The sequence below is a fragment of the Buteo buteo genome, unplaced genomic scaffold, assembly GCF_964188355.1.
Source record: "Buteo buteo unplaced genomic scaffold, bButBut1.hap1.1 HAP1_SCAFFOLD_321, whole genome shotgun sequence".
In the NCBI taxonomy this organism is placed as follows: Eukaryota; Metazoa; Chordata; class Aves; order Accipitriformes; family Accipitridae; genus Buteo; species Buteo buteo.
This window is the reverse complement of record NW_027439485.1, coordinates 1-61,000: the sequence shown is the minus strand read 5'-3', so window position 1 is coordinate 61,000 and position 61,000 is coordinate 1. Positions and strand designations below refer to the sequence as shown.

At 48.8% G+C, this 61,000-nt stretch overlaps 2 protein-coding genes across 2 annotated transcripts; both read left to right on the top strand.

Annotated features, from left to right (window-relative positions):
* Positions 1-28,231: 28,231 nt before the first annotated feature.
* Positions 28,232-39,697, top strand: LOC142028387 (electroneutral sodium bicarbonate exchanger 1-like). The gene is made up of 20 exons (XM_075022270.1): positions 28,232-28,723; positions 29,180-29,315; positions 29,531-29,691; positions 30,626-30,811; positions 30,920-31,008; positions 31,141-31,298; positions 31,677-31,764; positions 32,270-32,416; positions 32,574-32,665; positions 32,999-33,173; positions 33,310-33,443; positions 33,986-34,231; positions 34,336-34,441; positions 35,376-35,537; positions 36,257-36,370; positions 36,709-36,870; positions 37,489-37,740; positions 38,547-38,615; positions 39,158-39,331; positions 39,431-39,697. Exons 1-20 carry the CDS (start codon positions 28,606-28,608, stop codon positions 39,614-39,616), a joined length of 2,955 nt encoding a protein of 984 aa, XP_074878371.1. The 5' UTR covers positions 28,232-28,605; the 3' UTR covers positions 39,617-39,697.
* A 7,493-nt stretch (positions 39,698-47,190) lies between these two features.
* LOC142028386 (electroneutral sodium bicarbonate exchanger 1-like) lies at positions 47,191-58,637 on the top strand. Its single transcript, XM_075022269.1, has 20 exons — positions 47,191-47,656; positions 48,112-48,247; positions 48,463-48,623; positions 49,558-49,743; positions 49,852-49,940; positions 50,073-50,230; positions 50,609-50,696; positions 51,202-51,348; positions 51,506-51,597; positions 51,931-52,105; positions 52,242-52,375; positions 52,918-53,163; positions 53,268-53,373; positions 54,308-54,469; positions 55,197-55,310; positions 55,649-55,810; positions 56,429-56,680; positions 57,487-57,555; positions 58,098-58,271; positions 58,371-58,637. Exons 1-20 carry the CDS (start codon positions 47,539-47,541, stop codon positions 58,554-58,556), a joined length of 2,955 nt encoding a protein of 984 aa, XP_074878370.1. The 5' UTR covers positions 47,191-47,538; the 3' UTR covers positions 58,557-58,637.
* Positions 58,638-61,000: the final 2,363 nt, after the last annotated feature.

Below are 61,000 nucleotides of genomic sequence, written 5' to 3'. Positions count from 1 at the left end.
GCATTTTGTGTGTGAGAGCTGGGCAGCAGCTAATAAAATTGGGAAGAGGCTATATATTTACCAGGACTACCCAGATAATTCATATAGGATAATTTTTGATTAATTTATTTCTTTGTGTTGACCAATTTCCTGGTAGCGGCCAACGAGTTGTTTGGGGTTTTTTTGGTTTTTTTTAAACTTATTTGCTAGCTCATAATGAATTGCTCAATAATTACTACAAATAATTCAAGTCCTTTGTTATTAGGGATTTGTAAGTGTGTTGAGGAAACTTGCTTATACCACTATACAATTAACAATCGGATCTCAGTCTTATTTCTGAGCGGAGATCTGCTTATTTCTCACAAAGATCAGGACTGGGGACTCCTTATACTGTATTTTGTATCAGTGCATCTGGAGACCCTGCTGTGTAATGGTGCTGCCCCAAACCACACATCCGATTGCCCCGTGCGAGGAATTGGTTTTGCAAAACCTTGTACCGGTGCTTAGCTTTACAATGAGTCCCCCTGCAAACTGTGTGTGGAATACTGGCCCAAAAGAGGGCTCTGGTGCCACAGTATCATCTTTTGAAAACAGTAGCATTAGTTTGGGGGAAGAAATTAGATACATCTGCAAGTCTTTGTAGAACAGGTTGCCTGAAAATAACTGGTAACAAGGTTTTAAAATTCAGGTTGTGTTGGTTGCTGCTGATAGGTGTCTGCTCTTTTCAGTTCCTGATGGGGAATAATATTATGTTCTTGAATCACGTTCTGGTTGCAATGTAAGTTTTATTTCCCTAAGTAGTATATGTGGCTTACTTTCGAATTAGCTGCTTCTAAGACGGTTCTAGCCAATAGATTACTCTGGGAGGTGCTCACAGAAACATGTGAGTATGGGTGAGAGCCATCCACATAGAACAGGTGGGAATTCTGACCCGTTTTGATTAATGTTTGGGGTGGGGTTTTTTTTGGTGTTATTGTTTTCTAAATATTGTGATACTTGCATCTGTAACAAAGTGGAGTCTGTGACTATCACTGAAGAGATTGGTGGAGGAATATTATGCCTAATGCGCCAATACAAATACAAATTTGACTCCCATGCAGATTGGAAACCTGGAAAGCAGCAATATTGCAGCCAATTAAGAGTCACAGTTAGCAGCGTGCTAGTCAGAACTGAAGTGCTGCACCAATACAGTTCTGGCTGATACTGATGTAAGAACACAGAGATAATGGAAGCTTTTGCTACGTGCCTGTGTTATATAAAGGGATTAATTGTGATTGGATCTAGGGTGTTATTTAGATGAATTATTCCCAGTAAGATATTCACAGAACAAGAGGGACTTCAAGGTTGGTGAAGCACACCAATCCTATTAGCTGTTTTGAGAAGATCTGATTTAACTTTGTCTTCTAAATTCAGTCCTTGGAGTCTAGGAGGGGGGAAATGGCTGCTCAGGCCGTGGCCCAGACGACAAGGTAGCAAGCAGTCCTGTTAGGAAGAGGGTAGGCTGCGCAGAGGACTGCTCCCATACAGTCCTCTGGTGTCTCATTAAACTAAGTTCTTGCACATTGGCAACCAGGTGCAAATGTCTCAATATGTGTGTGGGAAACTAGTAAGTACAAGCAAGGGAGCAGATTTTAACTACTTTTTGGATTCCAAATATGTGGTCTTGCAGAAAACTCTTCTTAAATGCATTTTGAATGTTGCCTGAATAAGGGCAGCCAGAAAGAATCTCTCGAAGTCTTTGGGGGTTTTTTTTCAGCACACTGGGGCTGGAAAAGATTCAGGGAAAACCTGGCATCACTAGCAATAGTAAGCTTCCAGCACCTGTGGCAGACCAGGGTCCCTCACTTGCATTTTGAAGTTGCACTGAAATGACAGCAGTTAAAAACTCTTGCATAGTGTCCCTGTCTGTGACAGAAGCCAGAGCTTTTAGATAGAAAACGAAGAGAAATTAGAAATATGTCATCTTTTAACTCCTGGAAGACACATCAGTTCTTTTGTGGAGCTGGTAGAGATTTGTTAGTTGAGTTTGAATAGGGAAAGCAATGCAGTGTAGTTACTGGCAACTTCCACACTAACATTTTAATGAGCTGATTTTTCTGATGTGGACAAGCAGAAGCAGCAGCAGCATTTTATTTGTTTCCATAGGGTGCATCAGAAGCACAAAGCTGTGCTTTTGAGTTATGAGGAAAGATGAACATTAATAAACAGGCAGGTCAAGAAACCCCACAATACAAAGGATTTTGTTCTTCCTTCAACATTTGTCACCAGATGCTAGCCGTCCAATAAATCTTGCTTTGAGCAATAGTTTTTAAGTCTTGCTTAGATCTGACAGCAGTAAAAGTCCCTTGTGAACTTTGAAAAGGCAATCTCAATCCAGCTGCTGGTGTTTAGGGCTACACAAGATGAAAAGTGCTGTAAATGACAGAATCTATCTTCTAATAGGTTTGACAAATGTGGGGGCTGAACCTGTGCACGATGGGAGCTTTTTTATTGACTTGCCAAAAGCAACAGCTCTTGTAACTTGCACGACTGAAATAAACAGTAAAAACATGCAGTGATGCAAGTTGCTGAGTAATCATGTATCCTTCCAGTGAGCAGTAAATACCTTTTTGCTAACTAAATGCTATGTTCAAGAAGAACAAAATATAAAGAAGATGCAATAAACTTCAGAGTAAATCTGCCTCTTGGGTATCCAGTACCAGGCTGCAGTTACTGTGTGACTTTGGGTAGACTGCCTAGCTCAGGCTCCTCAGTTTCTTCATCTGAACCAGGTGGTTTGTAAGATCCTTCAGATCAATGGATGAGGGATTATTACTCATGTTGGGGTATTTTTAGGGACTTGCTAATTATTGCAGTCTTGGTAGGTTGATCTCTCCACTTGCTCACTAAAAAAGTTTGTTGCTTTTTCCACAAAGCCTAAGTAGAAGACAGGTGCTCTTCATCCGGCACTAGTAGTTTTGCTCTAGTGTGTGTGTATTTTTTTACTTTCCCAGAAAGTTAAAACAGTCCTCTTAAATAGTGTTTTAAGAACAGTGCTATCCAGGTAATATAATGTACGCTATAGTCACCAGCAGGTCAGCTTCTTGGAGAAACAGTCCTCACTGGGTTTATCAGCGTGACATCTGTTGAAAACAGGGAAATTCTACCACCAGCTGAATTTTCATCAGGGACACTTGATACCAGAGAGGAATATTGCAGGGCTGTAGCACACACTCTGGCTCCCAGACAGGTTGCATTGCTCCGCAGTGGCTGGGTGAGCATGACCTCAATGGAGACTGGGATCCTGTGCAACTGCTGGGAGTGTGGGGGCACCGGCTGTACTACATGCCACGTACCGCAAGCCCTCAAGCTGACCGTGGGGAGTGAACTTCGGAAGCAGTGGTGTGACAGCAAAGCCTCCAGCTGAGGAACGTAGAAATTCCTCAGGCAAACATTAATCTTTCAAGGGCACATGCTCTACTGGTAGCCAAGCAGAGAACTCCCCCTTTCTCTAGCAAAAGAAATCCACTTCGAATAACTAAAATCTGCGCTTAAACCTTAATAACACAATCCATGATATTTTTTGAAAAAGCCAGTTGTTCCCACGCATGCCTTTCTAGCTAGGATTGGGGCACTGAAAAGATTAAATCTCATCATTCTGCAAATCTCGGTATTAACTGACTGCAAAGGCAACAAACACAAACTGCAAAAGTGTCTCTTTTCAGCAGATACCCATGGCTGCTTCTTGGACAAAATTATCTGAATCACTGATGGGCACGTTTAACTCCAGTCGAAGCCCAAGCTGCCTATCGCATTCGTCCCCAGCGAAGGTCCCAGCAATATACAATCTTAGTAATTAGTCTTTGCCCTTGTCTCAGTGCAATTTTTTTCCCCCCCCTGCTAAAAGCTTGGGTGTAAAATGCTAGCTATACAAGTTTAACTGATGTTCATTTCCCCCACACTTTTTCCTCTTAATTCTCCCTGTCTTTTTAAGAATTCCCCTTTATTCTTTCTCCCTGCTGGTTTAGGATTTTGCAGCAGCAGAGAAAATATTTTGTTGTAGTGATCGTGAAGAGTATTTTCCATACAGGTATCACTGAACTTTAATGGCACTATACAAGTGGCACTTAATTTTTTATATGACCTAGATGTTTTCTGGTCTTTCCACTCAATATTTGATTTGGGAATCTGCAGCAGTGAGCTGGAGGAAATGAACGGTATGGTAAATTCAGCAGAGGAGGAAACTTTGGAGTAAAATACTGTAGCTTGCTCTGCTCTGGGGAGATAAGTCATTGCTCAGTTGCAGTAGGGCACATAGGGATGGTGTAACGATCCCTCAGGCAGAAGCAGGAACCCTTCAGTACACAGACATCCCCACATGTTCAGCTGTGGCAGTGAATTTTGGTCCCAGGACCACTTCTGTTTGACTGGCAGGGCTGTCCCAGCTGGTTGTGAGTTCCTGGTGCCACGCTGAGCCTTGGAACTGGGGCTGAAAGTGGTACGCAAACAGCACACACTGGCTTGGGCTGCAGTCTGTCATGTATGTCTTGTATGTCATGTCTCCTACTCCCAAGAGAGAAGGAAAGAATTGCTGCTGCTGAGCATGGCAAGAGGAGTGTGGGGAGCATGTGCAGATAAGCGTCTGGATTTTGGTCCCACCCGCAGAGGCCACGCCACTCTGTAGCAGTCTTTCGCTGTCTTCTCTTTCTCTGGTTGCAACTCACGTAGCCTGGGGTGTACACATGCAAAGACAATGGTGAGAGAGAGACGGCACGGGATATGTGGTGTTCTTCCCATTGTTCTTATAAGGCACTAAGTAAAAAAGTGAAAAGCATGATTATTTATTAATTCTGCTGTGTAACAGGCATATGTGACCACAGACTTGCAAAAGACATTAAATTTGCAAAGTCAAGCCCTCAGAATACTTGTGCAACCTTGATGCAGCCCTCTGTGTGCGTACAGTTAGGAAATGGCCTTTAACTACAGAACTGCAAACTGGAGGGAAGCATCAGAGTGGGAAGGATGAATAATGGACGTGAGTTGCAAGCTGTTTCTTGGGGCAGATAATAAAAAAAAATTGAGGAATGAGGGTGCAGTCAAAAGAATGAAGCAAGGGCATGTGGAGTGGACAAGTGGTCTGGGTTGTCTATATCTGGAGACTGCAGGGCACAAGAGTTCCACATATGAATGAAATGCTCTCTGGAACTTTGGAAGAGAGTTTTCCTTCAGGAGACCCTCAGTGGGATCCAAATGACCCTGTAGACAGGAGAAGGTTAACTCGGTACCAGAGGTGGGTATTGTATGGAGTGAAACATGCAATGCCAAAAGCTCTGAATTGGTCTAAATTATATGAGATAAAACAAGATAAAAATGAATCTCCTTCTGTGTTTTTGGAAAACTTGAAGGAAACTGCTCGAAAATATACTGATTTAAAATTGGAAACAGAGGCAGAACAGCAACAGCTGGCCTCGATTTTTATGGGACAATCGGCACCTGATATAAGGCGAAAGCTCCAAAAATTGGAGGGGGAGGACTCAAGAAATCTGAATAAAATGTTAGGAACAGCATGGAAAGTTTACAATAATCGGGAAAAGGAGGAGGAACAAAGAAAAGAAAAGAAAGAGAAGATTAGAGAATGTAGGTTAATAGCTGTTTTAACAGGGGGTGCAGTAAGAGGAAGAGGACAAACCCGAGGAAGAGGAGGTTTTAAAAACTTTGGTGACCAGGACCCTAATGCACCTTTAGGAATAAATCAGTGTGCTTATTGCAGAGAGAATGGACATTGGAAAAAGGATTGTCCTCAGCTGCAAACAAATCAGCAAGAGGCTGTGAAAATGATGACTTTGAATGAATGAAGGGGACCGGAGGGGAGCCCAGCTGAACCTCTGGTTACAATTAAGCTGGGAAATGATAAAGTTGAATTTTTAGTAGATACAGGAGCAGTATATTCTGTTTTGAATACTCATAAAGGGAAATTAGGAGACAAAACAGCAACCATAATTGGAGCGACTGGGAAACAGGAAAATAGACCATTCTTTCAACCCCTTGATTTAAAATTTGGAAATAAGGCAATTACACATGAATTTTTGTATGTGCCAGAATGTCCGCTACCCTTGTTGGGTCGAGATCTGTTATCCAAATTAAATGCACAGATAGTTTTTGAGGGAGGAGAAATTCTTTTAAAGATACCGGAGTCAAAGACAGGAGAAATATTGATGATACAGGAGAAGGTTAAGACTCAAGAGATGCCACAAGAAGTTGATGATGCTGTGATCCCTACAGTTTGGAACACAGACATACCTGGAAAATCTAAAATGGCACAACCTGTAAAGGTGGAACTGAAGGAGAATGTGAGGCCAGTGAGATTAAAGCAATATCCAATTAAACCTGAGGCTAGATTGGGAATCAAGAAATTAATTGATAAATTTTTGAAATATGGAATTTTAGAGGAATGTGAATCTGAATATAACACTCCAATTTTACCGGTGAAAAAGCCATCAGGAGAATACAGATTAGTACAGGATCTGAGAACAATAAATCAGATAGTGAAAGATATACACCCTGTAGTGGCCAATCCATATACACTGTTAACAGCTCTAGGGGAGAATCATCAGTGGTTTACAGTGCTTGATTTGAAGGATGCTTTCTTTTGTATACCCCTGGAAGAAGGAAGTCGGAAATTATTTGCTTTCAAGTGGGAAAATCCAAACACAGGACGAAAAACGCAATTGACATGGACAAGACTGCTGCAAGGGTTCAAGAACAGCCCAACAATTTTTGGGAGCCAATTAGCAAAAGAACTTGAGATGTGGAAACAAGATGGTCCCAAACCTGGACATTTGCTCCTTCAGTACATAGACGACATACTGATAGCTACGGAAGAGAGACCAGCGTGTATAAAGGTAACAATTGATCTTTTGAACTTTTTGGGGCTAAGTGGATACAAAGTCTCTAGAACTAAGGCCCAAATAGCAAAGCAGACTGTAATATATCTGGGTTTTGAAATCTCCCAAGGACAAAGACAGCTGGGAACAGAGCGGAAAGAAGCAATTTGCAGTATCCCGGAGCCGAGAAATACCCATGAATTGAGAACCTTTTTGGGAATGGCTGGGTGGTGTCGGCTGTGGATAATGAACTATGGTCTGTTGGCTAAGCCATTGTATGAAGCTCTTAAAGGTCCACCATTTGAATGGGGTCCAGATCAGCAAAGGGCTTTCAAGAGTTTAAAACAGGCCCTGATGACAGCACCAGCCTTGGGACTTCCGGATTTGACTAAAGACTTCCAGTTATTTGTACATGAAAAACAACACATTGCACTGGGAGTGCTGACTCAGAAGATGGGAAGTTGGAAGCGACCGGTTGGATATTTTTCCAAACAATTGGACTTTGTAAGCAAAGGCTGGCCTGCTTGTTTGAGAGTGGTAGCAGCCACTGTGATGATAATACAGGAGGCTCGAAAAATGACTTTGGGAAGAATGATGGTGGTATATGTGCCACACATGGTGATATCAGTGTTGGAGCAAAAGGGGGGCCATTGGCTGTCCCTGAGCAGAATGATGAAATATCACAAGATGATGTGATTTTAAAAACTACTAATTTGACTAATCCTGCAGTCTTTCTGAGTTCTGTACAGGAAAAAGGACAACTGGAACATGATTGCTTGACTACCATTGAATATGTATATTCCAGTCAAGAGGATCTGAAGGATGTACCTATGGACAACCCAGACTGGGAATTGTACACAGATGGTAGCAGTTTCGTTGAAAGTGGAATTCGCTATGCAAGATATGTGGTAACAGCTGAAAAATCAGTTATAGAAGCCAATACCTTGCCGAGCACAACTTCAGCTCAGAAGGCGGAATTAGTGGCTTTGACAAGGGCTCTAGAATTGAGTAAAGAAAAGAAAGTAAACATCTGGACTGATTCGAAATACGCATTTGGTGTGGTCCATGTCCACGGGATCTTATGGAAAGGGAGAGGATTATTATCCTCTCAGGGGTCCAACATTAAATATAAGGAGGAGATTTTGCATTTATTACAAGCAGTACAGAAACCTACTGCAGTAGCAATCATGCACTGTAAAGCACATCAATCAGGGAACACAAAAGAGATTGTAGGGAACAGATTAGCAGATAAAACAGCTAGGGAAGCAGCCAAAAGGAATACTTTACAATTGGCATTGATTCCCACAAGAACTATTGCATTACCAAAGGAAAAACCTAAATATTCAGAAGAGGATGAGAAATTGGGGAAATTATTAAATGCAGGGAAAAATCTGGAAGGATGGTGGGTGACATCAAAATGACAAGTAGTGGTCCCACCATTTGTAATGAGGGAAATAGTGCAGACAAAACATAAAGAATGTCATTGGGGAGCAGAAGCATTAGTAACCTTTTTGAGAAGGCAAGTAGTATCAGTGAAAATGCTAGAAATAGCTAAAATGACAACTACTACATGTGAAATATGTTTGAAAAACAACCCAGTAGTAAAGAAAAAGGTCCAAATGGGGATATTGAAATCAGGAATGGAACCAGGGGACTATTGGCAAATAGATTTTTCAGAGTTACCTCGACAAAATGGGTATCGATACATTCTGGTGGGGGTTGATACTTTTACAGGATGGCCAGAAGCCTTTCCCTGTCAGACCAACCAAGCCAAGGAGGTCATTAAATGGTTATTACAAGAAATCATCCCGAGATTTGGAGTACCTATTGGAATCTCTTCTGATCGAGGTTCCCATTTTGTTGCAGAAGTGGTCCAGGGTGTTAGTAGAATTTTGGGAATTACATGGGATCTACATACACCTTGGAGACCACAATCTAGTGGAAAGGTGGAAAGAATGAATCAAACATTGAAAAGACAAATTAGTAAAATATGTCAAGAAACCAATTTGAAATGGCCTCAGGCACTCCCATTAGCCCTTTTACGAGTTGGGGTCCAACCAAAGAGTGGGACACTGATTAGTCCTTATGAGTTATTGTATGGAAAACCTTATGAATCTCCTGAACCAAATTTGAGCATACATTTAAAAGGAAAACAAGATGTGTGTGACTATTTACTTTCTTTAGGAAAAACTTTTAACTGCGCTGCGGAGTGCGGTTGTTTAGAGCAGACCTCTGTCTTTGGAAAATCCGGTACATGACTTCCAAGCAGGTGATTATGTCTATGTGAAGACATGAGCTTCTGAACCTCTACAAGAACGCTGGAAAGGACCCTTTCAAATATTGTTGACTACTTTCACTGCTGTCAAGATTGCTGAATCAGATGCATGGATTCATTATTCAAGAATAAAGAAAGCACCAACAGGGAATTGGAGGTCTAAGGAAGTTGGTCCTTTAAAACTGAAACTTTATAGATAAGTTGCTATGTACTTGGGAAAATAATTGTGTAAAGCTTATAATATTAGGGTTACTATTAGGGATACTGTCAGGGGCATTGATCCTCTTGTGTGGTATAGGCTGTGAATATTTCCTCATAAGTTGCTGTAGGCGTAAGATACAAAGCAGATGTAAGATTATAAAAGTAGAATCATGAATTGACATGGTAAAGGAATAAGTAGTGTGAGGTAAACAAAATGAGGCGATTATTGCTTAAATTATTAATCTTGATATCAGTCGCTCCTGGGATGTTGATTCAGGATAATCTAGTTTTACAATTGATTCAGGGTTTTGAAGAAGAAAATCAATCATAAAGCTATGATTATCCAAGTTATTGACATCAAAATGGACAAACAATCCCAGAGCTTCTTTTAGCTTATAGTGAATAATTGATAAATTACAGTGAAAGTACTGAAGTGATTTTCAAAACTTTCAAAGGGGGGAAATGTTACCAATACTTGATAAAAGTTGAAATTTTTCTTAAGTCAGGTTTGGTTAAAAGGGTAAAAATTGTAGAAAATAGGGGTTTGAAGCTCACAATAGCTATAGAAACTAAGGAACATACAAAATGTGCAGTATGCAATCATAAAAGAATAAGTCTTGTCTAAGATCGGTTAACCATAGAAATTTTGACAGATTTGTTAGGTTGTAGTGTTTTGTTTTAAGAAACTAAGAGAGATTGTTATGGACCTTAGTTCCGTTGCTTAGAAACCCCACTTTGATCAAGATTCCAGTTAGTGGAATTAAGTAAGATTAACCAATGAATGTTTTAGTATAAGAATATTGATAAGGTGGTGTGACTGAGGGCCAATCACTAGAAACGTTAAATTCAAGAATTAACATTGAATGTACTTTCATGTAAATCTAATACATGATGGCAAAATCGTACTGCGCAGAATCCCATAAGAGAGGTCAACTATCGGACAAGGTGAGGAAGACTATGGAAGACCACCAGAGGGCTTCTGAAGACCACCAGAGACTTCACCACGCCTGCATAAAAGGACATTTACATATGCTAATGATTTATCGGACAGTTGATGATTATGTATGACATTTCCCAGGCATCTAGTGAATATCTATAACAGGTGTGTATTTAACCTGCATGATCAAACCAGACAGGTGCACACACGAGGTGGAAGGATCCCCTGTGTGCCCAGCGCTGCAATAAAGGAGTGCCTGCTTCTTAACTTCTCATTGCCGTTAAGGAGTTTTATTCCGGTTTTCGGCGACGTTACCACCCGGGACGCCCCCCAGCTGTTTCCAGTGTTTTAAAACACACCGCAGAGGTGATTTTTTATGGAGTTCACTTGACTGTCCTGTTCCCATTATCAATACCTTCAGTATACAAAAATCAGAAAGTCAAATATCAGAGCCTAAGTCAAAATACCAAACAGAATCAATCAGAGATCGAATGTCATATCCAGAATCAATAGTCAAATACCAAAGCCTTAATCAAATTACCGAGACCAAACCAAATGAGTATCTTTGCCTTCAACCAGCAAGACGAATACCCTTTACCAGAGGAGTACTTCTACCAGAATACCAGATTTTTAAGGATCCTTTTATATTTCTTCCTTGCTGACTTCTCTTAGTTGGGCTTACAGGTAAGAGTACCAGACCAGAATACCAGAACCAAGTTAATCAAAAGAATGCCTTTAAATAAAATCTTACCAGTGGCCTTGGCTTGTGAGCCCAGGGAACGGGGATCAAGGGTCTCCCCAAGAAATCTCAGTGCCAGCTGGAGGTCCTGCGATCCCAAGTCCATCGAGTCTCAGAAGCCTCGTCCCATCTGGGTCACCAAAATGACACCGAAAAGCTGGTCGAAGAAACTCTCTAAGACTCGTTTTGGCGTTTTAGAAAGCAGGCATTCTTTATTGCAGTGCTGGATGCACGGGGGATAGTTCCACGTAGCGTCCACACCACAGCTTTAGCACAAACAGGTTATACAGAATAAGTAATTGCATATTAATCGAATTAGTGTACATATACATAGAAACGATCGCAACTGATTATCTTAGTACTGCCTACATCCGATCATGCGCAATGAAGGATCCCTTTGAGTCGAAGGGCTGCTTTTGCGACCACCGACCCATTGAAGTTCTTGCTGGCTGTCCTTGAAGTCTTTATTCTTGTCCTTGGTCTTTGATCTTGAAGCTTAACGCAGCTTCAATCACATGTGGTCAGTTTCAGCATTGTTCTCATCTAGTGTACAGGAACATCTCGTCATAAGAGCAAAGGACTGCAAAACTTATGAAGATTTACTAGTTAGTCCCTTGACTACACTCTTGTAATTATCTCCCCAGTTACCCTTTGTCTCTTGTTTCAGCCATAATTTTAATGCATGATCATTTATCAAATCTCACTTAGTCATCTAGCAGCAAACCAGTTTTCATAGAAGGTACAAAATATTAAAAACATAAAAGTTTGAACGAACCACATGAAATGTATGGACATATGCTATCAAGTTCAGTTATACACATTTGATTTCCAAAGTTCTTCCCCAAAACTATTACCGGGAGTCGCTTATCTTGCACAGTTTCTATCGGGTTGAAGTTCCCCCACTTCGAATTAAAGGTCCAGTGTTCTTTTCTTCTACAGCACATGCCCAAGGGGGGTGTGTGTGTGTAAGTGTTTTGGTCGTGAATTGAGTCGGTGGTCTGATCTGCCCCTGCTGCCTTTACCTTTCCTCCGGTTATCCAAGATTTTTGCTGACTTCGTGCCTATTAGCAGCTTTTCAGCTTCTCGGCGCCTCCTGGGGTAGGATGGTCCCTTCTTCTCAGCCTTTTCGTTCTCCTTCAGGGGCCCAGTCGTTAGCAAGGCATGCCTTGTACAGACAAAGGATCTCTTATTTCACAAGACCTCTTCTTAAGTAAATGCCTCCTTCAGTCCATGGCTTCTCTCTCCAGTCCATCCTCTTTTGTTACTGTGAAATATGTTCATCTGATTCGTGTCACTATAAACAATGCTAGGGCCGCATAATAAAATGTGACCCTCACTGTCTATGTAACCTTTAACCATTTTGTGGATCCTTGTCTAACCGCAGGCCGGGAGGAGACAGATGATACGTGCATAGTTCGTTCTCTTTTTGCCAGCCCAGAGCCGGTTTTGTTGTTAACTATCCTGGAGGAGAACTGAGGCATTTGGATGTGTGTTTGGCCTCAGGGATTGCAGTGCTTGGGATCTCGATGGGCCATTTGTGGTGTGCATTTGTTGAGGGGGAGGTGTCTGTTGTGAACTTGTTTGGGTCCTGGTGACGGCAGCCGGTGCTGTGCAAGGTGAGACCAGTTTCTGGGAGAACTACTACACCCCCACAACCAGGAGGTGGAGAAGAACACTCCTAGTATGAATATGTAACGAGCGTTGGACTATAAAAGAAGCTGTCTTGTTTTTCGCGGCACGCGTTGTGGTAGAGCAGAAGCTCCCGGCGCGCCCAGCGCTGTTTGCTTGCCTTTATTCATTGAATAAATTGTTAACTTTGATTGGAATCCTGTTTGGGACTAAATTCATTTATAACAGTTACTCCTTTGGAATCCAGTAAGATGGAGGCCTGCTGCCCCTCTGCTGAGAGAAGCCTCTTGACTGAGGTAAGCACCGCTGCAGCCCTTGGCTGCTCTTCTCGGGATCTGCTCCCTCCCTGTTTCGGGGTTGTTTGTGTGTGTGCCGGGTTTTTTTTTTTTTTTTTTCCTTTGTGTGGCGGGGGAGGGTCCGCAGGGCCGTCTCCTGGGAGAAGCTGCTCGAAGCTCCCCCGGCTCGGAGCCGGACCCGCCTCTGGCCCAGGCCGAGCCCCTCAGCGACGGCGGTAGCGCCTCGGGGAGAAGAGATTTCAGAAGGGGAAGGCCCCGTGAGGGAGTCGGGGGAGTGGGACGTGAGAGGAACCCCTCTGCGGATGCCGAGGTCAGGGAAGGAGGAGGGGATGCCCCCGCAGCCCGCGGGGAGGCGGCAGGCTGTCCCCCCCAGCCCGTGGAGGGGAGCGGGGGAGCGGATGTCCCCCAAAATGGCCGCGACTCCCGCGCTGGAGCAGTCTGTGACGGAAGGACTGCACCCTGCCTGTGGAAGGGACCCGCGCTGGAGGAGTCTGTGAGGAACTGCAGCCCGCGGGAAGGACCCACGCTGGAGAAGTTGGTGAAGGGCTGTCTCCCGCGGGAGGGACGGACCCCCCGGCGGAGCAGGGGCCGAGCGCGGAGTCCTCCTCCCCCTGAGGAGGAAGGAGCGGCAGAGACAAGGGGTGAGGAACCGACCCCAGCCCCCGTCCCCGTCCCCTGTTCCCCTGCGCCGCCGGGGGGAGGAGGTGGAGAGAGCGGGGAGTGAGTGGAGTTGAGGCGGGAAGGCGGGAGGGCTCCCCGGGGGGAAGCTGTTCTCAGGCTGGGTTTTGCTTCCTCGTAGCCTTGTTGTGATTTGATGGGTAGCAGGTTACGTTGATTTGGTTTCTTCCTCAGGTTGAGCCTGTCTTGTGACCGTGACCGCAAGCGGGGAGTGATCCCTCCCTGTCCTTGAATTTGAGGAGCTGTAAGTCAGGTCTTCTGTTCTTCAGGGGTGGGGAGGAGATCTGACTGAAGGGTGCTAATTGTACTTTGTCAGTGGAGCTAGGCTTACAGATGAGGATGGGTTCTCTGAATGACATGCAAGAGGCGCCTGGTGACTCTTGGAAGTAAGTGTAAAAAGGCCATCCATAGAAATATTTTGGCATTTGAATGTCTGCTGGGAAAAGTTGCAATTTCAGCAGAAAAGAAGTATGTTTTTTTGATAGGCGCCCTTCAGTGATATCTCAAATCTGTAATTTAAGCACTAAGAAACGCAACGATTACTATTGTATTGATTTGGTACTTTGTGTTCTGGTTAGTTGTTTGGCTTCAAATACAGGTACGCCAACACATGCTAAGCTCTAAGTTGATGTGGAGAGGATGGTTTTTACTGAGATGTGAAAACTCCCTGTTCTGTAACCAAATCTTTTTATGGGAAGCATTGTGGTCTTGGACTTGGAATGAGCTGAAAGTTAGTGCTTATTTCCACTTGGAGCTTTATTTTGGGTTTTCAGGCTTAATCCCAAACTGGTGGTGATGCAAAGGTAAAAAGATGAGAGAGCATCTTTGTTTTGCAGACTGCTGAGAGGCTGGGCAGTAGGCCTATGAATGTATTTTGCTGACTGTCTGGTTTTGCAGGGTTTAAATGACAGAACTGCTTGTGGAACCCCATTATCGGTGGGCTGACCGGCAAGCTCAAGGCAAGGCCAAAGCCGACCATCATCAGTGACCCGAGACCTCCTGAAGAAAGCTTAGCAGATGAACTAGCAGCAGTGGACAGTCCTGAGGCATTGGTGAAAACATCTTTCAGGTCTGGCGGATATGGGCTTACTTTTGTTTATCCTTGAGAGGATATGTTTTTAAGATTAAGTCTGCAGTGTGGGTTTGGTGGGAGAAATCGGTCCCGAAGGATTCCGCAATGCTGCGTATCTGTACTGAACAACAGTGAAAAAAGAGGTCCATAAGTAATACTGGCTGGACTTGTCCTTTACTTCTCTGACCTCGTTAGCCTTCCTAAAAGATGAAGAACTAGACAGATATAAAGTCTGTAACTAGTCAAAATGGTCAGGAGAGACAGCTCACTCTAGGAAGATGTCTTTGAAGGTTGGCACTGTTTCTTCTGAAAGTGGTTTAGTGGTGAAGACTTGCGCTTTAGGTCAGATGATGTGCTTTATTGATGCGAGGGAGAGCTAACCCTTTTCCTGTTGATGTGATGTCTTGAGAACTGTCTAGCATTAATTTATTTTGCCAAGGAGAAGGATTCTGGCCAGGGGCTTGCAAGCAAGCGATCGCTGCTGTTGTAAAGTGTGTGATAGATCTATTGCTGGGTTTTCCTACCTCTTATTTAATCGTGTGGACGTACCGTTGTCCGATGTTTCTTGGAGGCATGTTTTCTGAAAATGATTTTCTCAAAGTGAGGTAAACTGGAGAAGCCGAGTGATCTTTGACCAAAATGTGAAAATCGGCGTGCCCAGCAAAAGCGGAGTGAGTGGCAGAATTTATTTTTTCCAAGTGTTTTTCGAGCCTTTTTTTGGTCGTTGTTGAAAACCTACGCTCTACTTTTCTTTTCTAGTACACATACATGTGTGCAAGCATGAAATGGTTTTTGCTTTGGATAAATTTCTCTTGACTCCAGTGATTTTGATTATACCTCAGTCTGTCAAACTTATTTCAGTCTTCGTAGAATTGTGATTTTGAAGGCGCTGAAGTTCAAGTCATTGTATTAGGTGGTAATTTCAGATACCTTGTTTATGCTGCTTGACATTTAAAAACATGTTACCACAAAGTGAGTTTGTCAGTCTATATAAATGAATCCTGTAATTCCATGGAGCGTTTTCATCCTTTAATATTTCCATTGAAATGATTCAGGACAAGTGTTTCAGAACCTTCTATGGTTTTATGGTTTTATGGTGAGCCCTGGTATTGAATGGCTTTTAAACACTTTGTGTCTCTGGTATTTAAAATGTGTAATTTCAAGAGATCTAACTCTTTTTTTCAGCTTTCACTTCTGATACCAGATTCTGGGTATCTGCAGTCCTTAGGTTGCCGTCGTCACGATAATTTCAACCTTTTTATATGCCCAAATAATGTCAGAGCGTTTCAAGTGGCATGATTTGATCATGTGAGTAGGGGTGACTCTTGGAAGAAGTGAGCTTGTACATAGCATGAAGGGTTGGAAAATGTCATTAAGCAAGATAGTTTTGCTCATGCAGTTTAAATGGCTTTATAAACATTACCGAACCTTTGTATTTCACCAGTAGAGCAATTACTGTACAGTGTGGCATTTTTGGAGGCTTTTATAGATGGGAATCCAAACAAATTGTTGTTCCAAAGTAAATTTTAATTGTCTAGTTTCATAAAGAAAGGAAGCCCCGTGTGCGCTTGAGCTGTGCAGGGGAGTGGAAGAGAAGAGGGTACGTTGCAATTACTGTCTAAAGACACGAGAAAATAAAAACACTGTGGTGTTTTGACTGAGTTTGGGATCTTGTTGATATTATGGTGCAAACTGGGGCTTAGGAGGCAGTAGCATCTTTTGTATGATGGGCTGCATGTTTGATTCATCAAGGCCGTCTGTGGGTGGTGATCTTCAAGTGCTTCCGAGACAGAGTTTGCCTGGTGTGTTTGAGGGTAAGTGATTGCCTGGCAAGCATGGGCTTTCCTTGTTTCTTGTTTACTAGAGGCTAGTGGAAGATCTTGTTACCCTGTTGCCTTTTGGGGAGTGAACTGTACTTTCCAAGTTGTCCGGTTCAGCATGTCTTAATTGGGAATCTGGTGGCTGAATCTCAGGGGGTGCGTGGGGCCACGTTGGGCTTGCATGAACTGGTTTTACAGAGAGAAAAACCAGGCCTTGCTTTCGAACGTGACTGCTACGAACTGTAAAATGCAGCGACTCCCTTGCTAGTTCTGATTCAGTGCTGTTGGAGCAGTGTATGGCGAAACTATCCCTTCCATGCGCAGCTAGAAAGAGAATGCCTCTCCAGTGTCAAAGGAGTGACGCTTGCTTGTGATTGCATATCTGTTTACGTGAATACATACAAGCAGCATGAAATCCCAGCTGCCACCTCTTGTATTAGATCTTGTTTTCTACTGTGCGGTACTTATTGTTCTGTAGCTTGGAAAATTAGGAGGAGATCTATGTTTGATTTTGTTCCGCTTCCAGATATGAGCTTGAAACGCATTTAAACCTTATGGAAGGAGGAATGTGACTATTTCAATCATTTTGGTTGTACTTTTCCTGCGGTAATAATCCATCTTTAAGATGTAAAGCAAAACCCAAATGAAACCAACCCCCTCTCTATACCCGGCATAAGTCTAGTGCATGATCCCTCCCTAATGAAAAAGTGTTCCGAAGGGTCTTGATTGTCTTATACAATTATTTTACTATCTCTTTTCTGAAGATACCAAGAACCAGCCCCAGATTGGTCTATGCAAGGCTGATTACCTTTCTAAAGAGAGAATTGAAAGAGTTTGTAGTATCATCTTGTTTGGAATATTGCAGTGAGGGAGCAGTTGTAAGTAATTTTGTGTCTTGACTAGTTCTACTTCTCCAGTGCTTAAAATGTAGATTTAAAATCCATTCTCACTGGCATTTAGTCTGTTTGCCTAGTAAAGGCAGGGGAGGCCCCAACTGGAATTACATTTGAAAATACAGTGGACTATGGAGAATGGTGGATTATCCCCTTTTGACAAGGGAAAAAAGTATCATGAGACACATAGAAGTGATTAGCTTCTTGGCCCACACTTTATGCAACAAACCCGATATATCCACTGTCTTTCTTTGCACCAAGATGCAAGTTCACAATTACAGGGGCTGTGATGCCTTTCTTTTTGAATAGCTGTGCGTGGATCAGCATCCATGTACGTACAATGGTTGGCAGTGGCTGTGGACTGATGCCAGTGTGGAATATTAGGTGGTGGGCGTACGGCCTTGTCCGGGCTGCGTGATCTGGTTGTTGGCTGGAGATGTCAGCGGTTGCCGACACTGAAGCCTGTAACTCAGAAACTCTCTTCCCGGATCTGCTTTTTGATCTGCTTGGTCCCTGTAAAGAGTAGTGGTGGTATTGTTCTTGGTAAGAATTAACAGTGGTAATTACTGAGCTCTTTGGGAGACTGTGTAGTAACTTTACAGCCTGCTTTAGCTTCTGTGTGCTGCTGCCTGGCAGCGCTACCCAAGCAGGCATTTTGATAATGCTGGGCTGGCACCCAGCAGAGGGAGCAGAGAAATGAGAGACAGTTTGGGTGCTGTTCTCCCAATACCACCTAGAAGTTTGTGGAAGTGCTTTATATTGGAGGGTAAGAGAGAAACTGCTGCGTTTGTCCCCAGACTGCTGCCTGGAGTGAACCAAGTCACCAGGGTGGCACTGTTCCAGCGGAAAACTCGATGTGTCCAAGATGTCATCATTTCTGCTAGACTTGATTGGTTTTGATGTACGGGAGAGACGGGCTGTTCTTTTGAGTCCGAAGACCCGGGACACTGGATTGGGGTATATGACTGCGGTGGTGCTTATGGGATGTAATGGCTGTGCTGGATCTTGTGGCAGGAGAGATCCCATGGTACAAGGTGACGGTGACATCCAGGGAGGAGTGGAGATGCTTGCCTGAGACAAAATGTTCAGTGCAACCTGCCATCCTGGTCCAGGGCCTGTGTGACAGCTGAAGTTGGTCTGGAATCATGGAGTAGTGCAGCTGGCTCCATCTAGCACATGGGGGCTTGGGGCAGCAGTGATTCCAAAGTGATCAGCCAGGGTAGCAGGCAGCTGAAGAGTCAGCAGGTGAGGCAAAGACCCTCTGTCCTGTAGCAGACAAGCCTTATGGGATACCTATGTAGCTATACTGAACTAGGAAGGGATATATATCATCTGTTACTGAGGCCATATGTCCTGGGAACCAGAAAGGCAGATTGAGTTCCTTCAAGGTCAGAGTGTTTTTAAGCTCAAGGCTTGCATGGGTTCTTAATTGCTGTCACCTTTCAAAATACTTCTAGCTTGAGACTGGTAACACCCCTGCTTACCTTAATAGCTGCTTTTCCTGTGTCAGCTGCAAAGTTTCTTTATCTTTCCAAGGAGGGTTTGCTTTGCTTCCCTTATCTGCTTCTGTTCTGCTTTGGGAGTCTTAAATGGCCCTGGCAGCTAATCTTCCTGTATTTCGGGTTCGGTTGTGAGTGATGTAAACTGTTGCTCGTGCCAGCGACTGGCCATTTGATCGACAGGATAGAGAGGATGCTGCAGCGCTCCAAATGCGAAAACTTCAGTCACAGCACCGCGTGCTGGGAGTCAGCCCACGAGGCTCAATCATGTGGGTCAAGGTGGCATCAGTGGGAATAAGGGGTACGAGCCAGCCTTCCCCCTACCTTGCCTGAGTCCTAGCAAGAGCCCATCTCTAGTGAGCTGGTGGAGAGGGACCTACAGGACTCCTTTAGCACCTCTCACGTTTTGACACTCTCTGGGCAGCACCGAAGCTTGGCTGTAGCTCCCTAAGCTAGTATGTGAGGTCTGAAAATCAGAGAGGGAGGTGATGCTATGCGGGAGAGCTGTGACCATGACCGCAGAAGAACAGGAGTTGAGGGCTAGTCGTGGGGTAGAATAAAGCCCGCCTTCCCTGCCAGGTCTCAGTATTTGTTTATTGCCTTTTTCATTTGGATTTTCTTCTTCTTTTTTTAAAGAACACACAAAAATGAGAGATGACTCTCACTTGCCCTAACTTGTTAAAAAAAAAAAAAAAAAGACGACATTTTCTCATTGTTTTTTGTACCCATCTACTGCAGATTCAGGTCTCGCTAAACATTAAAATGTAAGCAGTCTCTCTGAAAACCACCCTTCTCAACATCTTTTTCAATCCAGACTTGTTATAAGGCACTTTACTTGCATTAAACTTAAATTCATCAGCGTTGTATTCAAACCTGTTGCTTCTTCCTGTTATTTATTGGTAGTCATTATGACAAATAAGAAGGGAAGAGTGTTCTGTTCATTAAGGAAATGGCTCCCATATCATTTGTCTCTCTTGTCTCTTCTTTTAATTGTGCTTCCCTTCTAGGTGCATGTCATGCTTTGTGAGAGCTGTGCACTATTTTCTTGGTGGATTGAGATTTATGAGTCAGAGGGCAAATGATCAGAGGAGAAAGATTTATCCCAGTTACTGTTCAAAGGCTGCATTCTCTCTCTCTTTGCGTATACCCACAGGGGTCCAGGAGGAAGGTGTTTTTTCAGGCAGTTGAAAGAGAAATGGACTTCTCTGTCTTTTGGGTTGGGGTTTTTTTTTGGTGTCCCAGTCTTCTTGTTCTTCATAGGATAGATGTATTATTGATGACAAGCAAAGCCAGAGATTCTGTCCCTGTAAATATCAGACACATGAAGAGACCCAAGTTGAGAAATTCAGATGGACTGTGGGTGTCCTAACAGAGCTGTGCCTCGGAAAGGCAGGGAAGAAATCCCCTTCCAAAATGGGAATGAGAGTTTGAGCTGAAGCTCCATGGCTAAACAAAGTCCTGGTAGTAAAGAAGTCCTGCTTTGAGGACTGCCCAGTGCCTGTCCTTGACCACCCTTCTCTGCCTGACGTACGTCACGTGAATCTGGTACCATAATAAACTCTGAGCATTTGTTTTGCAGCTGTGCAAGGCTTCCAGGTCTGTCTTTGTAAGCATGCAGATCACCCCCAGTCCTTGACATGGACTACGGTACCCCCACCACACACAGAGGACAAACATATTTTTAAATCCGGATGGTGGTATACCTCTCCAACCACGTGAGTCTCAAATGTCTGTGCGGCACTCCTGTGGGTATACAAGGCTGTTCCCGGGTCTGTGCTTAGTTGCTTGGCTTACCGAAGTTGCTAGCCCAGTCTTCCTTGCAGGTTTTCAGAAGAAACTGTATATGGGCAGGGAGTTGTATATAGGAAAAGACACTAACTTAAGGATAGCCTTTATTCTGATAAGGAAGTGTTTAATAATGCACTATTTAGTTGTCTCCACCGTGAGCGACTAAAAGCCTCTACCTACTAATATCAAACTGGGATGCCTTGCAATTCCTGTTGACATAATTTTTAGCCTGGTTTCCTAAGGAAAACTGGCTATCCTTTTCCAAAGGAAATTGCTGTATATCTCTCAGTCAGCCTTGCCGTTAAGTTCTTAAGCATAGCTGAACTTGATCAGTAGCTTAACAGAATGGTAGACATCTCAAAGGTGTTGTTGTGGTTTAACCCCAGCCAGCAACTAAGCACCATGCAGCCGCTCACTCGCTCCCCTCCCCCGCCAGTGGGATGGGGGAGAAAATCAGGAACAAGAAGTAGAACTCATGGGTTGAGATAAGAACGGTTTAATGGAACAGAAAAGAAGAAACTAATAATGATAACACTAATAAGATGACAACAGCAATAATAAAAGGATTGGAATGTACAAATGATGCGCAGTGCAATTGGTCACCACCCGCCCATCGACACCCAGCTAGTCCCCGAACAGCGATTCCCCCCCACCCCACTCCCCAGTTCCTATAGTAGATGGGACGTCGCATGGTATGGAATACCCTGTTGGCCAGTTTGGGTCAGGTGCCCTGGCTGTGTCCTGTGCCAACTTCTTGTGCCCCTCCAGCTTTCTCGCTGGCTGGGCAGGAGAAGCTGAAAAATCCTTGACTATAGTCTAAACACTACTTAGCAACAACTGCAAACATCAGTGTGATCAAGGTTCTTTGCATACTGAACTCAAAACATAGCTACTAGGAAGACAGTTAACTCCATCCCGGCTGAAACCAGGACAACATCCATTTTCTACAGACCACTTCACTATCTTTCTGTGTACCCTTTCTTTCCTACTTGTAAAAGAAAAGATCCAATGACTTGTATCTGTTGGGCATTGCTTAATTTGACATTCCTGCCTAGTAGTGCGCAGATCTTTAGCTGGAGTACGAGTCCTTTGAGCTTTGCAGTTTTACACTAGCTGAAGATCCTCCTCAGTTGTTGCCTTCACCAGAGAACTGATGTACGTAAAAAGAATGTTTTGCAGTGTTTTCAGATGGCCACCCCTGCGTTCCAAATCTGATTTAGCCAGAGAAAACAAACGTGTATATGTAAAGTCCCAGGAAGCCCACGTAATGCGATTGCAAGGAAAGCTAGTGCGTTGTTTCAAAAGGTTAATAAAACGTAAAGCGCTCCTTACAGGCGCAGCAGTGTTGGCCCACTAGTAGAGAAGACCGCAGTAGTTTTCTTGTAAGGTACATTAGGATTAAACATTGTAGTTGCTGTAGTGTAAAGGGTTAAGAAGAAGTTACTCTCCTGAGGCTGTTGTTGCAGAGAAAAGTAAGTTAGTTGAAGGAGAAGCCTTTTCAGTCCTAAGGTGTGTCAGTTTGTGAATCGGATCAGGCCCTTTGGCATCATCACCTCCCGTGATTCCGAGTGCCCAGGAGTAATGAACACCCACGTGTTTCTGCCTCCAAGGCATTCCCTTCCAGTCTCGGCAGACTGCGTTATTGCCACCCCTGGTCCTAGCAGGCAAGAACAAGATCATCCTCTTTCCCTGTCAGAAGCTGGTATGTATGAGAGCAACTTATTCCTCTTACTGCCAGGAAGAGAAAGTAGCCCAGAGCATTGTCAGAGAGGAGGCGCCCAAACAAACGAAGCCTCGTTGTTGGTTTGCTTCGCTAAAGCGCAGCCAGTTTTGCCTGCGTGCTTGAGGAGGGTTTGATTCCCGAGCTTGTATTTCTAGAACTGGGAAGTCCATCCACCTGCTCAGCCAGCACCGGGCCCTGCGGAGAACTGCAAGCTCAGAGGCCTGGCGTGATGAGTTGTCCTGCAATCTGTGTGTCGGGCTCCTCGCTGTAGCATACCTCTTAGTTAATCACCAGCTGTGGGAGTCCTTGAAGCCAAACTCAAACGAACAATTTCATCCCTTAAAGGAACTGATTGCGTCAGCGTTTCATCTAGGCAAATCTTGGGCTCCATCTCTGGTCCTCAGGATGTTAGTTTCTGCTAGCAAATGGAGTAAAAGTATTCATGTTACCTGTTTCTTCCTGAGATCAGAGGCACGTAAGGAGACTGCTGCCTGGCGTCACCCATTCTTGCACGCATGAGCTCCTAGGTGTGCGAACTGCACCCCCAGGAAGGAACGTCTGTAACTGTGGCGTTTGTCATGTCAATTATCTTTTGTCCTCCCATTTTGAACTGTGAAGTGAATGTAATGACGCTACTCCTGTGAATCCTAGTCCTTTTCAGTTTTTAAAAAAATTACTTTTTAGTTAGGAAAGCTGATGAGGTTTTATTCACAGGGTTGGGAGCGCCTGGCATGTTGTTTCTTGCGGGAAGATGTCAGGACTGAAGCCAGATACAGTTAAGGAAACACAATGCTATTAATGCAAGCAACTGATGGGAGAGTGTCACCTGGGTGAGTGTTTCTTGTAATGTGTTACTAGCGCTTTTTCACCAAGTTCATACGGACAGATTGTAGGTGCTCCCTTCTGCATATACGTTCAGTGTGGTATGACTTTTGAAGCTTTACAAGAGGACTCCTGCTCCTTTGAAATGTTAGTGCTATGTTCTTAAGTCTTATTGTTGTTCTCAGATGTCAGTAAATGGGAGAGAGTATCGAAGATGAGATTCAAACATGAGAATGTCCACCTCGTGCCTTATCCCTACATTTGCACGATGTATCTAGAACTCGGCTCTATTTCAGCACGGCGTATCTTGTGGTAATTCACTATGGTTATGTTTGGATAATGTCTGGAAACATCTATGATCTATGTCTTGCTTTTCCCTTTCCCTTCCTCCACTGTGTCTTTGAATGAGAGGGAGCAAAACTGCGTGCGGTATGGCTGTACCATGGATTTGAAATAGAGCATAGCAATGTGTTCTCTTTTGTCCTGTATTGCTTTTTTTGAAAATGTCTGGAATTTCTCTTTGCCTTTTCACCCACTGCTGACTCTTCAGCTAGTATTTTTATGAAGCAATGCCCAGTGGCTCCCAGCCTTCATTCTTGAATGTCGGTAACTAGGCTGGAGCCAGCACATATATATATGGAACATGTGTTTTTCTTCCTTATGCTTGACTACATTTGTTGACGTTGAATTTCACGCTCTTTGTTTCTGTTTTCCTAAAGAAAGAATGCATTTGTTTTTCTAAATAATGATAGTAATAATGGTAATAATGTCTTTTGTATAATTAGCAAATGTTGTCACCTCCCTAGTGTCTCATTTTCCAGGTTTTCTATGAATTCCCTGAAGAGCCTCAGGCCCCAGCTGAGACCTCTGTGGGACTCTGCATTGAACCTCCTCTGTTGTGAAAACTGAGGTTTTTTTCTTACTGTTTCCTGTTCTGATGATTGGTCCCTGGGAAAGGCTGCTGCTGGTCTGTCTTGTGAGCACTTAGTAGATATTCTGGTCTCCCTTATCAAATGGACAAGTAGTCCAAAGCAATTGTCCCCATCCCACTGGCTTGTGTTATTCACAGCCAGGAATTCTGAAAGAGCTGTATTTGCAGTTCTTCGGTTTCAAGATATCATATGCAAGTCCAGCATTGTTTCTAAGTCATTTATCTTGTTCTCAGGACGTGTGGTGCAATGCAAAAATGTACTATAAAGTTGGTTAAAGAAAGTCCAGTCACCAAATATTCACCAGATTTTACAATACCTCTGTTACAGGTAAAGAAGTAAACAAGGGCAGTGATGAGCTTTTAAGTTGCGTGTGTGGTTCTCTTTTGTGTGTTGTTTTTTTTTTAAAAAAAAGTGATATTCCAAGTAGTCTGGAGAAGCAGAAGATATATCTAGGCAATGCTGTAGTTGTCCTGTTTCTGGGTGTCAGTCAGGCAGTGTAAGGTGGGAGTGAATTCTCACCTAGAACCATCCAAGTTGAGGGAAACCTTCCTGTCAATTCCAGCGGACTTTGAATGAAGTCCTGCCTGAGGACGTGAGAGCCGTGCTGGCTTCAGTTAAATGTGTTTTCGCCAAGTCTGAGCTGAGCTGTCAAATGGTTTCTTCGCTGTGAGAGTCTGTATGAGGTCAATAGTGCTGAATAATGAAGTAGTTTCCTAAGTGCTGCATGTGTCGAAAACAACCAAGTTAAGCTTCTTTGGAAAGTAGTTGTTTAGTGAGATCTCAGGGTGGGTTTGTTTTCAATACAGGTAAGTGTCTGAAGATGGAGTGAATTAGTGAAGGTGTCCTGTCCAAATTCCCCCTGAGGAAATCCCGCTCTCTCTGCTAGCATTACGTTCCTGCTAATGATGTTCCTAGGCCCTCCTCTAAAAATGGAGCCAATAGGATGTCCTGGGAAGCAGTAGTTCTTCTTTAAAACTGTTGAGCATAATTCTCTGGATGGCCTCTCAGTGCTTACCTTCTGTTTGAATAAGGCAGCTAATCTTTTATTCCTGAGTCATTTTTTGGTTTTGGTTGTATAAGCCTGGACAATGTTGCGAAACACAGATGTATATTAAGTCTGACTTTTGTTCTAAAATAGAAAAGTCAAAATCAAATTTTATCAATACCAAGTTTGCAATGTTTTGAAAGTCAAGAGAAGAAAAGAAGTGTCAGATAGTGCTGCAGTGGAAGAAATGGTGAAGAGGAGAAGAGTGGAAGTCGGAGCGGAGGCCTCATGCCCACAGTCGGGTGTGGGCAGGTCAGTTGACTACAAAATAGTCTTCTGGGGCACATATCGATGTTTTTGATGTCTCTTGCACCTTCCTCGTATTTCATTCCTGTGTAACCCTTTGGCCCATTTGTCGTCTTCCTTCTCTTCCCTAGGTGACAGAATCTAAGCAGCATTGCCCACGTTTGGGGAAAAGTTGTCCTGTGCTTTCAGGTTCCCATGCCGTTAACTAAAGCTCTTCCCCTCTCACTCCTTTGTGTTAACGTTACCTGCAGAATCACAGCGGGATGAGAACTGGGCGGCTCAACAGAGCGGTGCACTGGCTTGCACACCTGAGGCAGGGATGACAAGGGAGGAACTGGGAAGAGTTTTCTAGCTGCCTCCCAGCCTGCTCCTCTGAGTCGGCTGATGACTGCTGCCTCTCGGCTTGAGGCAGAGATCTCTGTCTGTGGCTTTCACAGAACCGTTGAGGTTTTCGGGACCTTTGATATCATCGAGTCCAAGCCCTCCTGCTCAAGCAGGGTCACCCAGAGCAGGTTGCCCAGGACGTGTCCCCTCAGGTTTTGAGTGGACTCCAAGGGTGGAGACACCACAACTTCTGTGGGCAACCGGTTGCAGTGCTCGACCACAGTTGCAGTCAGAAAGTTTTTCTTGTGTTCAGCTTTAATTTCATGTTTTGCAGTTTGTGCCCTTTGCCTCTTGTCCTGCCAGAAGGCGCTGCTGAGAAGAGCCCGGTTCCCTCTTCTTCATTCCCTCCCATCAGATGTACATGGATAAGAGCTCCCTGAGCCTTCTCCAGGCTGAAGGGTCCCAGCTCTCCCAGCCTCTCCGCATATGAAAAGTGCTCCAGTCCCTTCGTCACCTTTGTGGCCCTTTGCTGGGCTCGCCCCAGTGAGTCCCAGTCTTGTCCTGGGGAGCCCAGTCTGGACAGAGCACACAGACTGGCCCCAGCAGCCCTGAGCAGAGGGGAAATGATCCCCCCAGGCCTTGCTTTCTCATTCAGTGCTGTCTGTAGGTACATGCATAAATTTGCATGTCTGAGCAGCCTCTCAGGCTGTTGTTGCTGGAAGGGTCTTTCATTCCGTCTAGCTGGCGCTCTAGGCTTTCACCTGTCTCCTGCCTTGCTGCTCTTTCTTCTTGAGCTCTTGGGGTATTTCTCACGGAATGTTAAGTGGTTAAAACGTAACACAAGACATGGTTATTCAAATGCATTTGTCTCTTGTTTCTCTGTGCAGCCTGATGAATATCATGGCACTAAATGACTCATTGTTATTCCTTGTATTGCAGATAACTAATTCTTGTTCCTCAGATGCAGCTGTCCTAGGCGGGTAGTATGTTTCACCGGAACTGTTGACCCAGGTGGAAAAAACAGTCTTCTCGGTTCTAGCTAGCAGCCAGGATAAACTACTGTGTAGCAGGGTTTTTTTCTGAATCTACCCATTGATCCAATAAGATATTCTTTTTCCCTACCGTATTTGTGCCTCCTGTTATCCTCAGGATGCTAGAGCTTCAGCTCTACTGTTAGAAAGAAAAAGAGAGAAAACATGATGCTGCTAGTGGGCTTTGCTTCTCAGGAGGGTGAACGAGCCTGTGAAGGGTTTTCCTTCTGCACACTTTTGAGCCTGACACCTCTCATGCAGGAAGTTTCTCTGTTCTGGAGAGTTTTTGCTCCAAGCAGAGCTGGCTTCTCCCCAGGCACTAAGTTTTCCAAGCGGGAAGGCTCTAGGGGTGCATGGCTTTAAGTAGCTGCCTGGATCCGCATCATAGCTTGTGATTTCACAATGGTCCCTATTGTGTCTCTGGAGTTGGTGCACACTGGGTGCCACTTAGCTCCTCCCGTGAGGGCTACTCCATCAGTCCCTGGGGAATCGGGCCCCCTGACTGACCTGGAGGTTCAGTTGTCCCCGAAACCCAGTGACTGACGTGAGGATGAACCCAAACGGGGGTTACAAAATGACACTTCTGGAAGAGTTACAGGTAGCACGGCCGGGGCTCAAAAGTGCAGTTTTGTGGGTTGGGGTTGGTTTTTTTCCAGTTTGGAAATCACTTTTTTAGACAGGAACCTCAAGAACAAAGCAGGAGGTGGGTTTTTTTGGTCTGAAACACTCATCCCTCTCCTGCTGTATTAAAGACGTCCAGACTCTCGTGGTATACAGTAGAGGTGATGTTATGGGCTGTTTTATTTGCGTATGGGAAGGAAAACCTCCTACAAGTCCGTGGTTTTAGGGCTGTGCCTGAAGGAGGAGGAGGCGGCACGTAGAGGCGTGATGGCTCGTGGACTCGCGTGGACGCAGGGGTGGGTGATGGCTGGGAGGACGTAAGGGAGCTCTCCACCCCCAGCCCCAACTTTTCCCTTCTTGTCGTTGCTAAACAGAGACATGACGAGGAGGCAGTGATTGACCGGGGAAGAAGGAGCAACACTGTCAGTGTTCGCTATGAGGAGGAGGAGTTGGAAGGTGAGTCTCTGCTGAGATCCTGGTAGAGGAGCCACCAGCCCAGCGCGTTTTCCCATTGCACAAAGTCTCTCCTGTGTGCCTTGTCGGGTGTCACATCACGTGCAGCAAAACGTGCCGCGCTTCTCAATGAAGCAGCACTGTTATTGTCACGTTTTTTACTATTACGGCTTTTTAAACGGAGGGAAAAAGCCCCCCGGGAGGCCACGGTGTGAGTTGTAGCCACAGGGCTCGATAATTCACGGCTTTTTTTCTCGCAGAGGCTGCTCCTGGCTTGGAGAGGTCAGGAGAATCATTTCAGGGCTGCAGACGCGGGGCTGTGATTTTCTTTTTTTGTTCTTCAGTTCATTACGATGGGACTGATTTGATCGTCTCTTGTCGCCTCGTGCCATACAGAGATTTTGAAAATAATTAGCTTGTGTTGCTGCTTAATGAGCAAGTCTGAGTGTTGTCCAGCCGAAGCTGGAATTTGAGAAGAGGTCCAATACTTTGGGGGCACTTTTAGATGACCCAGAGCCAACACTTGTTGTTGCTGTGTTGTTGCAAAGCTCGAGTAAAATAGGCTTGGAAAAAAGGAGGTCCAGTGAAAATAACATTCAGGGAAGCTGGCGTTGCTCCTGGGATATATAACCGTGGCTTAGCAAGGCACCGGCCACCTCAACCATTGCCGCAATGCCGAGAGTGCTGCAAAAACCGCTGCTTTTTCGCAGGCCACCGGACCCTGTACGTGGGCGCGCGGATGCCACTGGTTAGGCAGAGCCACCGGCATCACCGACGCCACAGCCAGAAGCATCGGGAAGGGGAACGGGAGAAGGACTCTGCCCCGATGGAGCAGGGCTACCACTGTAAGTCCCACCGCGGCATTCGCTAAACTCCTGGGGGCAACGTGGGCTCTGGGGCCTTCTGCAAGCAGGTCCCCGTGGCTAGTTTGAGTGAGTTGCTGTTCTTCCGAGGGAAAGTGGCCTTATTGAGCAACACCCTCTTTTTCCCAAGTTTTCTTTTTTTTGTTGTTTTTTTTTTGTTTGTGTTTTTTTTAATGCAGTTAAATGCATAATGGATTTAGGCTCGTCTTCCTTAGAGGGATCCTGGCTTTAAAAATGGCAATGTGGGGAAGGAAAGCAGCCCATCCTCATGCAGAGGTGGACTAGATGCTTCTCCTTCTCCACGGCTCTGTGCAAGCCCAGACAGATGCAGAGGAGAGGGGCCAGCCCAGTGTTTATGGCTGCACTGGTGCTGATGGCCACTTTGCACGTGAGCGTGACGAGCTGTGTTCAGGCGCGGTAACGGGATGGGTCTTTGCCTTCTGCCCCCAGGCTCCCCGTCCCAGCGGGTGCAGTTCATTCTCAGGAGCAAGGAGGATGAGCAGCACCTCCCTCACCACTTGTTCTCCGAGCTGGATGAGATCTGTGTAAAAGAGGGCCGAGATGGCGAGTGGAAGGAAACGGCAAGGTAAATCCCTGCTGCTTGGCTGCGGTGGGAGAGGAGTCCCTGCACCGGCAGCGCCCGTGGGCTCTGCTTTCTCCTCTCCAGGATGCGAAGCTTTTGCAGCTGCAGGTGGCGGCACGAGGAGCCTTCTCCTCTTGCCACCCCGTGGCTCTGTCAAAGGGGTTGCAGAGCTGGGGCTGTTTTCTTGCAATGGGGCTGATCGCACCCGATGTCCGCAGGTGGCTGAAGTTTGAGGAGGACGTGGAAGATGGCGGCGAGCGCTGGAGCAAGCCCTACGTTGGCACGCTGTCCTTGCACAGCCTCTCCGAGCTGAGGAGCTGCATCAGCAACGGGTCGGTGCTGCTGGACATTTGTGCCAACAGCATCGAAGAGATTGCAGGTACCATGGGCACTGCATCCCTCCGGGAACGGCCGAGCTCAGCTCGCCACGGTGCTCTTCACTCCCAAATCAAACCCTGCCCCAATGGCACGTCCGTTTCCAGAAGTGCCACTGTGTTTTTCTCATGAGCTGTTTTTGGATGTAGACTGGGCATGCAACAGTCGCACCGTTTTTTTATTCCAATGCGGGGTCCTTTTGAAAGCAGTTTGTGGGGTTGGAGAAGCCACTAGAGAATATTCTGCAGCCAAAAAGGAGCGTGTGTCAGGGCTTAGCAGGCTGCTCTTAGAAATACAGAGTCTGCGTAAGAGCTGAACCTCCTTAAAGGAACTATTTCTTACAAGCTGTTTCCTCGCATTCTTTTTTTTGCTTTTGCCTTAAGATCCAGCATGTAAGAGTTTTAAGGCAGAGTTTATCTGGTGATGACCAAGCAGTGTATTTCTGTGGGGAAGATACTTGAAGTTAATTGCAAAAGCCGCTTTGGAGAAGTTATCTTTGACTGGCGGCAGGTCTCCATTCAGCCCTTTCAAGGGCTGGAGAAGTCGGAGCCGTTCTTAGCACGTTTCTCCCTGGGCTCGGCAAATTGCACTCGATCAGCACGGGAAGCTCTGGGAACGTCTGTGCTATAGATCGCTTATAATTTGGGTGAACGTGTAGAGTCAGAAAGGCCAGGTCGGGCAAGAAAATTGCGTCATTTAGAATGGGAAATATTTATCTTAGCGGAATGATGAATAAGCACTTGGATGCCATGTTTCTTAGCAGAAGAAAATTCTCGTTTTGGCTGCAAAGGCTGAACATTATTAAAAGGCCTTGCTATGCAAGGCTGAGCCGGCATTAGGGTGCAGCCTGTGTGGCACAGCCTTCCCTGGGGGCTTTGGGGGTCGGGACTTGTTGGGGTTTCTGCTCTGATGGCTTTGTTTCCCTTTGCCATCCTCAGATACGATCCTGGCCCAGCAAGAACAGTCCACGGAGTTTGACGAGCATGTGCGGGCGCAAGTTCGAGAAGTCCTTTTGAGGAAGCACCACCATCAGAACGAGAAGACAACCAACCTTCTGCCCGCTGTCTGCTCGTTTGCTGATGTGAGCAAGAGGCAGTCAGACCTGCACCTCCTCTACAAGCCAGGTGAGGCTTTCTGCAGGGCTGTGGCCCCATTAGACTTGTCCGGGCAAAGGAGAAGCGTCCCAGTTGCTCCTCGTCCATCTTTCTGAGTGTCTTTCTTTTTCCTACCAGCCCAAACAATCACCTCTTGTCCTTCTCCCACCGCTGCAGAAGCTAAAGATGGGGTGAACCCTGAGAGCAGAGCAACGGATTTAAGCAAGGTGAGACACTCGTAGCTTCCTCACGCCTTTAGGGCCAGATTTGCTCTTGCAAACTTGGCTGGAGAGTGTGCTGCAGAGCGCTGTGGGCTTTGCTTTTGGGGTAATTGCCTGAAAATCGCTTGTCGTGCCCAGGCGGAGCTGCACTTCATGAAGAAAATTCCCACCGGGGCTGAAGCATCCAACGTGCTTGTAGGAGAGCTGGATTTCCTTCACCAGCCCATCGTGGCATTTGTCCGCCTGAGCCCGGCTGTCCTCCTCTCGGGCATGACGGAAGTTCCCATCCCAACAAGGTGCGAATGAGAAGCGCAAATTTTTTCCGTAAAAAAGACACCCAACCAAAGATCGAGTTGCAGGCATCAGTTTGGTGTCCCAAGGGAACAAGGCGAGTGGGAGGGGGAGCAAGCACGTTTCCCCCACCCGCATCTCCTCGCCTTCATTTCTCCATTCCCTGCTGTAGCTTTTAAACCCATCGGCCAATTGTAATGAAAGTTGGCCCCCAAATGAAATTTGCCGTCGGTTTTGAAGATTTTCAAATTCATCGTGGCGTCGCTGAGCCTACGTGTCCCGTCTTGAGCCACGCTCCGGGCTGGGAGCTGCCAGGGCTTTCCTTGGGTGCTCTTGGAGCAAGGACACCTTCTTCTCTCTCTCATTTTGTTTTTCTTGCCCAGGTTCCTGTTTGTTTTGCTTGGACCAGAAGGAAAAGCCCATCAGTACCATGAGATCGGCAGGTCCATGGCCACTATCATGACAGATGAGGTGCGACAAGATGAGATAGCTCCGGGTCATTTTTGCCTTTCTTCAGCTCTCCCTGTCTCTGAAGTAGTGAGGAAGAGGATTTGCTGTCCCAGCTGCCCGCAGCTCTCCAAATAGCCCAGCCCTCTTTCTCACCCCGAAGCGAACACGCAGATTTGCATCACCCCACATCCTGGAGGCTGAAATCCCACCCGGGGTGCATCCTGCACCTCATCCTTCTTGCCGGGGTCCCCAGCACGCTGTCCCCAGTGGTGGCATTGCCAGGGCCAGTCAAACTTCTCTTGCTCTTTAAGCAGAAGGGTATGGTGTGCCATGGGGGACGGGGGCCTCGTGGGGGAGATGATTACAAATGCCCTGACACACAGATTTTTCCTTTTGGGGGAGTATTTCCTGCCCTTTCCAGCAGGAAATTTTGGGGAAAAAGCCTTGCGTTTAGCCAAGAGCTTATTGCACTGGTTAGGACCTCTGAGCTGGGTTGTCCTCTCACCAGGTTGTCTTCTATTGGCAGGTTTTCCGTGACGTTGCCTATAAAGCCAAGAACGGGGCTGACCTCGTGGCTGGCATCGACGAGTTTCTGGATCAGGTCACGGTCTTGCCGCCAGGAGAGTGGGATCCATCGATCCGAATCGAGCCCCCGAAAAACGTCCCTTCGCAGGTGGGAGGCGCGAGGGGGATGGGCGGGACGGCTGGGGATGCTGTTCAGGGGCCCAAATTCACAAGGTCCCACTCTGACACAGTCACAGAGCCAGACCAGAAGCAAAACAAGCCAGCGGTTACAAGTCCATAGCTTTATCTTACTTCCATTTTAACAGGAAAAAAGGAAGATGCCAGGAGCTCTTGACGACAGTGCTTCTCACAGCACACTGGAGAAACACAGTGGCCCTGAACTGCAGCGGACGGGAAGGTGGGAGCTTTAATAGTTTGGGTTTTTTTTCTGTTTGCTTCTCAAATCTGAGCATGCACCCTCCCTTCTAGCAGGTCTTTGGGGTTAGCTGGTTCAACGAAGGGGCTCCGCATTGCCAGCTTGGTCCCCTGGGCTGGGCGGGGGGGAGATCTGGGCAGCTGGGCTCAGCCCCAGCCATCACCATTGCACGCAGGTTTCCTTGATTTGGGAGGAAGGAGAGTGCTTCTTTTTAGCCACGAAAGTGACTCCGTGCTTCTGATTGCCCTTCTGCAGCAAAGCAAAGTCACCGTGTTCCTCCAAGAGAACAGACTCTCTTCTTTTTCCTTCCTGCAGGCTCTTTGGAGGTTTGACCCTGGACGTGAAGCGGAAAGCCCCGTGGTTCTGGAGCGACTTCCGGGATGGTCTGAGCCTGCAGTGCCTGGCGTCCTTCCTCTTCCTCTACTGTGCCTGCATGTCCCCTGTTGTCACCTTTGGGGGACTGCTGGGGGAGGCGACCAATGGCCAGATAGTGAGCACCTCTCTCTGTTGGGGGGCATGGGGGAGGATAAAAGTCAGGCCAAAGTCCTCGCTGCAGTGAATCGGCTTTGGTTTTTGTTTCTCCCTAACGATTTATTTACTCACGGCTGCCTCTCTTCCCCGGACAGAGTGCCATGGAGTCGCTGCTGGGCGCGTCCATGGCCGGCGTGGTGTATTGCCTCTTTGCCGGCCAACCTCTCACCATCCTCGGCAGCACCGGACCCGTCCTCGTGTTTGAGAAGATCCTCTACAAATTCTGCAAGTAAGGCTGGCTGCCGCAGCTGGGTGCTGCGAGAGCCTTCAGAAGGGGGCAGTGATGGAGAAAAGATGCTTTGCTTTGCTTTTCTGTTTCTTAGGGGTAGTTGCTAGATTTTAGTGACAGTCCTTTTGTTGCTATGGCTTTGATGGGAGATAAACCACCCTTATTGCCATAAGGTTTATCATTAAGCCCCAGCTTGCTGGCAGCAGGTGACTGGGTGCAAACCCAGCTGGTTTCAGTGTCAGGGCATCAGGGTGATGTGGGAGAACACCACCTGGCCCAAGAGGGACCTGACCTCAAGCAGCCTCCAAGGTGTTAACACAAGATCCTTGTTCAACAGTGGTAACTAAATAATTGGCCTCTCCTCCTGTGGGTCTACACCCTGCACCACAGCCCCGAGGCTCTCTGTAGTAGTACATGGAAACTGCATTTCCCATCCGCAGCCTTGACACGCTCCAGAATTGCTCCCTGTTTTCCCCGAAGGCAGGCATGTCTCAGGGCCTCTTGCTGGCCTTTGCAGCCTTTGTTTCATTTTGCTTTCCCAGGGAGTACACGCTCTCCTATCTGTCTCTGCGGGCGTGCATTGGGCTGTGGACCGCCTTCTTGTGCATAGTGCTGGTGGCCACCGATGCCAGCTGTTTGGTGTGCTACGTCACCCGCTTCACGGAAGAAGCCTTTGCCTCCCTCATCTGCATCATCTTCATCTACGAGGCTCTGGAGAAGCTGAGTCACCTGCGAGACACCTACCCTGTGCACATGCACAGCAAGTTGGACTTCCTCACCAGCTACTAGTGGGTTTTTTTCCCCCTGAGAAAGCTGCTGCCCCTTGGCAGGAGCTGCGGGCTGCACCTCCATCGCCTTTCCCTTACCCCTGTCTTGGCTTCTCTCCTCCCAGCTGTAAGTGTGAGGCACCGACCCATCCCAGCAACGAAACGCTGCGTTTCTGGGCGAGCAACGGGATCAACGTGTCTGGCATCGCCTGGGAAAACCTCACGGTGACCGTAAGTGCCCCGAGCCACTGCTTCCTCGCGCCGCGGCCACGGGGTCCAGGGGCATTTGCATGGTGCAAAAGTCAGAGCCCTTCAGGGAATGATGGGCTTCAAACTGTGCTAGTGCTGCTCGGAAAAGTCCTTGCTTAAATCTAGCGTGTGGTTTGTTAAAACCGCTTGGTCCTCGGGAGGAGAGTCCACCTTGTCCCAGTCTACCTGGTCCCCAACGTTGTGGGTAGGTAGCAAGTGTCCCCCTCAAGCCTGTTGCCGGACAGTATTTCTGACTGGGAGGAAGGTTAAGTAGTGGGTGGTTTGATTATTGTAGAAGTTGTGGGTAGGACTTAAGTTCATGCTTGAAAGGTAGTAATTGGCCTCCTTAATGGGTTCCTAGTAACTCTGGGCCTTGCTTTCTCGTTCAGTGCTGTCTGTAGGTACATGCATAAATTTGCATGTCTGAGCAGCCTCTCAGGCTGTTGTTGCTGGAAGCAGAGCCCGGGCCTAGGGCGGCAGGCTCTTATGGTGGCCTTCATCCCCTCTTGGCCAGGTTCTGCGAGCCCTCCCCTGGGAAGGGACGATTTGTCTCTTCTCCTCCTTTCCTACCATGGTTGTCTTTAGCCCTCCTTCCCTCTTCCCTCTCTCTCTCTCCCCAAGAGTTTCCAGTGTTTCCTTCCCCTCTGGTGTCTTCTTTAGCCACGATTGCTCGAATGGCAGGCAGAGGATGTGCCGAGGGTGCGTGGTATGGTGTCCCCTCACATCTCGTTTCTCCGCTCTATAGTTCGATGTGTCACTTGTTCAGCTGCTGCTGCTCATTACATATAAATCTCCATTGGCAGGAGCAGTTAGAGGGTCGTGGATCTTGGACCAAGATCCTCAAAACCCCCTAGCTACGCGAGGTTTCCCTGCCGCACGTGCACTGCCTTTGTGTCCTGACGCTCTGTTTCTCCAGGAATGTCGGCATTTGCGTGGGGAGTTTCAAGGACCTGCCTGTGGACGCGACGGCCCCTACACGCCTGATGTGTTCCTCTGGTGCTGCATCCTCTTCTTCGCCACCTTTGCCCTGTCAAGCTTCTTGAAGAAGTTTAAAACCAGCCGCTACTTTCCAACCAGAGTAAGTAGAAGATGGTGGCCAGCGTCCATCTCCACACTCGTTTCCCAAAATGGCTTTCCTGGAGCACTAAGCAGTATTAGCCCCGCCATGGTCAAGCTGGGAAACGTTGGCCTTGCAGGCCAAGCTCTCCAAGAGCTTGGATGTCCCGCACTCATTTCCGTGAGTGCAAAATCATCGTAGCATTTCCCACCTGCCTCGCGATCTGCCCCAGATTGAAGATTTTTGGGGTTTGATTTTTTTTAATTTTTTTTTTTTCCCCCCTCCTCAGGTAGTAGGAAGTCAGGTTTCCCAAAGTTTTGGGGGTTGGGGTTGTGGTTTTTTTTCCCTACCTTCTGCGCATTATGTGCTCGAGCGGAAAGTAGATTCGAATGAGGAGGTTCCTTTTGAGGACTAAAGGATGCCTCAGTGCCTTGTTGCCGTTGTAGCTGTGAGTGTAGCTGTAGTGGCAGACATCTCTTTTCTTATTTTTAATATTATTATTTTTAGGTTTTGACTTAAACCAACCCTTGTCCGCCTAATTAAGCTTTTTTTATTATCTGACACCAGATCTCACGGGGACAAACAGCAACAGTATCTAAGCAAGGGATCAGGCTGCATGTGCTCAGAGGGGTGGTGGGATTTGGTTAACCAGCCTGAATGTTGTGGATGTCCGCAACTCTTGCATCTCACGTTACGGCCCTGTTTGCCATGCCCCTTTCACCTCTGGTTTCTCGCCCCAGGTACGGTCCACGGTGAGCGACTTTGCTGTTTTCCTCACCATCGCCATCATGGTGCTCCTTGACTTTGTGGTTGGGATCCCATCGCCAAAGCTCCAGGTCCCCCACACGTTCAAGGTAATGGGGTGTTTTGGCACGTGGGGGTGCCACAAGGTGATGCCGGGGCAGGGCAGGGCTGAGTCTGGAGGAGATGCTGGTGGTGTGACCATCTCCTCTTCCACCTCCAAGTGCCTTGCTTCCTCCTGGCAACGAGAAGATGGCCCCAAAACTAGATACCTACAGGAGAAGTACCTAGAGGTGCTTGCAAAGAGGAGACTGGCACTGCTGAAGCCCACGGGAGAGGGGGACATGAAGCCAGGGCTGGGAGGTGCTCTGACACAGGGAGGGAGGGGAAAAGGAAAGCCAGTGGAGTGCCTGGGCTGGGAGACGATGCTGATGTGTGGGCTTTGTTGCAGCCTACCAGAGACGACCGCGGGTGGTTCATCAACCCCATAGGACCCAACCCTTGGTGGACGGTGTTGGCTGCGCTCGTCCCAGCTCTGCTCTGCACCATCTTGATATTCATGGACCAGCAGATCAGTGCCGTTATTGTGAACAGGAAGGAGCACAAGCTGAAGGTAAGGGCCTGCGAGAGATGACCCCGGCCCCAGCCCCTTCTGGGCTGCAGGTCTGGGGAGAAGCTCTTATTGCCGATGCTTTCTGAAGGCATTGGTTTGGGACAAGGTCAGGCTGCGTGGCAGGATGCTCTCCTGGATTAACGATGATGCAGGGAGCAAGTGACAGGGCAGTTCAGATGAGCAACCTTTTGGAGGAGCAAATTAATCTTGGAGCAATATGGAAGCGCGTTTTTGTTTTGAAACGGCAGCGGCAGCAGGTGCGGGGAATGCATTGTTTTGATGCGCTGCCAGGGATAACTCAGAGTCACACCTTCCTCGCAAGTGGTAGAATTTTCTTTGTGAGTGAAAAAAACGGTTTGGTGGTTTTGGGTTGTGGGTGGGGTTTTTTTGGAGAAGTATGTATCGCACAAGCTCCCCATATCCCTTGTGTCTGAACTCCTGCCAGATTTTCATGCCAGGTGCTTGTGCAAAGCCTGCGTACACCCTTACTTGTTTCCATTTCTTGTTTTAAATTCTGAAGAAGTTGACCTGTGCTCGAGCAGGGTTTGAGTCTGACTTGCGACGTTATCCTTGCTCTTGTGCTATGGGATGCTCTGTTTCTTGTTTTCCTGCCTGCAGAAAGGATGCGGGTACCACCTGGACCTTTTCGTGGTGGCCGTGATGCTGGGGGTGTGCTCGGTGATGGGGCTGCCCTGGTTTGTGGCTGCGACCGTCCTGTCCATCACCCACGTGAATAGCCTCAAAGTAGAGTCTGACTGCTCAGCTCCAGGAGAACAACCCAAGTTTCTGGGGATACGAGAGCAGAGAGTCACTGGCTTGCTGATCTTTGGGCTCATGGGCTGCTCCGTCTTCTTCACTTCCGTGTTAAAGGTGAGAGGAAAATGCAAACCACCCGACAACCGCGAGCTTGTTGGAGGTTACAGAAAAACAGTCCCCTCTCTGCAGGCCTGAGTAGTTAGTTGTGGAGCGGAGGAGGAGGGGGTGATCCCAACCCTTGGGGCTTGACCCACGGTGGGAACCAGCCTCGGTTAGGCTTTGCAGCCCTTTGGGCCCCCGTTTGGTGTGCTCGAGGCAAGCGAGCAACGCAACTGCTTGAATTTTCGGGTGTCTTTCAGGCCCGCCCATGTTTATGGGTTACAGCTGAGCATATTGAGACCAGCACGTCTGCTCTCTTTCAAACAGGCAGCCCTTTACTGGCTGCAATTTGCTCCCCAAATGCCCCGGAGCAGCTGTTCCCAGGAGCTAAACACACTGAGGTCATCCCCGTGGGCTTCCTTGCACGTTCCTCCCACAAAGTAATCTCGTCTCTAGGCTAAAAGGAGGCCTGTGGCCTTTGCCTGTTGCCCCAAGATTAGGCAGAAGTGTTTTTCTACCGCCACAGAATGCGGCATACGGTAGCACGGGTGAAATCGCCTATTTTCCTCCAACCTTTCTGGAAAATAGGAGTATTCTGAGGAGAGGTAACTCCAAAGTTCAGCCTAAAGCAGAGCCTTAGCTCACTCGTGCGCACAAAATCTTTAATGGTTAAAACCTGACCCATCTGTAAGCCTGAATGGAAGCTGGAAGGCTTCAAGCAATTTTAGGCAGTGCCTGTGGAAGAGGGTGGTAATACTGAAAATGCAATATGGAAAAAGAAACGATTGCATTCTTTTTTTTTTTTCTCTTTTCCCCTCCAGTTTATACCAATGCCTGTGCTCTATGGCGTCTTTCTCTACATGGGTGTGTCGTCGCTCAGAGGAATTCAGGTACGGACTCTTTTACAGCGTGCAGCATGTCGTTTCCCTGGTATTTTGTCTCCGTAGCAGCAGGGAAAAAAGCAGTGGCATGGGAAAAACTTCTTGCAGAGCAAGCAATGAAACTCTTTTGTGTAAGAAAAAGATTGGTGGAGGCACAGGAGGTATATAGGGCTGGGAGGACCAGGCAAGTTCAGCGCTCTCTGTTTCAGGGTTTAGGGCAGGTCAGTGTTTGGTTACGTGAAAGCGGGGGAATTCAGTGCAAAGGGAAGGCAGTTTCTGCCACTGGTGGAAATCCTCGCTGGGGGATTCAGTGGGCCGAGAAATGCTAATAATGGAATGGCACGGAATAGTTGCCGTTTGGTGGGCAGCTCTCAGGGGCAAGCCGGTTGATAGATGGAGCGAAGGGAAAATGGGTGCTGCTCCCAGGAGGAACGCGGTGGGATCCAGGATTTCTGACGGCAAGCGAGATGCTGCAAACCGCCTCCACGTCTCGAGAGGGCCAGAAACTTGCCGCAGTCCCAAGGCGGCAACCTTTCCCTTTTATTTTGCAGTTCTTTGATCGCTTGAAGCTGTTTTGGATGCCAGCGAAACACCAGCCGGATTTCATCTACCTGCGGCACGTGCCCTTGCAAAAGGTGCATTTGTTCACGGTGATCCAGCTGACCTGCCTCGTCCTGCTCTGGACCATCAAGGTGTCCCGTGCCGCCATCATCTTTCCCATGATGGTAAGAGCTGCCGCCGCTCAGCAGCGGGGTGTTTGCAGCGTTGGAGTGAGAGGTGGCATCGTCTCTGAGCTCACCGCATCTTCCCTCTTATTCGTGAAGGTTTTGGCTCTCGTCTTTGTCCGGAAAGCGATGGATTTCTGCTTCTCAAAGCGCGAGCTCAGCTTTCTGGATGACCTTATGCCAGAAAGGAAGAAGAAGTTGGACGATGCCAGAAATGAAGCCAGAGAAGAAGAAGAGGTAAGGCTTGCTGGGTCCTCGGGGCTGGACATCTCCGTCGGGCTGTGAGGTTGCCTGTTTCTCTTACAGCTTGTCTGGAAACGTTGGGGGAAGATCAGCACTCAATCGAAATAGATCCCAATAGCCTGGATCCCACGTTGTAACCTTTGTTTCCTCAAGTAGCAGTGAGCTGAACGCTTGAATACAGGTGTAATTTTTAAAACGAGTCGTTTTTCACCAAGGTCATTATCATTACGATGATTATTATTAGAAGGTGCTGCTGCTGCTGCTGGCAAGATTTGCTCATAATCGTGTTTTGAACACCCAATCCCCCTGCCCCAAAACCTTTGGAGTGAACGGTTTCTACCCTGCTGCACTAATACCTATAGCTGCCAAGGGGCAGAAGGGGAGGGCAGACTGCTAAGTTTGTGCTGGGCATTCAGCTTATCTCCACTTTGACCAAAGACAGAGAACGTGATTTGTCCCTTTTTTACCTCAGGAGTCCAGGAGGGCGATGGAAGCTGCTGCTGCTGCAAGTTCAGTTCAGCTGAACGTGGGGAAGACCAGTGACATGGATATCCCAAAGCAAGGCAGTGACAGGTAAAGCCCCACCAAGCGCCAGGACCCCCGGCAAGATTAGCTTGAAGGGGTTTGGCAGAGTTTTCTCCACTTGCCTCTTTGTGGGGCATCCCACAGAAACCAGCAGGCAGCTTGGTGGGAAAATCAAATTCGGGGGCAGGGCTGCAGGAGGTGATCGCAGGGCTCTGACCCCAAGCAGAGTGGCTGCAGCACTCGCGTTTGACCCCCAAACCTTGCATCATCAGCGCCTTTACGGTAGCTGGAGTTCCTCATACTTACACATGAGGAGTTGCAGGCGTGATCTGTACCAGCAGTGGCTTAGGAACCCGGACCAGGGCTAAACCCCAGCAAGAGCCTTTGCACAGAGCTGTTGCTCTGCAGCTCCCCAGCTTGCCTCCCAAAACTCCTCATCCAGCAAAACCTCCCATGCTTATGCGCAGCTTTGATTCTCAGGGCTCCGCTGTTCCTCTTGCTGATGCTAATGCCCTTGGTGGCATCAGTTCCCATAATCACGGATTGCTGTGTAAAATATTTATTGCAGGACTGATCCTTCTGAGATTATTATCCTGGATGAAATGTCACAAACGACTGTATGGAAGGCTCTCACTTTGAAGACAGAAACCCTTTGAATCCAGGGAGGAAAAAGGTAAAGGATTGCACACGAACGTGTCCGTGCTCCTCTGCAAGCGACGGTGCACGCCTACGCTTTTCCCACACTTTGGCCGGCAAGGCTGAGCAAACGGCCTGTCCCTGGGAACAGGCAGTGAGGACCGTGGCATGCAAACCAGCTCCTCTCTGCTGGGGTGGTCCCCCGAACAGGGCTGAATCAGCAGCAGCTGGCAGGTCTTCCACTGATGATGCTCTCCCTCTTTTTCTCTTCCCTCTGCCTTTCCCCCCTCCCGCTTTTCACGTTTAGGAATCTTGACTTGGAAGGAGAGGAGCAAGAGTGTGACTCAGGGATGTGCCAACGCAGACAGAGGGAGAAAGCGCTTTGTTTCAGTTGGAGGATTCCCATTAAAGCCATGCAGATGTTTTCAGTTATCCTTGGCGTGCTTCAGGCATTCAGTATCTCTAGATCAGCAAGCTGAGCTGAACGTCACGATCAATGGGAGTTTGGTGGTGTTAAGTCTGTGTGCGTGTGGGGGTGTGGGTTTGTAGTGGTAGAGGGACTGCTACTGCTTTATCATTCAGTGCTCTTCTTTTAATACCTAATTCCTCTTTTTTTTTTCCCTCTTTTTTCCAACTGTAAACTGGGAATGTCCAAAATAATTTTCTGTTATATTTGATGCATTCTCCACTTTCTTCTTCATCACGACCGGGTTTTTGGTCTGGTTTGGGGTCCTGGCTTTAATTCACTCTTCTGTCTCTTACTGGTACGAGAGGGATGCCCTCTGTGGCAGGGCAGCATAGAGAGCGTCCGAGCAGTTGGCCTAAGGTGAAAGAGAAGCATTTGCTCCCTGCGCTTCAGTTTTACCTCTCTTGCTTGGTTTGGTTTTGGTTTTGGTTTTTTTGCTTTGGCTCTGCCATCAGCCTGGGAGCTGCAAAATGCAGAACTGCCACCTTCTTGTCCCCTGGCTGTACACTGCATCTAAGGGAGCACTTCAGGTATTTGATTTTGAGTACACCGTATGGTCACAGGAGCGGCCAGATGAGACCTGGGGGGGGCTCTGTGTCCCTGGGCTGCCCCCTCTGTTGTTCCTCCACTTTCCTTCTGTATTGGGTCTGGCTGAGTTGGAGTTCTTTTACCCCATAGCAGCCCTCGTAGTGCTGTGCTCTGTACTGGTAGCTAGAAAGCTGTTGATAACACAGCAGTGTTTTGGCCATGGCTGAGCAGTGCTGGCACAGCATCAAGGCTGTCTCTCTAACATTCCCCCCCTCCCCAGTAGGCTGGGGGTGGGCAAGATCTTGGGAGGCAACGTAGCCAGGAAGAAGGCATACAGGCAGCAAGAAGAGGCATCTCGGTAGCAAGTAAATCTTAGGTCCCTTCAGATGCTGGGGACCCTGCGTTCATGCAGCATTGGGCAGACCCCAGATGGATTTTCCCTTGGCACACTGTACAGATCCTGCCTGTGGAGAAGTTCCTCCTTTTGGTCATTCACGGTGTTATACAACTTTTCTTAGAAGAAAACAACTCTATGCGTAAAGGATGTTCACGCGCGGACTTCTTGCTGCACTTTAGATAACGGCAGGGCCGCGCAGGTGGCGTAATCGCTGGTACCAAGCAGGAGCTGCCTGGAGGCTCCTCTGTCACAGTCAACCAGCTCCGTTTATCCTGCGGCCAAGGGCCATGTGTAGGGACACAGCCTGAAGGCCACGCCGTACGTACGGTGCAGCACAGACCTGCACCCGCTCCGGTGAACTGTTAGGTGGATCCCCAACTCCTGGAGGTACAGTGATCTCCCAGTCAGGATCTCTGCAGCAGGCTGTTAAACTGCACGGTAACTTGGGAACCAGAGAAGATCCAGATCTGGAGGGGATGGTTAACCACAGGGCCTCACGTTGAACCTCCTCTAAGCTCGTCCTGTGCTTCCAGGGTTCTCGAGCCTCTCGGGGGGCATCTCCCAGACTGGCCGGTGACTCCCAGCTCCCTCGTTCCTGCCTTCCCCTCCCTGCCTGCCTGCCCCACTGTGGCCCCTGCAGCAGCACTCAGCTGAGCACCCTCCGTTGCTCCTGGGGAAAGAGCGTCCTCCTTGCTCTCCGTGGCATTCCCCCAGCACACGGTGCTGTAGCGAGGACAAGGCAGTCAGATACAGACACAGCCTGTTGAACAGAGCGTCCTGCACGCAGTGCTTCCGATAGAGCAGCTCAGGAGCAAGGAGGTGAGCTGGGTGTGCTGCCTCTCACAAAGAGCATTTGACATCGGCGACCTTCCCCGCTGGACCCTCTGCAGCCTCTCTTTTTCCCGATGTTGTAGGTGTTAGGTTGTGTGGTTAAAGGTTCATCTCCACAAACACAGAGGAGGACAAAGGAGCAATGGCAGGCAGGGGAACCCCAGGGACCTAGGCAGAGGCAAGGGAGCACCCTGCTGTGGCTTTTCCCAGGGCTGTCGCAGGAGAGGGATCGCCCAGCTTGTCTGGGTATGAGGCTCACCAGACAAGTATTGACTCTCCCTTGCTCACCTCACAGACTGACGGGGGGAATGCGCTTCTGTGGCCATGCCCTGCCTCTGAAGCCCGGCCGTAGACAAAAAACTGGCTCAAACTGTGAAGGTTACCAGGCAAGACGTGACTGGGTGCACGTGTGTGGCAAGGTCTGTGCATGTGAATGTCTGAAACTGGATTCTGAGCTGTCAAGCAGAAGCCTGCTTCTCGCTACACGCAGCCAGCGTGGGCTGGTTGTAAATTTGGGTAACACCTGGAATAAGCAAAAGTGGCATGTCCCGAATCCTACAGTTAATAACGAGCTAGGAGAGAGAAGCCTTAATTCGGAGGCTGATCAGGCATTGTACTGCTCCCATAGACAACTTAGATTGGGAACACTGGGGGCGTGGGGTTCCAGAAAGAAGAGGTGGTGGCAAAAAGAAGGGTTCCCAGAAAGAAGAAGGGATCTTGAAGAGAAGGAGGGGACCCAGGAAGGAAAAGGTGAAGATCCTGGCTGGAGGAAGTATCCTGGAAGTGGCGGAAGATCTTGGAGACCAGAGAGCTGCGTGGAGACAAGTGCCAGGGGATGCCCAGGGACCTTGACCAGCACCCTGCGAAACTGGTAACGGCGAGCAGCTGCACAGCAGGAACCAAGGTGATGTTCTGCCTGACCTTCCTGGACCTGCAGTAGCCTCCCTGCTGGGATAGGGGAGTTGGCTCAAGCAACTGCAGGATTCAATAGGAATGCATTTCACCAAGGTAAAGAGGACACAGCAGTGGCTTGGAAATGCTGGTTGGTTTAATGGTAAAACTGGAATTATTCTGTCAACTGTGCATTCCTTTTAATATGGACTTAATTTAAAACGGCTGCTTTGAAGTTGTTCTGGCTTCACCTTAATCGACACCTGCAATCTTCATCATCTTATCTTCTCCAACAGCGACACCACACCCTGCCCCTCCCCACCCCCTGCAAAAAAAAGCCAAAACCAACCCAGGAAAAGAAAGACTTCAAGGGCAAGCTAGGCAGCAAAGTTGTGCGAGATTGGTCAAACTGCTCAAAGTTTGCAAGGAGATTGGAGCTTGCAATTCAGATGTACGTCGCTCAGCGTGGGGAGGGTAGTACGCACCTTTCACTGGAGTCAGAGGGAAAAACAGGGAGAAGGGAGCTGCAGCGTAAAGAGTAAAGGACACAACATTCTTAGGAAAACTCTCCTTTTTCTTTCCTTTTCCTTGCTCCTTCGCTTCCAGATCTCCGTGGTCGCAGTTTGTGCTGCCTCACCTCCAGCACAGCGTGCAGAATGAAAAGACTGTCACAGAATTCGTCTTCCTGGGGTTCTGCAGCACCCCAGCCCTGCAGCGCTGCCTCTTTGGCCTTTTCTCTGCCCTCTGCTCTGCCACTCGGATGGGAAACACACTTGTCTTTCTGCGTATCTGCCTGGACTACTGCCTCCACAGCCCCAGGTACTTCTTCCTCTGCCACCTCTCCATCGCGGACATCTGCTACGCCTCCAGCAATGTCCCCGTATGCTAAGGAGCCTCCTTGGACAAGGCAGAACCCTCTCCGTTGCTGGGTGTGGGGCACAGATCCATCTTAATTTAATCTTTGCACTTACAGCGTGCGTGCTGCTGGCCGTGATGTCTCATGTTCGCTACGTGGCAATCTGCCGTCCCCTCTGCTGTGCCCTCATCATGATCTGGAGGCTGCGCCTCACCCTTGCCACAGTTTTGTGGGCTTTGGCGTTCGTATTTGGTACACTGCAAGCCTCTCTGGCTTTACACCTGCCTTTCTGTGGCCCCTGCGAGGCTGTCCACTTCTCCTGTGAAATTCTTGCTGTCTTAAAGCTGGCCTGCACTGCCGCTCCTGCCAATAAAGTCCTGATCTTTGCTGTTTGTGTGTGCTTCTTCCTCTTCCCTTTAGCCTTAATCCTGATTTCCTCCCTGGACATCCCGGCCACCGATCTGCGCATCCGCTCTGTGCCAGGATGGCACGAAACCTTGTCCACATGTGGCTCTCACCCGACCGTGGTGGGTGTCTTTTATGGAAACGCCATCTTCCTGTACGCGGGGCCCGGGAGCGGTAAGTCCTCTGGGAGGGAGACAGTTCTTTCCCTTTTCTACACTCTCGTCAGCCCCAGTTTGAAGCCCGTCATTTACAGTCGGAGGAACAAGCAGGTGAAGGAAGCCTTGCTGAAGCTTCAGAGAAGGAAGAGGGTCTTTCATTCCGTCTAGCTGGCGCTCTAGGCTTTCACCTGTCTCCTGTCTTTCTGCTCTTTCTTCTTGAGCTCTTGGGGTATTTCTCACGGAATGTTAAGTGGTTAAAACGTAACACAAGACATGGTTATTCAAATGCATTTGTCTCTTGTTTCTCTGTGCAGCCTGATGAATATCATGGCACTAAATGACTCATTGTTATTCCTTGTATTGCAGATAACTAATTCTTGTTCCTCAGATGCAGCTGTCCTAGGCGGGTAGTATGTTTCACCGGAACTGTTGACCCAGGTGGAAAAAACAGTCTTCTCGGTTCTAGCTAGCAGCCAGGATAAACTACTGTGTAGCAGGGTTTTTTTCTGAATCTACCCATTGATCCAATAAGATATTCTTTTTCCCTACCGTATTTGTGCCTCCTGTTATCCTCAGGATGCTAGAGCTTCAGCTCTACTGTTAGAAAGAAAAAGAGAGAAAACATGATGCTGCTAGTGGGCTTTGCTTCTCAGGAGGGTGAACGAGCCTGTGAAGGGTTTTCCTTCTGCACACTTTTGAGCCTGACACCTCTCATGCAGGAAGTTTCTCTGTTCTGGAGAGTTTTTGCTCCAAGCAGAGCTGGCTTCTCCCCAGGCACTAAGTTTTCCAAGCGGGAAGGCTCTAGGGGTGCATGGCTTTAAGTAGCTGCCTGGATCCGCATCATAGCTTGTGATTTCACAATGGTCCCTATTGTGTCTCTGGAGTTGGTGCACACTGGGTGCCACTTAGCTCCTCCCGTGAGGGCTACTCCATCAGTCCCTGGGGAATCGGGCCCCCTGACTGACCTGGAGGTTCAGTTGTCCCCGAAACCCAGTGACTGACGTGAGGATGAACCCAAACGGGGGTTACAAAATGACACTTCTGGAAGAGTTACAGGTAGCACGGCCGGGGCTCAAAAGTGCAGTTTTGTGGGTTGGGGTTGGTTTTTTTCCAGTTTGGAAATCACTTTTTTAGACAGGAACCTCAAGAACAAAGCAGGAGGTGGGTTTTTTTGGTCTGAAACACTCATCCCTCTCCTGCTGTATTAAAGACGTCCAGACTCTCGTGGTATACAGTAGAGGTGATGTTATGGGCTGTTTTATTTGCGTATGGGAAGGAAAACCTCCTACAAGTCCGTGGTTTTAGGGCTGTGCCTGAAGGAGGAGGAGGCGGCACGTAGAGGCGTGATGGCTCGTGGACTCGCGTGGACGCAGGGGTGGGTGATGGCTGGGAGGACGTAAGGGAGCTCTCCACCCCCAGCCCCAACTTTTCCCTTCTTGTCGTTGCTAAACAGAGACATGACGAGGAGGCAGTGATTGACCGGGGAAGAAGGAGCAACACTGTCAGTGTTCGCTATGAGGAGGAGGAGTTGGAAGGTGAGTCTCTGCTGAGATCCTGGTAGAGGAGCCACCAGCCCAGCGCTTTTTCCCATTGCACAAAGTCTCTCCTGTGTGCCTTGTCGGGTGTCACATCATGTGCAGCAAAACGTGCCGCGCTTCTCAATGAAGCAGCACTGTTATTGTCACGTTTTTTACTATTACGGCTTTTTAAACGGAGGGAAAAAGCCCCCCGGGAGGCCACGGTGTGAGTTGTAGCCACAGGGCTCGATAATTCACGGCTTTTTTTCTCGCAGAGGCTGCTCCTGGCTTGGAGAGGTCAGGAGAATCATTTCAGGGCTGCAGACGCGGGGCTGTGATTTTCTTTTTTTGTTCTGGAGTTCATTACGATGGGACTGATTTGATTGTCTCTTGTCGCCTCGTGCCATACAGAGATTTTGAAAATAATTAGCTTGTGTTGCTGCTTAATGAGCAAGTCTGAGTGTTGTCCAGCCGAAGCTGGAATTTGAGAAGAGGTCCAATACTTTGGGGGCACTTTTAGATGACCCAGAGCCAACACTTGTTGTTGCTGTGTTGTTGCAAAGCTCGAGTAAAATAGGCTTGGAAAAAAGGAGGTCCAGTGAAAATAACATTCAGGGAAGCTGGCGTTGCTCCTGGGATATATAACCGTGGCTTAGCAAGGCACCGGCCACCTCGACCATTGCCGCAATGCCGAGAGTGCTGCAAAAACCGCTGCTTTTTCGCAGGCCACCGGACCCTGTACGTGGGCGCGCGGATGCCACTGGTTAGGCAGAGCCACCGGCATCACCGACGCCACAGCCAGAAGCATCGGGAAGGGGAACGGGAGAAGGACTCTGCCCCGATGGAGCAGGGCTACCACTGTAAGTCCCACCGCGGCATTCGCTAAACTCCTGGGGGCAACGTGGGCGCTGGGGCCTTCTGCAAGCAGGTCCCCGTGGCTAGTTTGAGTGAGTTGCTGTTCTTCCGAGGGAAAGTGGCCTTATTGAGCAACACCCTCTTTTCCCCAAGTTTTCTTTTTTTTGTTGTTTTTTTTTGTTTGTGTTTTTTTTAATGCAGTTAAATGCATAATGGATTTAGGCTCGTCTTCCTTAGAGGGATCCTGGCTTTAAAAATGGCAATGTGGGGAAGGAAAGCAGCCCATCCTCATGCAGAGGTGGACTAGATGCTTCTCCTTCTCCACGGCTCTGTGCAAGCCCAGACAGACGCAGAAGAGAGGGGCCAGCCCAGTGTTTATGGCTGCACTGGTGCTGATGGCCACTTTGCACGTGAGCGTGACGAGCTGTGTTCAGGCGCGGTAACGGGATGGGTCTTTGCCTTCTGCCCCCAGGCTCCCCGTCCCAGCGGGTGCAGTTCATTCTCAGGAGCAAGGAGGACGAGCAGCACCTCCCTCACCACTTGTTCTCCGAGCTGGATGAGATCTGTGTAAAAGAGGGCCGAGATGGCGAGTGGAAGGAAACGGCAAGGTAAATCCCTGCTGCTTGGCTGCGGTGGGAGAGGAGTCCCTGCACCGGCAGCGCCCGTGGGCTCTGCTTTCTCCTCTCCAGGATGCGAAGCTTTTGCAGCTGCAGGTGGCGGCACGAGGAGCCTTCTCCTCTTGCCACCCCGTGGCTCTGTCAAAGGGGTTGCAGAGCTGGGGCTGTTTTCTTGCAATGGGGCTGATCGCACCCGATGTCCGCAGGTGGCTGAAGTTTGAGGAGGACGTGGAAGATGGCGGCGAGCGCTGGAGCAAGCCCTACGTTGGCACGCTGTCCTTGCACAGCCTCTCCGAGCTGAGGAGCTGCATCAGCAACGGGTCGGTGCTGCTGGACATTTGTGCCAACAGCATCGAAGAGATTGCAGGTACCATGGGCGCTGCATCCCTCCGGGAACGGCCGAGCTCAGCTCGCCACGGTGCTCTTCACTCCCAAATCAAACCCTGCCCCAATGGCACGTCCTTTTCCAGAAGTGCCACTGTGTTTTTCTCATGAGCTGTTTTTGGATGTAGACTGGGCATGCAACAGTCGCACCGTTTTTTTATTCCAATGCGGGGTCCTTTTGAAAGCAGTTTGTGGGGTTGGAGAAGCCACTAGAGAATATTCTGCAGCCAAAAAGGAGCGTGTGTCAGGGCTTAGCAGGCTGCTCTTAGAAATACAGAGTCTGCGTAAGAGCTGAACCTCCTTAAAGGAACTATTTCTTACAAGCTGTTTCCTCACATTCTTTTTTTTGCTTTTGCCTTAAGATCCAGCATGTAAGAGTTTTAAGGCAGAGTTTATCTGGCGATGACCAAGCAGTGTATTTCTGTGGGGAAGATACTTGAAGTTAATTGCAAAAGCCGCTTTGGAGAAGTTATCTTTGACTGGCGGCAGGTCTCCATTCAGCCCTTTCAAGGGCTGGAGAAGTCGGAGCCGTTCTTAGCACGTTTCTCCCTGGGCTCGGCAAATTGCACTCGATCAGCACGGGAAGCTCTGGGAACGTCTGTGCTATAGATCGCTTATAATTTGGGTGAACGTGTAGAGTCAGAAAGGCCAGGTCGGGCAAGAAAATTGCGTCATTTAGAATGGGAAATATTTATCTTAGCGGAATGATGAATAAGCACTTGGATGCCATGTTTCTTAGCAGAAGAAAATTCTCGTTTTGGCTGCAAAGGCTGAACATTATTAAAAGGCCTTGCTATGCAAGGCTGAGCCGGCATTAGGGTGCAGCCTGTGTGGCACAGCCTTCCCTGGGGGCTTTGGGGGTCGGGACTTGTTGGGGTTTCTGCTCTGATGGCTTTGTTTCCCTTTGCCATCCTCAGATACGATCCTGGCCCAGCAAGAACAGTCCACGGAGTTTGACGAGCACGTGCGGGCGCAAGTTCGAGAAGTCCTTTTGAGGAAGCACCACCATCAGAACGAGAAGACAACCAACCTTCTGCCCGCTGTCTGCTCGTTTGCTGATGTGAGCAAGAGGCAGTCAGACCTGCACCTCCTCTACAAGCCAGGTGAGGCTTTCTGCAGGGCTGTGGCCCCATTAGACTTGTCCGGGCAAAGGAGAAGCGTCCCAGTTGCTCCTCGTCCATCTTTCTGAGTGTCTTTCTTTTTCCTACCAGCCCAAACAATCACCTCTTGTCCTTCTCCCACCGCTGCAGAAGCTAAAGATGGGGTGAACCCTGAGAGCAGAGCAACGGATTTAAGCAAGGTGAGACACTCGTAGCTTTCTCACGCCTTTAGGGCCAGATTTGCTCTTGCAAACTTGGCTGGAGAGTGTGCTGCAGAGCGCTGTGGGCTTTGCTTTTGGGGTAATTGCCTGAAAATCGCTTGTCGTGCCCAGGCGGAGCTGCACTTCATGAAGAAAATTCCCACCGGGGCTGAAGCATCCAACGTGCTCGTAGGAGAGCTGGATTTCCTTCACCAGCCCATCGTGGCATTTGTCCGCCTGAGCCCGGCTGTCCTCCTCTCGGGCATGACGGAAGTTCCCATCCCAACAAGGTGCGAATGAGAAGCGCAAATTTTTTCCGTAAAAAAGACACCCAACCAAAGATCGAGTTGCAGGCATCAGTTTGGTGTCCCAAGGGAACAAGGCGAGTGGGAGGGGGAGCAAGCACGTTTCCCCCACCCGCATCTCCTCGCCTTCATTTCTCCATTCCCTGCTGTAGCTTTTAAACCCATCGGCCAATTGTAATGAAAGTTGGCCCCCAAATGAAATTTGCCGTCGGTTTTGAAGAATTTCAAATTCATCGTGGCGTCGCTGAGCCTACGTGTCCCGTCTGGAGCCACGCTCCGGGCTGGGAGCTGCCAGGGCTTTCCTTGGGTGCTCTTGGAGCAAGGACACCTTCTTCTCTCTCTCATTTTGTTTTTCTTGCCCAGGTTCCTGTTTGTTTTGCTTGGACCAGAAGGAAAAGCCCATCAGTACCATGAGATCGGCAGGTCCATGGCCACTATCATGACAGATGAGGTGCGACAAGATGAGATAGCTCCGGGTCATTTTTGCCTTTCTTCAGCTCTCCCTGTCTCTGAAGTAGTGAGGAAGAGGATTTGCTGTCCCAGCTGCCCGCAGCTCTCCAAATAGCCCAGCCCTCTTTCTCACCCCGAAGCGAACACGCAGATTTGCATCACCCCACATCCTAGAGGCTGAAATCCCACCCGGGGTGCATCCTGCACCTCATCCTTCTTGCCGGGGTCCCCAGCACGCTGTCCCCAGTGGTGGCATTGCCAGGGCCAGTCAAACTTCTCTTGCTCTTTAAGCAGAAGGGTATGGTGTGCCATGGGGGACGGGGGCCTCGTGGGGGAGATGATTACAAATGCCCTGACGCACAGATTTTTCCTTTGGGGGGAGTATTTCCTGCCCTTTCCAGCAGGAAATTTTGGGGAAAAAGCCTTGCGTTTAGCCAAGAGCTTATTGCACTGGTTAGGACCTCCGAGCTGGGTTGTCCTCTCACCAGGTTGTCTTCTATTGGCAGGTTTTCCGTGACGTTGCCTATAAAGCCAAGAACGGGGCTGACCTCGTGGCTGGCATCGACGAGTTTCTGGATCAGGTCACGGTCTTGCCGCCAGGAGAGTGGGATCCATCGATCCGAATCGAGCCCCCGAAAAACGTCCCTTCGCAGGTGGGAGGCGCGAGGGGGATGGGCGGGACGGCTGGGGATGCTGTTCAGGGGCCCAAATTCACAAGGTCCCACTCTGACACAGTCACAGAGGCAGACCAGAAGCAAAACAAGCCAGCGATTACAAGTCCATAGCTTTATCTTACTTCCATTTTAACAGGAAAAAAGGAAGATGCCAGGAGCTCTTGACGACAGTGCTTCTGACAGCACGCTGGAGAAACACAGTGGCCCTGAACTGCAGCGGACGGGAAGGTGGGAGCTTTAATAGTTTGGGTTTTTTTTCTGTTTGCTTCTCAAATCTGAGCATGCACCCTCCCTTCTAGCAGGTCTTTGGGGTTAGCTGGTTCAACGAAGGGGCTCCGCATTGCCAGCTTGGTCCCCTGGGCTGGGCAGGGGGGAGATCTGGGCAGCTGGGCTCAGCCCCAGCCATCACCATTGCACGCAGGTTTCCTTGATTTGGGAGGAAGGAGAGTGCTTCTTTTTAGCCACGAAAGTGACTCCGTGCTTCTGATTGCCCTTCTGCAGCAAAGCAAAGTCACCGTGTTCCTCCAAGAGAACAGACTCTCTTCTTTTTCCTTCCTGCAGGCTCTTTGGAGGTTTGACCCTGGACGTGAAGCGGAAAGCCCCGTGGTTCTGGAGCGACTTCCGGGATGGTCTGAGCCTGCAGTGCCTGGCGTCCTTCCTCTTCCTCTACTGTGCCTGCATGTCCCCTGTCATCACCTTTGGGGGACTGCTGGGGGAGGCAACCAATGGCCAGATAGTGAGCACCTCTCTCTGTTGGGGGGCATGGGGGAGGATAAAAGTCAGGCCAAAGTCCTCGCTGCAGTGAATCGGCTTTGGTTTTTGTTTCTCCCTAACGATTTATTTACTCACGGCTGCCTCTCTTCCCCGGACAGAGTGCCATGGAGTCGCTGCTGGGCGCGTCCATGGCCGGCGTGGTGTATTGCCTCTTTGCCGGCCAACCTCTCACCATCCTCGGCAGCACCGGACCCGTCCTCGTGTTTGAGAAGATCCTCTACAAATTCTGCAAGTAAGGCTGGCTGCCGCAGCTGGGTGCTGCGAGAGCCTTCAGAAGGGGGCAGTGATGGAGAAAAGATGCTTTGCTTTGCTTTTCTGTTTCTTAGGGGTAGTTGCTAGATTTTAGTGACAGTCCTTTTGTTGCTATGGCTTTGATGGGAGATAAACCACCCTTATTGCCATAAGGTTTATCATTAAGCCCCAGCTTGCTGGCAGCAGGTGACTGGGTGCAAACCCAGCTGGTTTCAGTGTCAGGGCATCAGGGTGATGTGGGAGAACACCACCTGGCCCAAGAGGGACCTGACCTCAAGCAGCCTCCAAGGTGTTAACACAAGATCCTTGTTCAACAGTGGTAACTAAATAATTGGCCTCTCCTCCTGTGGGTCTACACCCTGCACCACAGCCCCGAGGCTCTCTGTAGTAGTACATGGAAACTGCATTTCCCATCCGCAGCCTTGACACGCTCCAGAATTGCTCCCTGTTTTCCCCGAAGGCAGGCATGTCTCAGGGCCTCTTGCTGGCCTTTGCAGCCTTTGTTTCATTTTGCTTTCCCAGGGAGTACACGCTCTCCTATCTGTCTCTGCGGGCGTGCATTGGGCTGTGGACCGCCTTCTTGTGCATAGTGCTGGTGGCCACCGATGCCAGCTGTTTGGTGTGCTACGTCACCCGCTTCACGGAAGAAGCCTTTGCCTCCCTCATCTGCATCATCTTCATCTACGAGGCTCTGGAGAAGCTGAGTCACCTGCGAGACACCTACCCTGTGCACATGCACAGCAAGCTGGACTTCCTCACCAGCTACTAGTGGGTTTTTTTCCCCCTGAGAAAGCTGCTGCCCCTTGGCAGGAGCTGCGGGCTGCACCTCCATCGCCTTTCCCTTACCCCTGTCTTGGCTTCTCTCCTCCCAGCTGTAAGTGTGAGGCACCGACCCATCCCAGCAACGAAACGCTGCGTTTCTGGGCGAGCAACGGGATCAACGTGTCTGGCATCGCCTGGGAAAACCTCACGGTGACCGTAAGTGCCCCGAGCCACTGCTTCCTCGCGCCGCGGCCACGGGGTCCAGGGGCATTTGCATGGTGCAAAAGTCAGAGCCCTTCAGGGAATGATGGGCTTCAAACTGTGCTAGTGCTGCTCGGAAAAGTCCTTGCTTAAATCTAGCGTGTGGTTTGTTAAAACCGCTTGGTCCTCGGGAGGAGAGTCCACCTTGTCCCAGTCTACCTGGTCCCCAGCGTTGTGGGTAGGTAGCAAGTGTCCCCCTCAAGCCTGTTGCCGGACAGTATTTCTGACTGGGAGGAAGGTTAAGTAGTGGGTGGTTTGATTATTGTAGAAATTGTAGGTAGGACTTAAGTTCATGCTTGAAAGGTAGTAATTGGCCTCCTTAATGGGTTCCTAGTAACTCTGGGCCTTGCTTTCTCGTTCAGTGCTGTCTGTAGGTACATGCATAAATTTGCATGTCTGAGCAGCCTCTCAGGCTGTTGTTGCTGGAAGCAGAGCCCGGGCCTAGGGCGGCAGGCTCTTATGGTGGCCTTCATCCCCTCTTGGCCAGGTTCTGCAAGCCCTCCCCTGGGAAGGGACGATTTGTCTCTTCTCCTCCTTTCCTACCATGGTTGTCTTTAGCCCTCCTTCCCTCTTCCCTCTCTCTCTCTCCCCAAGAGTTTCCAGTGTTTCCTTCCCCTCTGGTGTCTTCTTTAGCCACGATTGCTCGAATGGCAGGCAGAGGATGTGCCGAGGGTGCGTGGTATGGTGTCCCCTCACATCTCGTTTCTCCGCTCTATAGTTCGATGTGTCACTTGTTCAGCTGCTGCTGCTCATTACATATAAATCTCCATTGGCAGGAGCAGTTAGAGGGTCGTGGATCTTGGACCAAGATCCTCAAAACCCCCTAGCTACGCGAGGTTTCCCTGCCGCACGTGCACTGCCTTTGTGTCCTGACGCTCTGTTTCTCCAGGAATGTCGGCATTTGCGTGGGGAGTTTCAAGGACCTGCCTGTGGACGCGACGGCCCCTACACGCCTGATGTGTTCCTCTGGTGCTGCATCCTCTTCTTCGCCACCTTTGCCCTGTCAAGCTTCTTGAAGAAGTTTAAAACCAGCCGCTACTTTCCAACCAGAGTAAGTAGAAGATGGTGGCCAGCGTCCATCTCCACACTCGTTTCCCAAAATGGCTTTCCTGGAGCACTAAGCAGTATTAGCCCCGCCATGGTCAAGCTGGGAAACGTTGGCCTTGCAGGCCAAGCTCTCCAAGAGCTTGGATGTCCCGCACTCATTTCCGTGAGTGCAAAATCATCGTAGCATTTCCCACCTGCCTCGCGATCTGCCCCAGATTGAAGATTTTTGGGGTTTGATTTTTTTTAATTTTTTTTTTTTTCCCCCTCCTCAGGTAGTAGGAAGTCAGGTTTCCCAAAGTTTTGGGGGTTGGGGTTGTGGGTTTTTTTCCCTACCTTCTGCGCATTATGTGCTCGAGCGGAAAGTAGATTCGAATGAGGAGGTTCCTTTTGAGGACTAAAGGATGCCTCAGTGCCTTGTTGCCGTTGTAGCTGTGAGTGTAGCTGTAGTGGCAGACATCTCTTTTCTTATTTTTAATATTATTATTATTATTTTTAGGTTTTGACTTAAACCAACCCTTGTCCGCCTAATTAAGCTTTTTTTATTATCTGACACCAGATCTCACGGGGACAAACACAGCAACAGTATCTAAGCAAGGGATCAGGCTGCATGTGCTCAGAGGGGTGGTGGGATTTGGTTAACCAGCCTGAATGTTGTGGATGTCCGCAACTCTTGCATCTCACGTTACGGCCCTGTTTGCCATGCCCCTTTCACCTCTGGTTTCTCGCCCCAGGTACGGTCCACGGTGAGCGACTTTGCTGTTTTCCTCACCATCGCCATCATGGTGCTCCTTGACTTTGTGGTTGGGATCCCATCGCCAAAGCTCCAGGTCCCCCACACGTTCAAGGTAATGGGGTGTTTTGGCACGTGGGGGTGCCACAAGGTGATGCCGGGGCAGGGCAGGGCTGAGTCTGGAGGAGATGCTGGTGGTGTGACCATCTCCTCTTCCACCTCCAAGTGCCTTGCTTCCTCCTGGCAACGAGAAGATGGCCCCAAAACTAGATACCTACAGGAGAAGTACCTAGAGGTGCTTGCAAAGAGGAGACTGGCACTGCTGAAGCCCACGGGAGAGGGGGACATGAAGCCAGGGCTGGGAGGTGCTCTGACACAGGGAGGGAGGGGAAAAGGAAAGCCAGTGGAGTGCCTGGGCTGGGAGACGATGCTGATGTGTGGGCTTTGTTGCAGCCTACCAGAGACGACCGCGGGTGGTTCATCAACCCCATAGGACCCAACCCTTGGTGGACGGTGTTGGCTGCGCTCGTCCCAGCTCTGCTCTGCACCATCTTGATATTCATGGACCAGCAGATCAGTGCCGTTATTGTGAACAGGAAGGAGCACAAGCTGAAGGTAAGGGCCTGCGAGAGATGACCCCGGCCCCAGCCCCTTCTGGGCTGCAGGTCTGGGGAGAAGCTCTTATTGCCGATGCTTTCTGAAGGCATTGGTTTGGGACAAGGTCAGGCTGCGTGGCAGGATGCTCTCCTGGATTAACGATGATGCAGGGAGCAAGTGACAGGGCAGTTCAGATGAGCAACCTTTTGGAGGAGCAAATTAATCTTGGAGCAATATGGAAGCGCGTTTTTGTTTTGAAACGGCAGCGGCAGCAGGTGCGGGGAATGCATTGTTTTGATGCGCTGCCAGGGATAACTCAGAGTCACACCTTCCTCGCAAGTGGTAGAATTTTCTTTGTGAGTGAAAAAAACGGTTTGGTGGTTTTGGGTTGTGGGTGGGTATTTTTTGGAGAAGTATGTATCGCACAAGCTCCCCATATCCCTTGTGTCTGAACTCCTGCCAGATTTTCATGCCAGGTGCTTGTGCAAAGCCTGCGTACACCCTTACTTGTTTCCATTTCTTGTTTTAAATTCTGAAGAAGTTGACCTGTGCTCGAGCAGGGTTTGAGTCTGACTTGCGACGTTATCCTTGCTCTTGTGCTATGGGATGCTCTGTTTCTTGTTTTCCTGCCTGCAGAAAGGATGCGGGTACCACCTGGACCTTTTCGTGGTGGCCGTGATGCTGGGGGTGTGCTCGGTGATGGGGCTGCCCTGGTTTGTGGCTGCGACCGTCCTGTCCATCACCCACGTGAATAGCCTCAAAGTAGAGTCTGACTGCTCAGCTCCAGGAGAACAACCCAAGTTTCTGGGGATACGAGAGCAGAGAGTCACTGGCTTGCTGATCTTTGGGCTCATGGGCTGCTCCGTCTTCTTCACTTCCGTGTTAAAGGTGAGAGGAAAATGCAAACCACCCGACAACCGCGAGCTTGTTGGAGGTTACAGAAAAACAGTCCCCTCTCTGCAGGCCTGAGTAGTTAGTTGTGGAGCGGAGGAGGAGGGGGTGATCCCAACCCTTGGGGCTTGACCCACGGTGGGAACCAGCCTCGGTTAGGCTTTGCAGCCCTTCGGGCCCCCGTTTGGTGTGCTCGAGGCAAGCGAGCAACGCAACTGCTTGAATTTTCGGGTGTCTTTCAGGCCCGCCCATGTTTATGGGTTACAGCTGAGCATATTGAGACCAGCACGTCTGCTCTCTTTCAAACAGGCAGCCCTTTACTGGCTGCAATTTGCTCCCCAAATGCCCCGGAGCAGCTGTTCCCAGGAGCTAAACACACTGAGGTCATCCCCGTGGGCTTCCTTGCACGTTCCTCCCACAAAGTAATCTCGTCTCTAGGCTAAAAGGAGGCCTGTGGCCTTTGCCTGTTGCCCCAAGATTAGGCAGAAGTGTTTTTCTACCGCCACAGAATGCGGCATACGGTAGCACGGGTGAAATCGCCTATTTTCCTCCAACCTTTCTGGAAAATAGGAGTATTCTGAGGAGAGGTAACTCCAAAGTTCAGCCTAAAGCAGAGCCTTAGCTCACTCGTGCGCACAAAATCTTTAATGGTTAAAACCTGACCCATCTGTAAGCCTGAATGGAAGCTGGAAGGCTTCAAGCAATTTTAGGCAGTGCCTGTGGAAGAGGGTGGTAATACTGAAAATGCAATATGGAAAAAGAAACGATTGCATTCTTTTTTTTTTTTCTCTTTTCCCCTCCAGTTTATACCAATGCCTGTGCTCTATGGCGTCTTTCTCTACATGGGTGTGTCGTCGCTCAGAGGAATTCAGGTACGGACTCTTTTACAGCGTGCAGCATGTCGTCTCCCTGGTATTTTGTCTCCGTAGCAGCAGGGAAAAAAGCAGTGGCATGGGAAAAACTTCTTGCAGAGCAAGCAATGAAACTCTTTTGTGTAAGAAAAAGATTGGTGGAGGCACAGGAGGTATATAGGGCTGGGAGGACCAGGCAAGTTCAGCGCTCTCTGTTTCAGGGTTTAGGGCAGGTCAGTGTTTGGTTACGTGAAAGCGGGGGAATTCAGTGCAAAGGGAAGGCAGTTTCTGCCACTGGTGGAAATCCTCGCTGGGGGATTCAGTGGGCCGAGAAATGCTAATAATGGAATGGCACGGAATAGTTGCCGTTTGGTGGGCAGCTCTCAGGGGCAAGCCGGTTGATAGATGGAGCGAAGGGAAAATGGGTGCTGCTCCCAGGAGGAACGCGGTGGGATCCAGGATTTCTGACGGCAAGCGAGATGCTGCAAACTGCCTCCACGTCTCGAGAGGGCCAGAAACTTGCCGCAGTCCCAAGGCGGCAACCTTTCCCTTTTATTTTGCAGTTCTTTGATCGCTTGAAGCTGTTTTGGATGCCAGCGAAACACCAGCCGGATTTCATCTACCTGCGGCACGTGCCCTTGCAAAAGGTGCATTTGTTCACGGTGATCCAGCTGACCTGCCTCGTCCTGCTCTGGACCATCAAGGTGTCCCGTGCCGCCATCATCTTTCCCATGATGGTAAGAGCTGCCGCCGCTCAGCAGCGGGGTGTTTGCAGCGTTGGAGTGAGAGGTGGCATCGTCTCTGAGCTCACCGCATCTTCCCTCTTATTCGTGAAGGTTTTGGCTCTCGTCTTTGTCCGGAAAGCGATGGATTTCTGCTTCTCAAAGCGCGAGCTCAGCTTTCTGGATGACCTTATGCCAGAAAGGAAGAAGAAGTTGGACGATGCCAGAAATGAAGCCAGAGAAGAAGAAGAGGTAAGGCTTGCTGGGTCCTCGGGGCTGGACATCTCCGTCGGGCTGTGAGGTTGCCTGTTTCTCTTACAGCTTGTCTGGAAACGTTGGGGGAAGATCAGCACTCAATCGAAATAGATCCCAATAGCCTGGATCCCACGTTGTAACCTTTGTTTCCTCAAGTAGCAGTGAGCTGAACGCTTGAATACAGGTGTAATTTTTAAAACGAGTCGTTTTTCACCAAGGTCATTATCATTACGATGATTATTATTAGAAGGTGCTGCTGCTGCTGCTGGCAAGATTTGCTCATAATCGTGTTTTGAACACCCAATCCCCCTGCCCCAAAACCTTTGGAGTGAACGGTTTCTACCCTGCTGCACTAATACCTATAGCTGCCAAGGGGCAGAAGGGGAGGGCAGACTGCTAAGTTTGTGCTGGGCATTCAGCTTATCTCCACTTTGACCAAAGACAGAGAACGTGATTTGTCCCTTTTTTACCTCAGGAGTCCAGGAGGGCGATGGAAGCTGCTGCTGCTGCAAGTTCAGTTCAGCTGAACGTGGGGAAGACCAGTGACATGGATATCCCAAAGCAAGGCAGTGACAGGTAAAGCCCCACCAAGCGCCAGGACCCCCGGCAAGATTAGCTTGAAGGGGTTTGGCAGAGTTTTCTCCACTTGCCTCTTTGTGGGGCATCCCACAGAAACCAGCAGGCAGCTTGGTGGGAAAATCAAATTCGGGGGCAGGGCTGCAGGAGGTGATCGCAGGGCTCTGACCCCAAGCAGAGTGGCTGCAGCACTCGCGTTTGACCCCCAAACCTTGCATCATCAGCGCCTTTACGGTAGCTGGAGTTCCTCATACTTACACATGAGGAGTTGCAGGCGTGATCTGTACCAGCAGTGGCTTAGGAACCCGGACCAGGGCTAAACCCCAGCAAGAGCCTTTGCACAGAGCTGTTGCTCTGCAGCTCCCCAGCTTGCCTCCCAAAACTCCTCATCCAGCAAAACCTCCCATGCTTATGCGCAGCTTTGATTCTCAGGGCTCCGCTGTTCCTCTTGCTGATGCTAATGCCCTTGGTGGCATCAGTTCCCATAATCACGGATTGCTGTGTAAAATATTTATTGCAGGACTGATCCTTCTGAGATTATTATCCTGGATGAAATGTCACAAACGACCGTATGGAAGGCTCTCACTTTGAAGACAGAAACCCTTTGAATCCAGGGAGGAAAAAGGTAAAGGATTGCACACGAACGTGTCCGTGCTCCTCTGCAAGCGACGGTGCACGCCTACGCTTTTCCCACGCTTTGGCCGGCAAGGCTGAGCAAACAGCCTGTCCCTGGGAACAGGCAGTGAGGACCGTGGCATGCAAACCAGCTCCTCTCTGCTGGGGTGGTCCCCCAAACAGGGCTGAATCAGCAGCAGCTGGCAGGTCTTCCACTGATGATGCTCTCCCTCTTTTTCTCTTCCCTTTGCCTTTCCCCACTCCCGCTTTTCACGTTTAGGAATCTTGACTTGGAAGGAGAGGAGCGAGAGCGTGACTCGGGAATGTGCCAACGCAGACAGAGGGAGAAAGCGCTTTGTTTCAGTTGGAGGATTCCCATTAAAGCCATGCAGATGTTTTCAGTTATCCTTGGTGTGCTTCAGGCATTCAGTGTCTCTAGACCAGCAAGCTGAGGCGAACGTCACAGTCAATGGGAGTTTGGTGGTGTTAAGTCTGTGTGCGTACGTGTGCGTGTGGGGGTGTGGGTTTGTAGTGGTAGAGGGACTGCTACTGCTTTATCATTCAGTGCTCTTCTTTTAATACCTAATTCCTCCGCTTTTTTTTTTTTCCTCTTTTTTCCAAATGTAAACTGGGAATGTCCAAAATAATTTTCTGTTATATTTGATGCATTCTCCACTTTCTTCTTCATCACGACCGGGTTTTTGGTCTGGTTTGGGGTCCTGGCTTTAATTCACTCTTCTGTCTCTTACTGGTACGAGAGGGATGCCCTCTGTGGCAGGGCAGCATAGAGAGCGTCCGAGCAGTTGGCCTAAGGTGAAAGAGAAGCATTTGCTCCCTGCGCTTCAGTTTTACCTCTCTTGCTTGGTTTGGTTTTGGTTTTGGTTTTTTTGCTTTGGCTCTGCCATCAGCCTGGGAGCTGCAAAATGCAGAACTGCCACCTTCTTGTCCCCTGGCTGTACACTGCATCTAAGGGAGCACTTCAGGTATTTGATTTTGAGTACACCGTATGGTCACAGGAGCGGCCAGATGAGACCTGGGGGGGGCTCTGTGTCCCTGGGCTGCCCCCTCTGTTGTTCCTCCACTTTCCTTCTGTATTGGGTCTGGCTGAGTTGGAGTTCTTTTACCCCATAGCAGCCCTCGTAGTGCTGTGCTCTGTACTGGTAGCTAGAAAGCTGTTGATAACACAGCAGTGTTTTGGCCATGGCTGAGCAGTGCTGGCACAGCATCAAGGCTGTCTCTCTAACATTCCCCCCCTCCCCAGTAGGCTGGGGGTGGGCAAGATCTTGGGAGGCGACGTA

Coding starts and splice junctions, on each gene's coding strand:
- LOC142028387 (XM_075022270.1), top strand. CDS start 28,606: ATGCCACTGGTTAGGCAGAGCCACCGGCATCACCGACGCCACAGCCAG. Junction 33,444..33,985: donor ATCCTCTACAAATTCTGCAA/GTAAGGCTGGCT, acceptor TTGCTTTCCCAG/GGAGTACACGCTCTCCTATC. Junction 38,616..39,157: donor CGTCGCTCAGAGGAATTCAG/GTACGGACTCTT, acceptor TTTATTTTGCAG/TTCTTTGATCGCTTGAAGCT.
- LOC142028386 (XM_075022269.1), top strand. CDS start 47,539: ATGCCACTGGTTAGGCAGAGCCACCGGCATCACCGACGCCACAGCCAG. Junction 48,248..48,462: donor GAGTGGAAGGAAACGGCAAG/GTAAATCCCTGC, acceptor CGATGTCCGCAG/GTGGCTGAAGTTTGAGGAGG. Junction 49,941..50,072: donor GAGCAACGGATTTAAGCAAG/GTGAGACACTCG, acceptor TGTCGTGCCCAG/GCGGAGCTGCACTTCATGAA.